At 43.4% G+C, this 72,089-nt stretch overlaps 1 long non-coding RNA gene across 3 annotated transcripts; it reads left to right on the forward strand.

Annotated features, from left to right (window-relative positions):
* The first annotated feature begins 8,069 nt into the window (after positions 1–8,069).
* LOC137324487 (uncharacterized) lies at positions 8,070–53,856 on the forward strand. Of its 3 annotated transcripts, XR_010963634.1 has the most exons (5): positions 8,070–8,154; positions 31,328–31,731; positions 40,286–40,359; positions 44,236–44,330; positions 53,031–53,856. It is a non-coding gene; the product is annotated as an uncharacterized lncRNA (long non-coding RNA). The 3 variants fall into 3 exon arrangements; XR_010963633.1 differs by lacking the exon at positions 31,328–31,731; XR_010963635.1 differs by lacking the exon at positions 31,328–31,731 and having other exon boundaries at positions 40,289–40,359.
* Positions 53,857–72,089: the final 18,233 nt, after the last annotated feature.

Below are 72,089 nucleotides of genomic sequence, written 5' to 3' on the forward strand. Positions count from 1 at the left end.
AGAAATGGTGTAGCAGATGGGTTTCTGCAGATCTTTAGTCAAAGTTACAGCGGATGACCGGGGGAACCCCCCACCCCAAATCCCGGCCCCTGAAAATTCAACCCCTGCCTGCCAAAGTCCTAAAGTACAGCCTGAAGCCACACTTTCGAACTCAGAGGTGAGTGTGTTACCGAATAAGTCAAGCTGCCAACTGCAGCTAACTCAGCAGGGAACTTCCTGACAGGAATGGCTCAGTTCTACATTAGGCAATGCACTTTACAACTGAGGCATGGGGAACGGTCCTTTTCTTTTTTTTTTATCTGGTTTGTTTTACAAGAACAGTCCGACCATCTGAAAGTAGTTAACTATTAAACCACTACAATGAGCTGTGACAGCAAAATCTGGCCTCAATCTGAGGGCCCCCTGGGAGCAAAGTGCTTTCCATTGGTGCTTTCAGTAACTCATGCTATCAGCTTTCATTGTGGACTCTCTCCTGGACTTTTTCAATTCAGCCCTCAGAAATATTTTTACAAATTAGAATTAAAGTATAACATATTTTATAGAAACTCACCAAAAATCAATCTTTGACAAGAATACCAATTCAGACAACTTTAAAGGTTTTGACATCTAATAAGCCAAAATGTCTTTAAGGAGGGTATTTTTTTAAAAAGGCAGTGATGTGGTTATATTTCAGCAGTTACATTTTATTTATTTTCTTTTAATGTATGCTAATTTTTGTTTTTGGAGTGCACCCCAGGCCATAAATCAAACAGTAGGTCAAAGGCCACGCCACAGTGCTTACAGCCAATCAGGCTGTGCAATCCTCATGTGGTTTCTTCAGAAATGCCAAGTTCCATGTGCAGGGCTGTTTTGCAAATAAAACTTCGACTCTGCATAAGGAAATATCATCCTCTGGGATGTGGCGGAGAACTGTGATTTGCACGCAAAACGCTCCAGCCATTCACAAGACTACTTAGAAACTTGCTACAGCTATAGCATTGAATCCTTCCCCGCACCCACAATGCTTAACTTTCATTGTATAAACTTCTTTTTACAGTCCTTAAGTATGTCACTTGTAAAAGAAAAGTAATTGAACACCACTTGGAAAAAGAAGGGTAAGAGGAAATGGTGCATATTTCATAGGCTGATGGTTGTCAGATGTAGTCCGGAGCATAGTTCAACCATATGTACTGAAACACTGCAGTCTCAGCATTTTAACCAAAATGATTGCACAAACTCTTTCATGGGGTAGTTGCTGTCAAATCTGCTCAAATCTGAGGCGTGCAAAACCTTTACAAATGCTATTGTTACCATTCTCTTATATGAAAGACATAATTATCTTTTATATTTGTTTACTGAAGATATTTGACTGAGGTAAACAAATGAGAATGGGCATTTTTTTTTGCTTTGGGGCTCTGGGTGCTACGCCTCAATTAAAGGGATGGGTAGAGTCCATAGCAGCATAGATTGTAGGTGGAATTTTTTTTAAAACCCAGAAATGCTAGAAATCTGAAATAAAAATTAAAAAATGCTGGAAATAAACAGGATCAGCCAGTATTTGTAAAGAGAAAAAGCAGGTTAATATTTTGGGTGTGTGCCCTTCATCAGAACTGGATTGTAGTTGGGCTGTAGAAGGAACAGCTTGATTGGGCAAAAGTTCTTTTCTTGCTTCATGCCAGTCTTATGTTTAGCGCAGCAATGTTGTCGGAACACCATTACCTCAAAGTTCCCTTCCAAGTCACACACAATCCTGACTTGGACATATATTGGCATTCCTTCGTTGTTGCTGGGTCAATCTCCTGGAATCCTGCCCTAACACCATTGTGGAAGCACCATCACTATAAGGGCTGCAGTGGTTCATGGAGAAGGTCCATCACCGCCATCAACAACTAGTGGTGGGCAGTAAATGCGGCCATGCCCATGTCTCCCACATCCCAAGAACAAATTTTTAATAATTTACCTCAATTTTCTTCCCTCCACTCTTGAATGCTCTGTTTCTTGGCGAGGTTTTGCTACAAGAGACTTGGCTGCCCTCTGATGTCTTTTGTGGATCAGGAGGGGGGAACGCTGCTTGAATTTAGACTCCACAGCTCAGGAATGCTGAGACCAATTGTAGCACTCTACTATTGCTCCAATTGAGATCAGCAAATTCACCCAGCCCAGAGAGCGAATCTGGACCTTCCCGATCTCAATGGCTCAATTCCACATCAGAGCATGTATTTTGGAACTGAGCCATCAGGCGAGTACTATGTACGTTTTTTAATTATGTTTCCATTTAGGAAGACGTAGAAGTTTCTAAAATTTAAGACTTCACAGATGCTGAACCCAAAGTTGATGTGGTACCAGCTTCAGGGTTCCAAGGAAATATAGAATATTTACAATTAGATGGTAACATCCCATTACCCTCAACTTGACCAGGGGCTGACATACTGAGCCAAACAGACCAGGCAGGTCTCATCATGTTGCAGATAAAGGCCACAGTCTGCGTGCTTTGGATAATGACTACTCCAAGGCAATGACAAGACAATATATGCCTCACTATAGATCATATTAGACTAGCGTGTTACACTGTAACCAGCATGACGTTTACTATTAATGCACTGCACAGCCTGTGAAAACCAATGAATAAAACTCAGCCTTTTATCTAAATACAATTAGTGACATCTGAAGCCAATTTATTTCAATAGCACAAAAAAACTCACTGCTGTTAAAAGTATTTTTTGTTTATTACTAAAATAATTTTGTTACAGTTAGAGAGGCACATAGAACTGTTAAGAGAAAAGGAATGTTAGTTAAACCTGCATTTGGTCACAAAGTCAGGTCAAATGTTCAATCCAATAACACCCAACGTGGTGGTCATTAGAGATAGTGGAAAATTATGTCATGCATGAACTATGTGTCACAAAATTGAAACATGTGGCCCAGAATAGTTATCTGTGCACTCCAAATGAATACAGGATGCACTGTCTTATGAATAGGCTTTTGTGGTACGGTTGCCTCCAGTTAACCACATACCTGTTCCAACCTTAATTCTGATCCAAGAAAGAATAGCATACCAGTGTATCAACTCACAGTGCATTCATTCCCTTTATAAGGAACTCCTGGCCCCATTGTCAAGAAGTCCAGCACTCAAATACAAAATCCAGATCCACATGTTAAACGTTCCCCAATTACCTGACTGAATACTCAGTGCATTGAATGCAGCCAATCTGTTGGCAAATGTTTAGAAGCTACTTATTTTTGTGTCAAATACAAATCAGTATTTTCAGTGGTTTCTATTTTATTTTTAACTTGCTGAATGAGGCAACTTCTCCAAATGGCTCAGTGGGTTAAGTTCACACGTGATTCTGAGACATAATAAGCTGAAAGGTCCAATCTGTGATCCCCGATCGCACATGGCTGATCTCAGCTGAAGCAACAAAGGGACAATCCAACCTACCCTAGGTGCATGTATGTGTGTGACTGTGTGCGTGTGCGCGCACACGCACGCTTTCACACACGGGCCAGACCAGCTATAATGCTCCCTGAGGACAAGTAGCTTGCCAACACTTACAGCCTAGGCCGGTCCATGAGGAATATCTCCCTGGTGGAGGAACTGGACAGCTGCCGGAGCCTGTGGATCCTTTTTTCAGAATGAGTCACCACCTTAAGGAGATGAGGCAGAAAACTGGGAGAAAAGTTTTGCTGAATGAGTGATTAAAAGGGATGTGGTAAAAAGTTTTTTTGCAGAATTGTTATTTTTATCTGCAGTTTGTCGAACTCCTGATCCAAGCAAAATCCTGTTTCAAGTCTAACATTTCTTGGCAAAGTAGTTCTGTATTTATTAAGATCCAACTCTATAGTAATTGAGGAGGGATGAAAGGTTTGCATGAAGTACAGTGTAATTCTCTGGATACAGATATTCTGGTACCTCGCCAAAATGGTTATTATTCATGTGTAAGCCTCGACAGTGAGTGCTGGCAGGCCAACCAACACTCGGGCCTGATACTGTCCTCACCTGCAATCTACACGTGTGTACTTCCAGCAGGAGTCACCAGATAATATTGAGGAGTGGGGAACCCTGACCAATTTTACGTTCCCATCCCAGGGTTACTGGGATCAGTTTTAGTGCCCCTCCTGGTGGTCTGGCTGAGATCAGCTAACCCATCAGAGTCCAGGGGGATCTTTAACCCCCAAGAACGCATGGGTTGGAGTCGGGTGGGAGGTGAAAATATCACTTTTTTGGATAGCGTCCGCAACCCGGCTCCAATGAGCCCACTTCCGGGTTTAACGTGGGTGCGTTTGGATGCGTGCGAGGAACGCACTGGCCGAGGTTGCGTCCAAAATTAGTGCCGGCGGGCGTGTATTTAGTGAGGCAATTAACTTTGTTAAGAGATGTTAAGTAGCATTTTTTTAATTGAATTTAACTAAGCTTTAAATTTAATGCCTCCAGGATGGCTTTCCCGGAGCTCGTGAATCTCGCCAGATAAATGGAGGTGAGAAGGATCAGTTCATCAGGTAGGTGCCTTTATTGCACTGCTTGTGGGCCAGAAGGAGCAGGTGTGTTTCCTCCAGGCCCAACAAGCTTACCTGCCGCAATCAGACCCCCGCGATCGGCTGACCCCCACCCCCAATACGTCTGACTCTCTCAATATCTCTGACCCTCCTGATGTCTCCGACCCTCCTGATGTCTCCAGCTTCCCTGACGTCCGACCCTCCCCTGACGTCTGCCACCCACCCCCCCCCCCATCCCGTGATGTAACAATTACCTGGCATCCGCTCCCCGGATGCTTTCCCGCCCGACAGGCAGCCAGTCTGTCAATCTTCCTGGCTGCTGCATGGGAAACCCGGAAGTAAAATTGTAATCATTCAATTAGGTCATGAACGCACATTCTGACCCGCCAACTTTACTTCTGGGCTTCGTGTCCGAAAATAAACCCCACCCCCACCCCGTTCTCTTCCCGGCTTCAGGTGAAAATGATGTCCCAGGGATCTAACCTGGGACCTTTTTGCTATGAGTGAGAGAATTTACCTTTTGAGCCATTTGAAAACTTCAGAATCAGCCACTGATAACCAGATATATGTGCACATATCTACCAGCTAATGTGCAGTATTTAATGCACGCAATGTGTGCTTATGCACGTGAAGGATAAATGTAAATATGGCATCTAGGAGTTGTCCAGCTAAGAGCCAACAAGAGGTAGCAGAAGTCAGCCTTGGTTCTTGCTCCCACCAGCACTGCTTGCTATTATGTCTGATTACGCTTCTGTGAAGCCCCTTGGGACGTTTCTCATCGTTAAATATGTTATATAAATGCATGTTATCGTTGTTGTTATCCAGTGTACCTTTGCTAGAAAGTGTGTGTACGTGTGGACATAGGGAGAAAGCACAATTGGGCACAATTGTGATGTCCTGCACAATTGAATGGTCCATTGACAGTCACTGTCTAGGCTTAGACATGAAGAATGTTCACTATGGCCAAGTACTAGAGGCCTGCCAGTGCATGTGTAAATATATCCAGCATGAGCTAGCACAATCAGAAGAGGGTTGGGAAAGACTTGAAAATTGGAAAAAGAGTCCATTTATGGCTGTTTATTAACTTCAGTGCCATCACAATATCACAAATATTCTTCACAAGCACTACAACAAAAAATGAATATTGTTCTTTATATCAGTGGTTATAGATGGATTTAGATCTGTTTAGAGACCGGTCACCAGTGGTGACCCACAGGAATCGGTGTTAGGACCGTTGCTATTTATTATTTTCATTAATAATTTAGATGTAGGTGATGGGAGAATGATCTGTAAGTTTGCAGATGATACTAAGATATGTGCGAGTGCCAGGACTACAGGTGATGCTCGACTACTACAAGCCGATCTAGGTGTGCTGGGGGATTGGGCCCGTGACTGGCAAATGATGTTTAACTGTGCAGTGTTATACATGTGGGCAGGGCGAATGCCAAACATATATACGTCCTTCAGGGAAAAGAACTAACGCTGGTTGAGAAAGAAAAGAATCTGGGCGTTCTACTGTATAGATCTCTAACTATTCATGACCAATGCTGTGAGACAATAACTAGAACAAATAGGACAATTGACTATAAGACAAAGCATACTATTTTGTCGTTGTACCAGACCTTGGTTAGGCCTCAGTTAGAATACTGTGTGCAGTTTTGGTCTCCTCATATGGTTGGTGATATTGAGGCTTTGGTTAGGGTGCAGAGTGGGGGAGCCACAAGATTAATTCCTAGTTTAAAGCATCTTAATTACCAAGATGGGCTCAAAAAACTAGGTCTCCACACTTCAGAGAAACGTAGATTTAGAGGCAATTTGATTGAGGTTTATAAAATGATGAAGGGATTAGATTGTGTTTGTGTAGACAATTTGCTTCAACTCTATAGGTTAGGGAGGACCAGAGGTCACAATCTTAAGTTATGTAAAGGCAGAACCAGGTTAGATGTCAGGAGGTGGTTCTTTTCCCAGACAATAGTGGTCCGCTGGAATGGGCTGCCAGTTCTTGCGGTAAACGTGGATTCACTGAATTCCTTCAAGCAAGAGCTGGACTTGTTTCTGGCTGGGGCGGTGATCACCTCGTACAAGGGGTATGTGCTACATAGAATGATCAGGGCCAGAGGGGTCTTCTGGACTAGTTTCGATCGCATAAGGGGATCGGAGAGGAATTGTCCAGATATTTTTTCCTAATTGGCCTGGATTTTTATCTGTATTTTTGCCTCCCCCAGGAGATTACATGGCTTCCGGCTGGGGTGGGGAGTGTATGTACTGCGATGCACAAAGCATCACAGTTGTGTGGGTTAAGGCTGGATGGACCAATAGATCTTTTCCAGTCCATCATTTCTTGTTTGTTCTTTTGTTCGTATGTAATGCCACAGCGGTTTTTCTTTTGGACAATGAATTACTCCAAAGGTGATTCTTTTTTGTTCAATTATTTTCCCTCCAATTTTCTCTCTTCTCCTGAAGGCCTTGACTCCTTCAGCAAGTATGATGTCACAGACAGCAATCTGCCTCCGGTATTTGCCGAGTGGCCAGCATTCATGTGGGAGCTTTAATAGTGAGGGTTGGCCGGCTATTCAACTGTGGAGGACATCACATTCATTCCTAACGCCTGTCCTCACCTAGTATCTGCATGAAGTGGAGATGCCGGTGATGGACTGGGGTTGACAATTGTTCACCTGAGGAAGGAGAAAGCCTCCGAAAGCTTGTGAATTTAAAATAAAATTGCTGGACTATAACTTGGTGTTGTAAAATTGTTTACAAGTATCTGCATGCATGCACTTTCAGTAAGAGCTGTTGTATCAGGATTGGAACCCTGGATAGTTTGCCTTTCCCTAACCCAGGGTACGGTAGCCAGTCGTAACATCCAGGCTGAGACCAGCTAACTGAGCACAGGATCGAACTGGATGTCTTGGCTAAGATAAAGACTTCTCCTGTAGCATTTCTAATTAAAAATCCAAAAGCTAAACCTCTTCCAGTAGCTCAACAACTTTATCCAGTGAGTAGTTGGATTATACAGACCAGGCAAGTTGCAGTTTTAATCCTCGATCTGTACTGATTTAACCAATCCCAACCAGGGCGGCTATAAGGGTGCTACAATTGGCTTTTTGCTACTGGGGTAAGACGGGGAGAATCAGCCAGGGTTCCCCCCCACCCTCGCCTCGTGATTGCTATCCAGCAATCCCTGCTGGAAATGCACATGGATGTTGTATGAAGACAGGAAAAGGCTCGGCAGTAATGCCCTCTGTGGGCAACCAGCTGACGCTCACTGTTAAGACTCACACGAATAATGGCTCCTTATGTAACCTATTGAAGGGTAGCTGGTTCCCGAGGAACCATTTCCCAGCAAAGCGTCAACAATGTCAGGAGTGGAGAGGAGAGAAGGCTGGTAAATTGGCAAGAGAAAGAAAAAATAAACAACAGTATATCACTGCTGTTAGGAGAGACAAAAGGTTTTATAAGTCTGATCTAACAGGCAGGAAGGCTGTAGGCCTCACCCACAGCTGAAACATGGCAGTAATTTATCTCCGCTGCTATTGTCTGCAGTTGGGTTTGCTTATTGATAGAGTTTCCTCCACCATATGATTTCCTGCAGCAGGAAATGATGTCAAAGTACAGACGGCGATGGATGTTTACGAGTCTATGGGGTTGTTTTGAAATTTCAAAAGTTGTTGTGAACAATAGGTAAGTTGTACGTTTTTAAAATATTAATTAGAAATGTTTCAATCCTGATATACGACAGAAGAAAATATAAATGGTTAAAGTTAAAGGTGTTCAAGTCACTGGGAAGCCTCTAACGTTGCTAAAGTTGTTTTGAAATGACTGTTCTGCCCCACTCTCAACATAGTTGTTATCAGCCTGCATGATTTGTAATTGTACACAAAAGCACAATGTGTCATTTATCAACCCTTCTGACATGTGTAAGTGAAGGCTGTAGAGGGCACAGATGATGGAACCATAAGCAAGAGGGAATGTCAAATAGGTGGTCTAATTGGTGCCAGAGCTAAGGCACTTGGGGTATGCTGAATAACCAGCACAGGATCGTACTCATTAGGGGTCATTTTAACTTTTATTGCCAGGAGAAAAACAGGCGATAGCAAATCCACAACTTCTTTTACATCTCGCTCGATTTTCTTTCAAAAGAAAATGGAGCAAGGTGTAAAGTGGGCTAGCTGATTCGCTGTCACCCATTTCTCGCTCGGCGATAAAAGTTAGAATTGCCCCGTCTGTTCAAACCTCCATGTTAATTTGTAAATGGCATATTTTCCTATTCTATACAAACTCATAATTCGATATACAGCTTTAATAAAAAGTGATAATTCATCAAATTAAAACTTCCATTTTCAGTATACTGTTTAAATACAGCATAAAATCTGAGAAGTGTGTTATGAAGGTGGAACACATGCAACAGGAGCTGATGCGTCATAAAGTGCGACACCAGAGTTTTCGCTGGTAATGATCATAACAGATCCCCTTCTCTCAACCATATCCCACAGAGTGTGTTGTAGTCTGTAAGGTTGTGTCCCAGTGCACGCAAAGGCACGTCCCAGCAGGAGTCATTGGGCAGTGACCTTTTAGACTCTTCCAGTGGCTCTATGGGTAAATGTATTGCTTAGTGTGATATATCATTAAGGTCCAAAGCTTGATTCCTTTATCTATAACCATGTTAGCAGCAGTGGTGGAAGGTTGCTACAATTCTTATCAATGGTCCCAGGCTTAGGAGAGGAAAAATTAGACAAGGTTCCTGCTTCTGATTAATATCCAGTGACCCCTGAAGGAAAGTGGCCTGTTTGTGGATGAGAACAGGATCGGGCTTCTCTGTGATGCCCCAGTATGGTTGGAGAACCGGTCAGCATTCACCTTCCAGGCTGAAACATGAACAGTAGTCACTTGGGTGAAGTACTCGAAGGTTGGCAGTGTCCATGGAATTGTACGCCAACATGAATCAGTGCCTTCAGAAGAGGATGGGTAAACCACAAAGAATGTTTGTAAAAAAGAAAAATAGACTTGTATGCTCATTGCTTTTCCATGCCATGCCTGGGAGATTTATAATTGCTGCTTGAAAGAGTTGAGTCCACTATTAGCTATTCAGCTGAGCCTGCATTTTCCATGAGACAGGAAGCCAGCATGATGCTTGCTACAGCTTTGTGATAATGTATTGTTAAATATAGGGTCATGCAATAGGAAGAGAGTACAAGGAACTATATTGCCACCTGCATGGAATTAGCACATGAGGCATATATTGCCATGTAGTAAATAGTGCTTAAAGGAGCTACGAGTCATACTTAAAATTAAAAAAACTTCAGGACTGCCATTTTGGCATCAAGATTCAAAGCAGCTAGGTTTTTTTTCCTCATCATGCATTTGGCATAACACCAAAATAAACCATAGTTTTATTCTAAACATCCTCTTATTAAAGGTGCTGAGAAGTTGGAGTTTGCTGCTGTTAGAAAATGCTAAAGACAAGGATTGCAGTCAATCTTTCAGTTGAAGAAGACCTTAGACTACAATTACAGCATTTATCTCTTTGATATTTCAAGAAAAGTTAATATTAAAAAGGACCCTGAACGGCTGGAGCAGTGATACAACTCATTAGTGTTTTTGTTCATCAGATGTAACTGTTCCATTGCTGCTTGGCATCCTTTTCTCCTCTCTGAAGTATCTTGGGACATTATGGCCTAGAAATTCGGCTGCACAGTGCCCGTTTTTCAGGTGCTAAACAGCCGCCAATATGGCGGTCAGGAAGGGTATGCTCATTACGAGCCAGAAGTGCGCCGCACACCATATTGGTAAAGGTCAAAAATGCAATGCCCGTGCCTGAAATAGGCCTTTTGCATATGCAAATAAGGGGCCTAAATGAGGCATTACACTTGGCAGGTTGTGTTGACCAGCACATTGGACTTTTCTGACTTCCTCTGAAACTCAGAGCACCATCGTGTTGGCATTTCTAAGCTGCATTATGCATCAAATACATGTTGAGCCCAGATATTCTGGAAAAACTGGCATGCTTGTTATCTATCCAGTTGAGTCAGAGAATCACCTGCAATGGCTTCTCTTCCCTCTCCCGCACCGTTACCTCTGGAGTCCCCCAAGGATCCATCCTTGGCCCCCTCCTATTTCTCATCTAAATGCTTCCCCTCGGCGACATCATCCGAAAACACAATGACAGGTTCCACATGTACGTTGTTGACACACAGATCTACCTCACCACCACCTCCTTCAACCCCTCCACTGTCCCTGATTTGTCATACTGCTTGTCCGACGTCCAGTACTGGATGACCAAAAATTTCCTCCGACTAAATATTGGGAAGACTGAAGCCATTGTCTTTTGTCCCCGGAAACAAATTCCGTCCCCTAGCCACTGACTCCATCCCTCTCCCTGGCCACTGTCTGAGGCTGAACCTGACCGTTCACAAACGGAGTGTCCTATTTGACCCTGAGATGAGCTTCTGACCACATATCCGCTCCATCACCAAGACCGCCTACTTCCACCTCCGCAACATCGCCTGTCTCCACCCCTGCCTCAGCTCATCTGCTGCTGAAACCCTCATTCAAGCCTTTGTTACCTCTAGACTTGATTATTCAAATGCTCCCCTAGCCGGCCTCCCATCTTCCACCCTCCATAAACTTGAGCTCATCCAAAACTCTGCTGCCCATATCTTAACTCGCACCAAGTCCCGTTCACCCATCACCCCTGTGTTCACTGACCTACATTGGCTCCCAGTCCAGGAACGCCTCAATTTTAAAATTCTCATCCTTGTTTTCAAATCCTTCCATGGCCTCATCCCTCCCTAGCTCTATAACCTCTTCCAGCCCTACAACCCTCTGAGATCTCAGCGCTCCTTCAATTCTTGTCTCTTGCACATCCCCGATTTTAATCGTTCCACCATTGGCGGCCATGCCTTCAGCTGCCTAGGCGCTAAGCTCTGGAATTTCCTCTGTAAACCTCTGCACCTCTCTCACCTTCTTTAAGATGCTCCTTAAAATCTACCTCTTTGACCAAGCTTTTGGTCACCTGTCCTAATATCTCCATATGTGGCTCAGTGTCAAATTTTGTTTGATAATCGCTCCTGTGAAGCGCCTTGGGATATTTTACTATGTTAACGGCACTATATAAATGAATGTTGTTGTTGTTGTTGTTGTTGTGCCAGTAGCAAAGTTTGCTCACATGTTATACTTACCTATTATTTTATTATCCGTCATGATGAGGAGCTGGACTCTCATTGGTTGGTAGGCATAAACTGCAATATTCATATGTACAACAGTTTCACAGTGTCCGTTAAATTCTGGGCCGTTATCTTGACATTGGAGCTAACACAATGCAAATCCATCACCTTGGGTAGGGCTGGCTCCTACAGTTAAGTGTATTAATGTGAACTGCCCCAATGGCTTGTTTGGTAAATAAACTGCCTGGCGGGATACAATCCATACAGACCAGGAGCATCTTGGCAGCAAAGCTGCTAAACTTGACCTCAATGCGCTAGTGGATGGAAAATCAGCCAGGGTCTCCACTCTTGATCAGTTTTTAGTGAGCCCTACTGGAAAGTGCATGTCTGCGAATATTAAGTGAAGACAGGATTGAGCTAGGAAATGATGCCTCCCATGAAGGAATAGCAAGCTGACATTCACTTGGGTAGAATTGGTGCGGGGACTTTCCCGATCGGACGCTGTAATTTCACCGGATGGTTGGCGAAAACCCCAGAGAAATGCTTCTCTGGAGATTCCGCTGATCTTCCACCGAAATTATGGCAGGGGATCGGGAGAGTCCCCGCAGAAATTCCAGGTGACTATTTATGCTCGTACATAAAAAATGGTAACTTGGGTGAGGTACTGCAGAGTGCCTCATGTCCATGACACTGTGTATCTCACAGGAGTTATTCCTTTCAAAAGAGGACGAAGGGAGGAAAGACGTGCAAACTGGCAAAAGAAATGTCTGAGAATTTCCTCAGCTGCATTTGCTCCACTGCTGTAACTTCAGAAATGAGCCAGGATTTGTACTCCTAATCACTGTCCAGTACATGTGCGCGGACACCTGCTGCAAATGGCCAAAATCTTGTCTACAGCAGGTCATGACTCCGATTGTGCTGATGCCATGGAAACAGTGAGTAGGTCTTCATGTTTTTCAAAAAAAAATCTGACCTATACTGGCATTAGGGGCACTAACCCTTGCCACTGGCAATATACATTATTTCAAGTGTTAAAATGGCTGAATACCATCAACAGTGAATTTAAATATGTGGATCTAGGCCTTGCCAGCCAGATTAGAAAACAGATAGGATAAAGACCATAGCTTTTTATTTTGCTGGACAGTGAGCTCTATGCCACACATCCAAAAGTAGGCCTTTTAAAGTAAGCTCAGCTGTACCTGATTAGATTTTTTGCTGTAGTGTTCCCAACCTGGTTCTCATTTAGAAAGTGTTCCGGCACAGGAAATTACATAATGGCCTTTGATGCGAGTTGAGATGTACCTGATTGAATTCTCCTGCAGTAGTGTTCACAAAGCTGGTTCTCATTTAGAAAGTGTTCTGGGACAGCAAACCACATCATGACCTTTGACATGAGCTGAGATGTACGTGACTGAATTTTCTTTCTATAACTTGTTCCTGGTTTTTAAAGTGATTAAAGGCAGAGAATAAAGATATGCTGTAAATTATGAAACAATGTGATAATGGCTTCTTGAATACAAGGTTTATTCCACAGATGAAGTGCAATATGATTCAAGTAATTGGGTTAGTGGAATTTGCAAGTGGAATACACATTCATAAAATGTCCCATGCAGATTTTTTCTTATTTAGTACATTATATTCCACTTTCTTTAAATTTTGTTAACTATTTAAAATAAACTTACTCATTAGTACCGGAGTTTGGCCTGCCTTAGCAACCAGTTTTTTTTTAAAGTAGGACAGCCATTAAGCGTGTTACTATAGCTACAGCATGTGCTCACTAGTGCTGAAGAAAAGTATTTGAATTTTTGATTCAATTGCCAATGGTCCATGGAAAAGTATGTGGATAATTCCATTCTTTGTACAAGAGATAACAACTGTCTATTACGTAGACATGATCATACGTGTTGTACAAAGTGCTTCCACTGGGACTTGCTGTGGTAGATTTGAGAATTTACTTATGAGCAAAATTATTCCCTGAAAATGCCATGACCTACAGCTCCTGGGTAGTGACAGGACAAAAAAGCCTGAAATAATTTAGGAAACAGTTGGATGCCATGATGGGAGACTGGGTTCTTTGTGTAGGAATGCTAGGATGCAGCAAATGACCTTCCTTACCCATATGTATTTTGTGATCTGAAGGTCAAAATATGTCTGGATTTCTGATACAACAGCATGCATTTATATAGCTTCTTTAAACAGAAACGAAAAAAATGGAAGTTGACCCAAAGAAGGATATGAGGAACGCTGACAAAAAGTTTGGTCAAAGAGCTGGGTTTTAAGGAGGGTCTTAAAGGAAGAGAGTGAGGTAGAAAGGCAGAAGGGTTTAGGGATAGAACTGCAGAACTTGGGGCCAATGTGGCTGAAGGCATGACTGCCAATCATGGGATGAAGGGAGGGGGAATGCATAAGATTGGGATCTGTTTGCTATTGTGCTTACTGGAATTCCAAGGGATTTCTGAGTTGGGAGATTGCTTGCTTCTGTCTTTTTTGCCCTATTCATCCTGATTAAGCTCTCACATTTTTGCTTCATTGCTTTGGATGGAGGAACAGTTGGAGGAAGAGGAGCAGCGGCAGCCTCAACAACCAGGATGAGCAGCAGATGGGCCTGTTAGAAGACAGCAGGTGAGGGGGGCTGGTGGTCGAAGGGCTTACCAGCCCACGGGCTCTATTGGCCAAGCGTCACGTTTCTTGATATGACTGAGGAGCACTGCATTAGGAGGCTGCACTTCACCAAGCAGGCTGTCACTGAGCTATGCAGCCTCCTACAACAGGACCTGCTGCCTGCTGGCTCAGGTGGCTAAGCTGTGCCAGTGGCTGTCAGTCACCACTGCCCTTAACCTCAGGCTTCTTCCAGGTTGTTACAGGGAACATCACCCACATTACCCAATCTGCAATGTACAGCTCCATCAAACAAGCCACCAATGCCCTATTTGCAGGGCCAACTGATACATCACCTATTCCATGGACACCAACATGTAAAATGTGACAGCTTTAAGATGGTTGGTTTCCCTTGTATCCAGGGCATTAGAGACTGTACTCATGTAGCCATCAAGGCACCAGAAGACAAACCAGCACCCAGAAGGGCTATTACTCAAATAATGTCCACTGCAGAAGGATAATGCAAGTCTGCGCTAGTTTCACGGGCAGCTGTCACGACACCTTCATCTGCGACACCTCATCCATCCCCCCACTATTCCTCCCTTCCAGGAACATAAGAGGATGTAAGGGGAAGCAGAGGTTCAGGTGCCTGGATAGACCTGGGAGCTCCCTTAATATGCCTCATACAATGTATGTTGCATCATTGTAGTGTATTGTATGTTGCACTACATGGCAATACAGAGAGGACTGCAGTTGAAGGAGGCGGAGCAACAGGACGAGTCATCACCTAATGAGGAAGAATTGGATGAAGGCGAGGGAGTAGCAAAAGAAGCACAATGCATTGCAGCCAAAGAGGCCAGGGATCAGCTGATTGAACAGCGCTTCCAGTGACCTGTTCATTCCCCTCTCCTGAAAAGTTACACAACGCCCCTCTGCATTAACAGTCCTTGTTTCCCCCTTAATCCTGAATTAAAGAACATTGAAACCATTCAGTCAACTTTTATATGAATGACGGACTGACAATGCAGACTCAGAAGCTGCTCTGAAAAGAACCTGCAGACCAAAGTGTCAAATGTTGGCGAGCTGACTGTAGGAGATGAGTGGTGCCTTGAAAGCCCCAACTATTCGATGCACCCGTCTCTCCAATGTGGAGCCCAGAGTCTGGATGGTAGCTGTCTGAGCTTCCACCAAAGCTGCAAAGGCTGCTAACATTGATTGCTGTTGTGAGGGACTGGCTGCAGCATACCTGGAGCTGGCCACATGCTCCAAAGTAGAACGCAGTGTGAGATGTTACCACACAAGCTGGAGATGGAATCCTCCATAATTTCAGCCATGCTGCTGAAACTCCTTGACAAGCCCTCCAATGTCTTGTATAACTGCTTGTGTGAGGCAAACAGTTTTCTTTTCATAGCTGGGCCCCTGAAGTCTGCGTTTCTGTCCTTCTTATCAGAGCTGGTAGAGGACCTCACCCTCTGGTGAGCCAACTCCTGGGCTGTCCCTGCCACCACTACCTGCTCCTGCTCACTTGTGCTGGGTGCGTTACCACACGCAGGCCCCTGTCATTTAATTTCTAACCCACTCAGGATGCCAATCTCTGTGCTGGTTCTTGGGAGGAATGGGACGGTTGACGGTGCCTCCGCAGAAGGATTATACTCCTCCAACATGTCTTCCTCTAGAGGCTTTTGCTGCTGGAGAAGGAGCTAGAGGAGACAGAAAAGGGACAACAGTTAGCCTGTACATTGGCTGCACAGAAGATGATTGGCTTCACAATGCGACTTGGTGTTAAACTGGCTGAATGTGTGTTTTTCTGAGGTACATGAAGGGAAACAAGTAGCAGTCAGAGACCCTGTTCAGATAAACCCACAGCCTCGAAATCTCCAGTGCAGACAGCTCTTGAGGGGCCACTTATCTAAAAAGCTTGTTGCTCCAGCTCAGACAGAATCTTGATGCTGGGTGTTCCTCTCCCAGTCTTAGTCCTCTCCATTGTGATATGTGCTGTTTTCTCCTGCAGAAAGAGATGGTGAGAATTAATGACAGTCTACTGAAAGGGAGAACACACGTGTGGGGTTTCTGCCTGTAGTTCATATGCTGAGAGAGAAAAGAAGCAAGATGCAGGCAGGATGAGGAGGTGTTGAATGGAAAGCAAGTGGCTGGAATGTGAGGTGAGGAAGGAGTCATCAAAGTGGTGTTCTGCAATAGCCCCCATGTGAGAAGAGAATGCTGTTAGTGGCTGCTGCAAAGGCAACAAGCAAGAGATGAGTGTGTGTTTGGACTGAGAATGAGAGGTGGTATAGTGTACCCATGTGATGGGTGATGAAGGATATGATGCAAGGGAGGGAATTGTTCAGTGTGCTTGGGAGAGAGGGGAAAGGACTATTGCCAGGTGTTATTGAGAGAAAACTGGAGAAATGAAGAGCTGTACTCACCTTTGCTGTGCTTGTCGGGTCATTGAAACATTTCCTGCATTGAACCCAAGTCCTGGGGCAGATGCTCCTGGCCTGGTGAATGTCCATTTTTGGTATTTTCCTGCCAATGGTGGGAAAGAGAACTTCCCTTCTCGACCTCATCTCTTCGACTAGGACATTCCAGAGGTTTCAGAAAACCTGGGGCTTGTTTCGTTGGAGGTAACCCTGTGACATGGGTTGGTAATCGGATGGAAGGTACGAAACAGAGAATAGGGATAAAGAGAACGTTCTCTGATTGGCGGGATGTGACAAGTGGTGTTCCCCGGGGATCTGTACTTGGGCCTCAGTTTTTCACCAAATGTATTAATGACTTGGATAAATGAATAGAGAGTTGTATATCCATGTTTGCAGATGGCACTAATTTAGGAGGCACAGTAAGTTGTGTGGATGAGAGGAGAACGTTACGTAGGGACATAGACAGACTAAATGAGTAGGCAAAACTATGGCAGAAGCAGTTCAACGTGGACAAGTGTGAGGTCATCCATTTTGGATCTGAGAAAGACAAATTGGGATATTTTCTTAATGGTGAGAGACTAGGGGATGTGGAGGAGTGAAAGGATTTAGGTGTCCATGAGCAGAAATGGCTAGTGCACAGGTACAAAATGTAATCAAAAAGGCTAATGGAATGTTGATCTTTTTCTCATGGGAACTGGAATTCAAAAGTGAGGAAGTGATGCCTCAGTTGTACAGAGCCTTGGTCAGACCCCGTCTGGAGTACCGTGTTCAGTTTTGGGCACCGAACCTCAGGAAACCTATATTGGCCTTGGAAGGGGTACAGTGCAGATTCACCAGAATAATACCAGAGTTTAAAGGGTTAAATTATGAGGCCACATGGTTTAAACTTGGTTTGTATTCCCTTGAGTTTAGAAGGTTGAAGGATGATCTAATCGAGGTGTTTAAAATGATAAAGGGGATTTGATAGGGTAGATACAGATAAATTATTTCCTCTGGTGGGGGAATCCAGAACAAGAGGGCATAATCTTAAAATTAGAGCTAGCAAATTTAGGAGTGAAATGAGGAAGCACTTTTTCACACAAAGGGTAGTGGAAATCTCAAACTTGTGCTCCCAAAAGGCTGTGGATGGTGGGTCAATTGAAAACTTTAAGACTGAGATCGATAGATTTTTGTTGGGTAGGAGTATCAAGGGATATGGAATAAAGGCAGGTGAATGGAGTTGGCTACAGATCAGCCATGATCTAATTGAATGACAGAACAGGCCCGAGGGGCTGAATGGCTTACTTCTCTTCATATGTTACTATTTCATTGCTGCATAAAATCTTACTGTAGTATCACAGAAATAGTCCGACAGCAGTGAACACAGTTTACCTTTAAGAGGTGAATTCCCACTTTAAATCGGCCTCTGGAGGCCTGCCGGAAATTACCCACTGAAAATGGGCGGGCTTCCCGTTCCCAGTGCAAACGGGTGGGAAACCTGCCAGCCAAATTTAAATGAGCTCCGGTAGTTAAAATACCCCAAGCCTGAAATTTAGGCCCGCAAGAGCGTTTGGTCCCTCGCCTATCCGAAACCCGCTCCGGATTAAAATGACCGCATCGGAAAAGATTTAGCATTTTTCTGAAGCTTGGACCTGATTTTGAATTTGACAAGCTAAGACGGAAGGGAGTAAACCAAACCTTAAAATTTGAAGCACGACTATATCTTGTTTGATAGTGTGCAAAACCCCCCCTTCAAAACAGCAGCCCCCTTCATCCTCTTGCTTTCATCCTGTTTTTTTTCAAGTGACCGACACGTTTGCAGATTGATTATAATACGAGCAGTAAAAGTTTAGCTTTTCTGAAAGCATGCTGTGCGACAGAATCAATTCCCACCACCGGAGATCCGCCTCCCCCTTCCAAGACAAAAGATGAAGTATTGTTCTGAAGTTAAGCGGGTGTTAAAATGCGCATTGGTTAGCAGGAGCGCTCCATGTGAGGAGACCCCGCAGGGATATGGGAGGGCGGGGGGGTTGGGGGGGCTGCTTTTGGCAGCACTGATGTGAACCTGCACTTTTACTTGCAGCCAAATTAGCTACAGTTGCACAAGTTCAGACTGCTTCACAGAGGGAAAAAACCAAGCTCCATTCACAAACCACTAATTAAAAAACTTTCACTGCTGCTTCATCATGGCACAAAGGTTATGGTGGTTTCTGAAGAAATTTCCCTTTTCATTGGCCTCCTCATACACACACACACATACACACACACACAAAAAAGGCATAAAATTCCCATGCTGCCTATTTTCAAGTGACTCTACAAGTGTGTTTCACAGTGAAAGTAACGATTTCCATGACAGTCTCAGCAACGACAAGGTTCAAAAATGAATTGCAGTGAGATTATAGGCCATGACAGGCGAACAACACTCCACCCCCTCCTTCCATTTCTTCACATCGTAACTGCTCAATACTTTGTTTTAGTGTCTTAGAAATGATTTCTCTAAAGAAGCGAATGAATTTTACGCTTTTTACATTTCATTGTATCGCAAAGTTGGAACAGACAGACCCACATCTTCGCAAAAGTAATATATAATTTACAACGTTTCAATCGGCCAAATCTGGGTTGTTTACAGAGAAGTTGTGAGAGTAGTCAGTTGACTCACTGAAAAAAAGGCAGACTCACCAAATACCAGTGAAACTCAGTCAGACTCATCACATTTCGGGAAGACTCACTTAGCATCATGTGTCCTTACCACACATCAATGAAACTAACCAAACATGAGAGTAACTCAGGATCTTAACAAATATCTGGTTTGGAAGAGGATTAAGCAATAGGAGAATATATACTGATAGAAATAAGTGAATAGTGCATCAAACTTGATATTGCCTGAATGGCTAAGACTATGGAAATTTTATGTCAAGGAAGACAGAGGAGAATTTTTTTTATGTAAAGGGTTGTGAGTCTGAGGAATGCACTATTGGAGTTAGTGATTGATGCAGAAACCATGTCAACATTTAAGAATAGGTTAGTGAGGTGGTTGAAGGAAAGCAGGATCTATCTATCTATCTATCTATCTATCTATCTATCTATATTATTTATACAAGCTCCACATCTTCACTTCAGACAGACAGTTACTTCAAAATCCATCCAAATTTCAAACTGAAATATCTGGCTTAACCAAAGGATACTTTACAGTAGAACTCTTCAATGACGTAGTTATACGTTGAATTTTTTTTAAAGGTTGATTTGAACACAATCTGTATTACAGTCAATTGATGTACCAAAGGACGGTGCCACACAGTGGTGGATATTGGTTCTTACCCTCCCTATATGATGAGTTCTCTGTCTTCATCGGATTGTCAGGGAAAGGCAGCAAGCTGAGACCATAAATAGGGAAGGAAAATCAATCAGGGAGTCACCGTCTTGTGTCTCCTTACAGAGTACCATAGGAAAAGAACACGGAGTAGTGCTTAAAACTGAGAGATCCAAATAGAGCAGGGGTGTGGGAAATGTAATTTTTTTAAGTTAATATGGATCGGTCTGAAAGTGCACAGATTTATTTAGATCTGCTTGCTATAAAATAGCAAACTGGGCACAACATAGATGCTGTCTTCCTGATAGAGATTCATAGGCCATTTCTTTGTACAGCCAGAGAGTGTATCTTCCTTCACATGAAAATTTTCACCATTTGCCAAGTCTAAAATCAAGCACAGAATTGGGACAGAGGCTGAGATCATGTTCGCTTTGAAAATATTAATAACTAATGCCTTCACATTATGAGACACAGAAGCAAATGGAAAAAAAAGACTATTAAAACGTGTACTTTTGTTATATGCTTTACATTTTAGAATTTTCAGTACAGCCCACTCAAAAACCAATCTGTTTGGTCTTAAACTGGGATGGTTAGCAACTCAACAAGAGGTTTGAAAGCTTAAAAAGCTTTTTAAAAGTGCAATACTCTTTTTTTTCTGCGTTGGTTTGCAAGGCATTGTGGGATGCTCAGAGTAGTTGTTTTTCTGAAGCCCTACTGAATTGTCTCAAATGACAGGGATTTTTTTTCTTAGTTATAATGAGGGTCAAAGGGTTTTAACAGTGAAATGAAGGTTTGACCCCTGGATTGAGGGTCACTTAGCATTCCTTATATAGTCCCTTTCAGTACTTACACACTCAGATTGGTTCCACACAAATTTTTCTGTTTAAAAATGAGCATAAAGCAAACAAAAACTTTTTTTTTAGTTCTGATTTTGTTCAATCAAGTTCCTATCCGATTTCAGCCTGAGAACTAGTCTGGAGGGAAACATAGTATAAAAACAAAGCATTATGTTGCTGCTCTAAAACAATGTTGTGATGTGACTATATTCAAGAGCAACTTTCTGGATGAGGCACAAAGTGCAAGGGGGAGGGGAAATGGAGAGACATTGTAAAGCTTTGTCTCCTTTAAGATTTTATTGTCTTCTCAATCTGTTAGTTCATTGAATATCAACAAAAGCAAACACACAAAAGAATACAGGAAGGCTTTGAATTGAAGCTGGACTTTTGGAAAAAAAAAGTGGGAACTTGGAGGAGATTGATTCGTGAATAGTAAAAACCACCAGAATCCAGAACGGTGAAAGTTGATGATTGTGTTTCATAACAAAATGATCTGTAAATTATTTTTTCTTCCTTTAGAAAGAAACACATAGGTAAAGGGCACAGGCGGTTCCTGAGTAGGGCTGCTTCATGATAACACACTTTGATGACACACTTGAAAAAGAATATAAGATTATTTTCTGCTCGAGCTGGTTATAAATTCTTGATCTCGACCTAAGATTATGAGCTCTGTCTGAGTGCCACAGAACACTCTGTAATCACACAACAGGAACATCTTTACCACTTTTCAGCGGTCGAAGGAAACTTGTTTTTGCAGCCTTTATGGAGCAGTATTTTGCTTGCTCTATTTTACAGTTTTCTTTATCTGCCACAGTCGAAGACATCAGAGTGATGGATGGATGACTCCCGACCTGAACTGTAAAAGGCAAGGGGGGCAATGTGGGTCTTAAAAGGGCAACTTCATGAATAAAGTTTTGGCGATTTTGTTTGTTTGGAAGAACATGATGGAGTGAATGAATTTATTATTATTTATTTAAGTCACATGGAAATGTATCATCACGTCGCTTGTGAACGGCAGCATTACGAAACTGACACAACGCCTCTGCACCCTCCCCATGCAAAAACTGGCTTATCAATCCCCTTCAATAGAAAATACTACACACAATATTTAAAGAAGAAAGAAAGACTTGCATTTATATTGTACCTTTCACAACCTCAAGATGCCTCAAAGCTCTTTACAGTCAATGAAGTACGTTTGAAGTGTAGTCACTGCTGTAATGTAAAAAATAGTAAGATTTCTTATCCCCAAAAAAATTCTGACTAGGGCTGCCTCATTGGCTCTGCTGGTTAGGGCAATAGCAATTGAGCCATACATTGCAAAGAGGTCCTAGGTTCAGTCCCCGGTCTATACTGAGATAACTTGACCTCAACTGGGGCTGTGATAGGGACCATGATTAATATTATTGCCCCTGGGCTGTAGGGAAAAAACAAACAGGGGTCCTACTCCTGATCACTATCCTGTGATCTCTGCTGGAAAATGTGTGTGTGTGTGTGTGTGTGTGTGTGTATGTGCGTGTGTGTAGGGGGGTGGGTGCTGCGCGTACATTGGGTGAGGTCAGAACTGTGATGTGCCTAGCAATGGAATAACTGCCAGTACCATTTGTCTAGGCTCAAACATGAATGATGGTCAGTTGGGTTATGTACTTGAGGGGACCAGTGCTTATGGAACTGTACCCCAGCAATAAATCAACACACCTTTAGAAGAGGAGGAAGTGGGAGGATATTGGCAGAGAAAGGAGTCAGGAAAAAAAGCTTCATTCAAAATAAACATGAGAAATGAATGGAATTTTATGTGTTTGCCCAGAAAACAACGGTGATTACATATTAGAAATAGTTCATTGGCTGTAAAGCCCTTTGAGGTGTCCTGACGACTTGAAACATGCCACATAAATGCAAGTTTGTTCATTCATGTATATATATTATGTGTGGGAGAGTGTATGTGTGTGTGAATGTGCAGTTATTTGTATTGGTATATTTATTTGGTGTATTTGGATAGCTGTGCACAACCATGTACTTGAGTGCACAAATGCAATGTTTTCTGTATGCTGTAGTGGATGTCATTTGAACGTCCTCGTCTAGCCCTGTTGTAGCCTGCAGGGCTGTGGAATAATGAGTCTAATCCCGGTCACAGGCTGCTACAGTTCAGTGAAGCAGGGTGGCCCCCTGCAGCACCACAAACCCCACACACCAAGTAAAGCACTTTTACTTCCCTTGAGTGCCTCTGCCATCAGTAATCCTAGCAGCACAAGCCCAGTGTAATGAGAGGAAGGGGATTTACAATCTAAAGAAGCTTTGCCTGATGTAGTTCGTGAGCTGTTACTAAACAACAATGCAGACTCGCGCTTAACTGCTGCTATAAAATGTTTAAGCTATACTAAACCTCGCTTATGCTGTTGTCATGTCTGGTGAATGTTTTGAACAGCACAGTAAAGGTGATATATATATTCCAATATCAGTGGAGAATACTTTCTGCAGTTTGCAATGGAAAATAACCCTGTAACAATGAGGTCCTACAACATAGAAGCCTTGTTTTTTTTTTGGTCAATTTTTGTCTGATTATGCTCCCGTGAAGCACCTCGGTACGTTTTACTATGCTAAAGGCATTATATAAATGCAAGCTGTTATTCTTGTTCTGTATGTTCTTAGTCATGCACTGCTATTTTAATAAAAACAGCGCATGTCGTGAAATGCACTGGCCAAGCTATTTATTAAAAACTTAATAAACCTTCATTTCCGTCCCAGCTGTGATCAGCTAACTCACTCTGTGCTGAGTTAGCTGATCTCAGCCGGACAGAAGTAGAAGCAATACAATTGAGGTCAGCAATCCTGGGCTGGAGAGTCAAAAATGCAGCCAGGGTTCCTGCTGCTGATCACTATCCAGTGGAAACCACATACTTGTAGATGTCAAGTGAGGACAAAATTGGAGCTTGGCTCAAACACTCACTGCCCAGACTCACATTAAGAATGGCTAATTGAGTTAGGTACCAGAGGGCCAATAGTTTCTGTGGTATTTTGCCCCACCATGAGTCACCTTCTTCACCATCTTCAGGAGAGGAGTAAGAAAATTGGGGAAAAAAGGAGAAAAGAAAAATGTAAATAATTGCTATCTTCCAAGTAGAATAATTAATAGTGGGCGCAATCAGGATTTGAAGATTGTGAGGATAATCATAGATAGATGTGACCAAATATTGCATAGGACATGATTTCTAAGCTGCTGAGCCTTTGATATTTGGCCTTTGACCATGCAAATCAACTGGTCAAAGAAAATAAACTATTCAAGACTCAAACACCACCCGAACCCCTAGATTGGATTACTGTCTTATTACTTACTGTTAGCTCTCCAGTATCCAGAAAGACAGCTTCATAATTCTGTCAGCTTTTGAATAAAAATTCTTAAATATTGTTTAAGTCATCAAAGGTAGGGAGTGTGGTTAATTGTGAAGAGGACAGTATGCGACTTCAGAAAGAGAGAGGCAGATTAGTGGATTGTGCAGGTCGATGTAGGATTAAATTTAATTGTAAACAATTTTACAACACCAAGTTATAGTCCAGCAATTTTATTTTAAATTCACAAGCTTTCGGAGGCTACCTCCTTCCTCAGGTGAACGATGTGGATTCCCCAGTCCATCACCGGCATCGCCACATCATGATTAAATTTAATGTAGAGACATATGAGTTAATACACTTTTGGGGGAGAATGAAAGGAAATATACACTAAATGGTAAAAGGTTAAAAAGGAGAAGGGGAGCATAGAGACTTAGGGGTTCAGATCTTTAAAAGTGGGAGGACAAGTTGGCTGAGCTGTACAAAAGCACATGGGGGGGGTCGAGATTCTGCTTGTTTCCAACAGTTACATCAGTGCAATCTGGGTGGAATTGGCTGAACCAGCTCGAAACCACTTATACTCGTGTTCTCCGTGATCCTTTACCCCGGTTCAAGATTCAATTCGCCCGAATCAGGTCCCGCCCACAAAACTCGCCACGCCCCCCCCCAGGCCGAAATTGCGAGATTGCGCTGGTTCAGGAAGGCCTTTCAAATTGAGCTCATTTTCTTAGACACATAGGCACTATTAGGCATGTTTTAAAAGTTTTACCTTTGGTATTGCAAACATGGCATCACATAGCAAAGCAAGAGAACGAGAGAAACTGGGGCTTTTTTCATGAGAACAAAGGAGGTCAAAAGGAAATTTGTTAGAGATATTAAAATTATGAGGGGTTTTGATCAGATATTTAGAAAAATGATTTCCAATGGTTGGTGAGTCAGGAACTAAAGGGTATCAATTTAAGATCAGCACATGAAGAATGAAGGGAGAGACTAGGAGATTTTTTTTTTATATGCAGAGGCTTGTTAGGACATGGAATCCCTTATCAGAAGCAATGCTGGAAGCAGAATCCATAATATCTTTTAAAAGGAAGTAGAGATACATTTGAAAAATAAAAAAATATAAGGGTCGGTGCAAAGGGCAGAGGAATAGAACTAAATGATTAGCTGTTTCAGACAGCTGACACAGGTATGATGGACTAAATGGCCTTCTATGATTCTAAGTAGACAGATCAATGTGAATTTCTGGATTTCAATCCAGAAACTCATACCTGTTGCCCAGAAAGCAAGAAAGAAAGAGAGAAAGAACTTCCATTTATATATGAAACTAAGGCGAGAGCTTTAGAGAGCAGCAGCTAGATCATTACTTCTCAAAGACAGCAGAATAAAATGTGAGTTTGCTCAATTTGTTTTATTATTTTACTTTTGAGAACTTGTAGAAGCAGTATTTTTATACAAAGTTTTTATGAAGCGGAGTTGAACTATTCAAAGATTGGATGTAACAAGTGGCTGCATTGTCTACAGTCCTCCTGCAATTTACTGAACGTTCCCAATTTGGTATTCTGGATGATTATCATGCAGAGATGCTATCCCCATGGTAACAACTTAAGACTGTTCTAAGATGTTACCATAATCACACTCCTCTCTTATCTCCACTGCAGGAGACAAAGCCTTTACATATTGATTCCCCATCTCTCCCTCTCGTCCTGATATTCAATTTTACTGCACTTCTGAAATAACCAATTATGTAAAATACTTTGAGATGCGTCAAACCAAATGAAAGTACTATTGTTATATTATTATTCCCTTGAATTACACAGCTGATTCCTTTTAAAAACAAATAAGATTTTCTAACAAAACAAACTTGCTCATGTCAGTGAATTTCCATGGTATCATTAATATTGATCCAAAACTTTGTACAAAGGAGTAAACTACTCCCAAGACGCTTGCCTTTAATAACATGTGGAGCACAGTACAGTAAGTATCAAAAATCAAATGAAACTTTACTAGACAGTTAACAATTACACGCATCTCTTGCAGTGCAAAAGGGTTTCAGATCACTTCAAACATTGAAGTCTGTAACTCAAGAAAGAAAAATAAAGAAGTGGGGCATCATTCTGCTTTTGGGGAGTTTTTGGATGGGGTCAGTTCATGGAGGAGTCATTTCACAGAAAACTTAATTTCACAGTTGTCACATTGGCTACCAAAAATTATTGTGATGTGGTTTTTCATGGAGATCTTTTGTGTTTTTTTTTAAATAAAGATTTAAGAAAGGGTTTATTTAATCTCTGAGAGATCAGTGATGTGATGATGTCACTGCGTTATCTGTCTCAGTACTGAGCATGTCTGTTCACAAACCCAGTAAGGGATACAAAAGTCACTTTACCAGGATGACGATGCTCCCTATTATCCCCCAATTCTCTTCCCTTTTCTCTCTTCAAAGTCCTGAGATACTGTTCAATGGATGCCAGCATTCCTCTTGGTGCCTTGTCCTGTTGGTCATTTTTGTTTTGTCAACCTACTGAATATTGGCAGACTATTTAACTTTGGAGGGCCTCACTCAACATTCATATATGTACACTTTCCAGCATGAGTCACTGGACAGTGATCAGCGTTGGGAACCCTAGCCCAGTTTTCACCTCCCTAGCTCAGGGGTGCTGGGCCAATGGGAGCATCGCTACTGCTGACCCTGCCGATCGGATACTCAGTGCATATTAGGATTGAACCTGGAACATTTCTGGCCTGTATGGCTTAGGACCACACCATTTACCTGCTGAGCCAGTATATTGTTCTTTTAGTAGAGCTAGGTCTTTGCTCCCATGGTAAATGTGGTTGAAATGAGAGATTCAGCAGACTGGTGAACTGAATCTGTGTTCCACCACTCCATGGCACCGCATGTTGGAGATCCAAAGCATTGCTTCATCGTCATCAGAAAAACAACCGGTGCATATTAAGCAAATTGCATCAATAAACGAATGGAAAAGCAGTGAGACTCTGAAGGTAACAGACAATATGGGCTAAAGGTTTCCATTGTATTATTATCTTAATGTGCTCATACCAGACAGATTTGGTGGGGGGGGGGGGGGCACGTAGGTGGAGGCGAGGGGATGGGTGACAGAGCGGGTGAGCAATTAAAGCGGAGTGGCTCCATTTCCTACTCTGTTCCTGCCAGTCTTCGATTTTAACACTGCTTGCTTTGGTGGCGGACTCATGCATGGATGCTAATTGGGGTCCTTTGACGTCGATAGGATCACGATGGCATTTTAAATTGGGCTTGAGCGGGGAAGCTGCAGTGGCTTCCTCATCAGGGAGAAGCAGGTCAGCAGGAGTGCTCCTCCGGGTCCCAAAAGGAAAGTCGCCCTTTCTTCCCGCGAGACCCCCTCCCCCCCATTTACCTACAAGCTGGTGGGAGGCCAAGAGTCATTCAGTCTTACTCTGCCCGCAGCCGCTCTGCTCCCTGTTCCTGCTCGGAACGGAGAAAAGCAGGCCAGCAGCATTTAAATGAGGTCTGCAGTTATAAATCTATATTATGGCCTAATAGACATCTTTATAATTATGAAAGGGTTTGATAAGGTATTCGTAAAGAAGATGATTACACTTATGGTGGACTCCAAAACTAAGGGTCAAAAATGTAAGATAGTCACTAATAAATCCAATAAGGAATTCAGGAGAAACTTCTCGACCCAGAGAGTGGTGAGAATGTGGAGTGGTTGAGGCGAATACCATAGGGGAGGCAAGATAAGTACGTGAGGGAGAAAGGAATAGAAGGATATGCTGATAGGGTGAGATGAAGTAGGGAGGGCGAAGGTTCATGTGGAGCATAAACACTGGCATAGACCAGTTGGGCCGAACGGCCTGTTTCTCTGCTGTAAATTCTATGTAATTCTACCCCGGGTCTGAAACTTAGGCCAGTTTGATATTCAGAAGCTTACCTCGGACATTTGCTTTTGATAATTCTGAGGCAACAAAAATGCCACATTTACAGTCCAAAGCTGGTGCTGTTTTCTATCGTTAAACTAATGGCCAATTGGTGCTGTAGATAGCCTATGAGGTCACTCAAGCAGAGAAGCTCTGTTGACAAACAAATGTCACACTCCCTCCCCCAAATGATTCCAACATATTATATCCTGTTGATTCAGATAAAAGATGGAGGAAAACAGTGAAACACTGTATGAAATTACCCTCAGATTGTTATACTACCCATCAGTCTTTATTGTCCCTTTCTTCTCCTGTGGAGTGAATCTGCAGTGACTGGGGTTAAATGGCGATTCTTTGTCTGACAACAATGGCAGAGATTGACAGGTCTGGTTAAATGATTTACCAGTGAGTGTTAGCCTTTCACTAAAATTCAGGAGAGACGGAACAGGATGTGAAGAACCGAAACAGATAGCCCGGGCAACGCTGTACATGAAGAGAATAACAAAAAAAAACACTTAAATGCCCTGATAGCTCAGTGTGTTTACACAGTGAGTAACTGAACCATACAGGTCAGAAAGATGCAACTTTCAAGTCCTAGTCCGTACTGAGTCAGGTGATAGCATTCTGGACAAGGCAGTAACACCTAGTTTTAAGAAGGAGGCAACTGGTCAGGGCTCTGCTCCTGATCACTATTCATCAATCCATGCTGGAAATGTGTGTCTGTGGGGACATTGAGTAAGAACGGGATTGAGCTCTGGTGAGATGCCTCCTATGTTAAGTTTGATGTGGAGATGCCGGTGATGGACTGGGGTGGACAAATGTAAGGAGTCGCACAACACCAGGTTATAGTCCAACAGACTCCTTACATATGTTAAGTTTAGCCAGCTCATACTCACAGTCAAAGCTCAAACACATGTAACGGCCACTTAGGTAATGTACTCGGAGACAACTGGTGCTGTGGAACCATATTCCAGTAGGGGGTAACCGTCTTTGGCAAGGGAGAGGAAAAAATTATTGAAGGAGAAGAAAACAAACACAGGATAGTTCCTCTGTAAAAAAAAAAATCTGACTTTGGAATATTGAGAGAGAACAACAATTTTTATTTTAGATTGAGTTAAAGAGCAAATAATGGGATCTCCATATAACTTACGCAGCCAGTAGTTTGGAGAAGGTTCCCAGAGGGGCAACCGCCTGTCATGGAACTATGCCCCATCATGGAAGCAACATCTGGCGAGGAGAAAATTGGCAAGGAATAAAAGATTTTTTAAAAAGCAAACAAATGGCTTCATCACCTCCCAAGTGGTTGTCTTTTATATGCAAACTGTGACAGTAAATGTTGACAGGCTATTCAACTGTGGGGTCATGATAGTTGAGTGAAATCCAGTCCATGCTTGATGTTCGCACATGCATACTTTCTAACAGGAGTTGCTGAAAAGAATTCCTGGCTCATTTTCCTTCTCTACCTCAGGGGCACTGTGACATCCCAATCTGCTGCCCTAGCTGAGATCAGATGAATTGGTAAAGACTGGGATTGAAGGTGGACTTTCCTGATATTGCACCAGGCAGTGCATTTACCCACTAAGACATCGGAGGGGGAGGTGGAGTGGTAGTACGTGGAATCCTGTGTAGCCCAGGAACGTGCTCTAATTTCTACTGAGGTATAAGGAGGTGGGCAGAATAAGTACCCTGTCCAGAAACACCTTGATTTTAAAATTCTCATCCTTTTGTTCAAATCCCTCCATGGCCTCGCTCCTCCCTTTCTCTGTAACTTCCTCCAGTCCTACAACCCTCTGAGATCTCTGCTCTGCTCCAATTCTGGCCCCTTGCCCATCCCCGATTTTCATCGCTCCACCATTGGCAACCGTGCCTTCAGCTTCCTAGGCCCCAAACTCTGTAATTCCCTCCCTAAACGTCTCCGCCTCTCTGCCTGTCTCTCCTCCTTTAAGTCGCTCCATAAAACCTACCTCTTTGACCGTCCTAATATCTCTTTATGTGGCTTGGTGTCAAATATTGTCTGATAACGCTCCTGTGAAGCGCCTTGGGACGTTTCTACTATGTTAAAGGTGCTATATAAATGCAAGTTGTTGTTGTGGTAAGTTTAAATTGTTGCCAACTGACACAAGGCTCTGCATCTTTGCAGTTAGATACCTTGTTGCCGATGGGCTGCGATGAAAATTTGCATTGGAAGAGTTGCTTTCCATATCCCTTCTTCTCTTATAATCTTCCTTTTCTAGTGAACTCTTGCAAATGGTAAACGTACAGTTAGTATTCTGGTGATTATTTGGCTGATGTTGTTTGGACATTTCCTACATCGTTTGATGCCAAAAAAAAAAACCAAGATGAAACAGAAAAAAAAAGCACAAAATATACTTTATCTCAAACAGCTTCTGCTCCTTTGCACATGGAACTTCCATTTAAATCATGTGTGTGGGCTGAATGCGCAGCACAATCCTGGAAATCGTGCAAAAGACTGATTTAAATACAATTTCTATAGCATTGATTATGGTAATGAAGTTCTCATACATTTTGTACTAGAGCACTTTAGGTCTTTAAACAAAAATACCATGCTTTGATGCCCACCCAATTTCATGGCCCCTGCACCCACGTTCCAGTTTATGGGACTGATCCCGCCAGCCAGAAAATCTGCCCTTGTGCGTTTTGATAGTTTGTATTTCTTGTCACAGAGTAGACAGTAAGTATAAAAAAAAAATTCAAGGTTATACTTTTCTTGTTATATCATGGCTGATAATTTAACTTACTTTAAATGTAGATTAAAATACAAATGTAGCATATCTAACCTTTCCCTCAGTATCGTTTGACTTACTTTAAATGTGGATTAAAATACAAATGTAACATTTCTAACCTTTCCTCCAGTATCTGTAAACACATTATGCAACTATTTCTGACACTGCTTATGGATTCCAGCTGCACACATTGACCAAATTTAAGTAAACCTTACTTATGCCAAGCCGACAAAGAATTCACACCATCTAAACTTCCAACAACACCTTTCAGACCAAATAAAACATTCCTTTACTGAATTGAAATAAACAGCAAGCAGACTTCCAGCATATATCTATCATCACTTTACTCAGAGTGCAATGTTTTGGCAGTAACAGCACATCATACACGGCAGCAGTTAAGTTCACTACTTTACCAAAAGAATATTTCAAGTACACCACAGCTATGCTCAACACAAGCATTAGAAACAAGTGTTAAATATTAAATAACATGCAAGATAAAGCACAAAATGAAGCAATCTTGCTTTGTTTGGAGTTTCAATGTGCCAACTTTTTTTTTCTCTTTCAGTTCCTTTAAGGGCCTTCTGCTTTTGGCTCCAAAGCCTAGGCCTCTGGCTGAGGTAATGTAACATTTATGTGATGCAGCTGTTCAGAAGAGGAAGCACATTGCGAGTTGAAATAAAGACAGAGGTGCAGAATTGCATTTCAACAGGGGGCAAATGATTGCAGTCCTACATCCTGTTTATGACCAGACATGGGAGTGATAAGAACACAGGAAAAGGGATACACACCATACACTTCTGTGAAATGCGTGATGCATTATCATTGATTTGTCACTATCGGTCTAAGCTACCTATTTTTATCCACACTACACTAATAACTGTCAGCGATGCACGGTGCCATTAAGCTCTTTGGCCTTGAGCACTGAGCTACTTCAGACCTTGAGGCATTGAAGTATTTCTTCACCTGCAGGTGAGTTTGTTTCAAATCTATAGGAAGCCTGTGGGACACGCTGCATGACTGTGCTAATGCTGCCGACTCCTGATACGCAGGTCTTGCATAGCCATAGAAACATAGAAAATAGGAGCAAGAGTAGGCCATTCGGCCCTTTCGGCCTGCTCCGCCATTCAAAATGATCATGGCTGATCGCCTAACTCAGTACCCTGTTCCCGCTTTTTTCCCATATCCCTTGATCCCTTTAACATTAAGAAATATATCCATCTCCTTCTTGAATACATCTAATGACTTGGCCTCCACTGCCTTCTGTGGTAGAGAATTCCATAGGTTCACCACCCTCTGAGTGAAGAAATTTCTCCTCATCTCTGTTCTAAATGGCATACCCCGTATCCTGAGTCTGTGACCCCTGGTTCTGGACTCCCCAGCCATCGGGAACATCCTCCCTGCATCTAGTCTGTCAAGTCCTGTTAGAATTTTATATGTTTCGATGAGATCACCTCTCATTCTTCTAAACTCTAGTGAATATAGGCCTAGTCGACCCAATCTCTCCTCATACGTCAGTCCTGCCATCCCAGGAATCAGTCTGGTAAACCTTCGTTGCACTCCCTCCATGGCAAGGACATCCTTCCTCAGATAAGCCAGTGCTATCCCTGAAGTAAACTTGCTGGATTTGGAAAGGATGGCAGCCAGGAAAATCCACTGGGGTCAAAGTTCAACATAGCTGCACCCAATGACAAATTTAGCAGTGGGAAGGCCTGTACCCAATTTGCACGTGTGCTCTGGTCACTGCTAAATTTGGCAGGGCCTTTTTTTTAGGCGGTCATGGCGGCCACCTGAGGTGAACACAGTCCTCACTTCAATATTGAAATGAGGCTCCCGCGCCCAATATCGGATCCAATCCTGAAGTCGGGGAAAAGTAGGGCTGCGTCAGGCTGCCCGATTATGATGATGTAGCCCAAGGATGAATTTAGCATGGTACTCGGGCCTCACAGTTCTGGCGCGCCTTGGCTGTGCGGCGCACGGATTGCACTTGGAATAAAAACAGAAAATGCTGGAAAAGCTCAGCAAGTGAGGCATCATCTGTGGAGAAAGAAACAGAGTTAATGTTTCAGGTCAAAGACCTTTGGTCAGAAGACCTTTAGTTACACCTGGATTTGACTGCTAAAGAATTTAGGCCCATTGTTTTTTACTGGGCCTTCACGGCAAATTCAACAAGATTACTTTGGAGTTGCAGCCGACTGTATGAGACCCACGTGTCGACAGCACTAGCATGGCCTTGAACTCGATATAAAAGCAGTTATAGTGTACAAAAACGGCAGCTGAAATTTCCCCCCTACTATTCACGGTGCATAGGGATAAATTCCATACACCCTTCTGTGGTTGGGAGAGGTCAGTATAAAAAGATACATTGGTATATGCTGAGCTAGTAAACTTTTTATTCAGTGCCAACTGATACAGAGGCTACATTTTATTAGTGTTGCAACACTACTAAATTGTGTCATTTTCTCAGCATTATTTGCTGCCAAATAAAATTGATTTTTTTTTCTCGATGCCGGTGGCGTTCAGAATGAAATGCTGATGCAAATAATTCAATGAAACTTGAGCACCAGGGCCTAGTAGTGAAACCAAAAATGTCTATAGTTTTCTTACACCTTACTTATAACAGTAAATGGCAGGCAAATCAATCCATGATTCATTTCCGATTCATTGTAAAATACGTGATTTCAAACCTTAGCTTCAGTGAAACTCACTTTTTGGTGAGTTTCCGAAGGTCTGCAGTCAAAGATGAAAAAATATTGTTCTCCAAACATTCTGCCTACTCTTCTGAAGGTGATGACTCGTGGAGGAAAGGTCCACAGGCTTAGCAGCCCATTAGTAACTCACCGAACATGGCCGCTCTTCATGTGTGAGTCTCGGCAGGTTATTCAATTGTGGAAGATATGACAGCTGAGCCCAATCCCACCCTCACTTGTTGTTTACAAATATGCACTGTCAAGTTGCTGGATAACAGCTGTGGCTTGCTTTTAACATTGTAATCCAGGGATGCTGAGACCAATTTTAGATGTTCTGACAAATTACTGAACTCAGATAAAACCTGATCTGTATGCCTTAGTATCACATCACATGATACACTCATCAACGACGTCATTGGACAGCTATGAGAAGTGAGGCCAACTTTGCTTTCTTGGCACCATCATTCACAATGATAAAGAACTGTCTGCGACAGCCAAAAAAACATGGGGGTCGATTTTAGGATGGCAGAGTGGGTGCGTTCGTGGCAGGGGGGGGGGTTCCTAAAATTGGGGAATCCCGGAGCGTGTCCGGAGCCTGGCTCCAACCCACCCACTTCCGGGTTCCCCAATGACGCGAATTGGTGCGCGCACAGCCCCCGCATGCGAGACTCTCACCGGCAATTAAAGCCGGCGGGATGACAGTTTAGATAGTTAGGGAGGTACTTGAGGTCGTTGACAGACCTCATTGGAAGAGATTTTAGCAGGGGTGTGATTTTGGACTCTCCTCAGCATGTTTCCCATGCTGTGGGAAACACTCCCTGTTGTTGCAGACGTGTTTCAGTCAGCAGCCATTGGGAGGTGCAGAGGATTCCTTGACAGTTTGGGGGAATACCTCATTCATTGCAGCAGGGCACTCATTCACCTCAGACAAAGTTTTGCCTGCCACACCATTGTCTCCACACTCAAAATTATTACATCATACCCTAAACTCTGCTGTCCAAACACATTTACCTACTTTGTGGACCCCCTCACACTCACACCGTCAGGATGGGGGGACGGGGGGTTTCATAGCTGCATTCATCACTCCATTGGAGGACGAGCAACATCACCAGCCCGCCAGGCACACCGTCCACCTCCGCCACGTGGAGCTACACAACACAGTGCTACACTACAGGCACCTGAACAAAGTAGTCGTGCAAATACACATACACTCACTGTAGGGTGACCCAATGGGTGGCATCAAGGGTGTTCATGGAGAACCTCATGAAAGGGTCTTTTGCACAAACCAGTCAAGAATGGCCAAGACGTGACAATAGTGGTGACAATATAATATGTAATGTGAGTTGATCAGAAATCAAATATAAGTAAAAACCATGACAAACCCTCAAACACCCTTGTGCATCCCCTTCATGCTCACGACACGTTTGCCTTACGCTTCCTACTGCACATACGTGATGCATGCTCTGTGGCTGCAGCACAGGTAGTGGCAGGTGGGGTGAGGCTGACCGTGAAAGAGATGCATGAGAGGGTGAGTATGAGGCAGAGCCATGAGATTGTATGAGGATTGGGTTGAGTGGTAGTGGTGGGATGAGTACTGGCGAGGTGAGGAAGTGCAGGTAAGATGAAGATGAGGGTTCAGTGAGTGTGAGGGGTGATGTGATAGAGTAGTATTGGCAGTGCAGAAGGAGACGTGGAGTGGGGGCGGTGATGTGGCAGACGGATTGTAGGGGAATGAGTAAGAGTACTCACTTCAGCTGGCCTGTTTCGGTCATTGAAGTGCCTCCTGCACTGTATGCAGGTGCGTGATATGTTGGTGATGCTGATGACCTCCTTTGCCACCTCGAGCCAGGCCTTCATGATGGCAGAGGCAGGCCACTTCCTCCTGTCCGCCGGGTGGAAGAATCTCCCTCCTCCTCACCCCTTCCAGTAAGACCTGGAGTGGGGCATCATTAAACCTGGGAGCAGCCTTTCCCCTGGGCTGCTCCATGCTGTAAATTTGCCTATTTTCTGCAGCATCAGTCAGTGGAGGACTGCCTCTTTAAATAGGGCTCCTCGAGCTGAACAGCTGTGCGCAGTCCGCCCGCTGCGCAGCTTTCCAGCGCGAAACCCGAAAGCCAAGGTAAGTGGCTTCAATTTACTTACGATCGCGTGCCAAACCCACCGATTTCACTGGGCGCGTTACCCATGCTTTCTACAAGATACCTGTCTACCGCTTGTCTGAAACCTTCTCACTCCTAGCTATACTGCAATCAAAAGATTTTTTGGAATATCTACCCATAGCCTAGATTACTGGAATATAGCCAGTGTGTGCATGTGTGTGTATGGGGCACAACAACAACAACAACAACAACAACAACAAACAAACAAACAAACAAACAAACAAACAAACAAACAACCAACCAACCAACCAACCAACCAAACAAAAGCTTGCATTTATATAGCACCTTTAACATGGTGAAACGTCCCAAGGCGCTTCATAGGAGCGATTATCAAACAAAATTTGACACTGAGCCACATAAAGAGATATTAGGACAGGTGACCTAAAGCTTGGTCAAAGAGGTAGGTTTTAAGGAACATCTTAAAGGAGGAGAGAGATGTAGAGAGGCGGGGAGGTTTAGGGAGGGAATTCCAGGTCTTCGGGCCTAGGTAGCTGAAGACACGGCCACCAAAGCAGGGAAGTATGAGCTAGCACATTATTGCTTCACTGTGCATGCAATGTGCTTGTGGATTTTTAAACCCTGCTTTTTTTTTGCACTTTTGTATGGCCTGTTTGACTATGAATGAACACAAACATGTCAGTGGGAGGGCTTGAGTCAAGTGGGATGCAGGCAGGCTGGTGGTATCTTGTCTTTTTCTCCTTGTTTTCATGGAAAGCAAGTTGAAGAACCAAGGTCCATAGTGTAGGACACCACCAAGGTACAAAAGAGGGAGAGCAAAGACACGGTAAATCGAGAAGCAATGTATGTGCCAAACTTGGCTTCTTCATGGCAGGAAGGAAAGCAATAACAAAGGTGTTAACGAGTTCCACAATTGTGATGCATCTGCACACTTTAACTACAAGTTCTAAAATGATCTATTCCCTGTCTGAAATTCAATCATTTATACTGAGCAGCACAAATGATGACGGTGAAGAGGTTAAAGGCACAAGATAAAGGCCCTGATTGTAACTCCGACCAGTTGTCAGCGGGTGAGCAGCGGTGTGAGTTCACTCCAGAAATGAGCCCCAGGGTATTCCGAGTGGGAAGTGACTGCCTGGAAGTGGTGGAAAATTGAGCAGCCCAGAGGCTGCCCGCTGACGGCAGGTATGTGGGGGGGAATCAGCTGTTGGGGCCAAGGTCCCATGATTGGAGGTTGGCCAGTGAAGCCTAAGCTATCCTTGTGGGAGCATTACAGCTCCTCCTGGCCCCACAAGGAAGGTAAGAAAAAATATAACAACTTACCTTTGTGGGTCTCTTCTGACCCCGATCCTCTTAGATGCTGGGTTGGCCTGACGGCCTGACAGCTCACTGATGCTTCCAGCTCAGGACAGCGAATTAAAATTGCAGTCAGGAGCGGGACCTGACACGCATTTGTTAAAAAGGACCCCACTGGCTTTGGGTGGGTGTCCTTGCTGCCTGCTCAGTTGAGCAGCTGAAAACCGGGGAAAGTGAGCTCCTAGCTTTTCTTAAGTGACCTGGGTGAGTTTAACTGCTCATCTGCCCTGTTTCCGCCAGCTGGTAGGGTTAAAATCACCCCCAAAAATTCCATGGAAGCAAATCAGTAGAAATTGAAAATGGCAGTTAATTACCCCAATTACATCTTTAAAAATGTTCCAAAACATAATTATTACAAACAGTGGATTACCCATGGTATTGCTTATAAGTAGTGAGGGGGCTGGGCTGACAATGCTATTTTTTTTATGGTTCTGGGATCTGATTAGTTCTTGTGAAGCATGTGACAGTTAATACCACATGATTAGCATGGGCAGGTCAGAAAGCCATGAGAAACTCTACATACATCTGTTCATTCATACACGGGTTAGATGAGGAAGGGTGGGAGGAGGCTTGTGTGGAGCATAAACACTGGCATGGACCTGTTGGGCCGAATGGCCTGTTTCTGTGCTGCACATTCTATGTAATTCTACGTAATACAGATATCAAACTTTTTGTTAGTAAGATTGAGGAAATGATCAGCAGTGTTGGATACTCTTGATTTGGCACTATTGTGTTTGTATCTTGTAATGAACTCCTATATCCTAGCAGTACAATTGTAGATCCATGAAAAACTGGGGTCCTGCTGTTTAAGGGGAGGCGGGGAACATGCCAGTGAGGCTGAAAATTGCCAAAGAACTCGGCAAGGTTGGGGATTCAGAGGTCCTGCCGGACTTAATGGCAGGACCTCAGTAACATTTTTTAACTCTGTTCCTTGCCCGGCAGCCAGCCAAATGGACAGCCTGGCCAACGGGCAGGAGGGAAGACCAGTGGCAGGAGGCCACACCCGCAGACCCTTGGGGATGGTCCCCGGCAATCAGGAACAGGGAGAGAGCCCACGATCGGGAGGGGGGAGAAAGCCCGTGATCGGGGGCCTGATTTAAATATGTTAATGAAGTGTCCCACCTCTCCACGGTGGGACACTTGGACACCCCGATATGCAACGGTGTAAGAAAGGCAGCGGGCACATGTGCGCTGTGTTGGGGTCGCGTTCCCCATATTTAACTCTTTAACCCCACCGTCCCCGACCCTCTCCCAACCCTAGTGGGTGGGGGGTTAATATTGAGGCCCGGGTCACTGTTTCTGTCACTGTGATAAAGGAGCTAGATTTTGTAGTTTAAGTATCAGGAGCTGATTAGCAGATGCCAGTCTCCTGAATCTGACCAAAACAAGCGCCAGTATAAAAGCAGCTTAACAGGGTTTAAGCATTTGATTCCCAACTAGTTGAGCAGTATTTCCAGGACCAATGCCACATCCCTCTCCTTCCATTTGCAAGATTTTTTTTCCCATTTCCACAATAGCCTCTCCATCGAGCACCTTTTCCTGACGAAGCAGGTTATCATGGTATCATTGTATTTTACAGCACAGAAGGAGGCCATTTGGCCCATTGTGCCTGTGCTGGCTCTTTGGTAGAGCTATCTAATTAGTCCCACTCCCCTGGTCTTTCCCCATAGCCCTGTAAATTTTTTTCCTTCAAGTATTTATCCAATTCACTTTTGAAAGTTATTATTGAATCTGCTTCCGCCATCCTTTCAGGCAGTGCATTCCAGATCATAACAACTCTGCGTAAAAAAATATTTCCTCATGTCACCTCTGGTTCTTTTGCCAATCACCTTAAATCTGTGTCCTCTGGTTACTGACCCTTCTGCCACTGAAACAGTTTGTCCTTATTTACTCGATCAAAACCGTTCATGATTTTGAACACCTCTATCAAATCTCCTCTTAGACTTCTCTGCTCTAAGGAGAACAATCCAAGCTTCTCCAGTCTCTCCACATAACTGAAGTCCCTCATCCCTGATATCATTCTAGTAAATCCCCTCTGCACCCTCTCTAAGACCTTGACATCCTTCCTAAAATGTGGTGCGCAGAATTAAACACAATACTCCAGCTGAGGCCTAACCAGTGTTTTATAAAGGTTAAGCATAACTTCTTTGCTTTTGTAGTTTATGCCTGTATTAATGAAGTCCAGGTTTTTTTAACAGCCTTTTCAAGTTGTCCTGCCATCTTCAAAGATTTGTGTATGAGCACCCCCAGGTCTCTCTTTTCCTGTGCCCCCTTTAAAATTGCACCATTTAGTTTATATTGCCTCTCCTCATTCTTCCTACCAAAATGTATCACTTCACGCTTCTCTGTGTTAAATTTCATCTGCCATGTGTCTGCCTATTTCACCAGTCTATGTCCGCCTGAAGTCTATTACTATCCTCCACATTGTTTACTACATTTCCAAGTTTTGTGTCATCTGCAAACTTTGAAATTATACCCAAGTCCAGATCATTAATATATATCAAAAGGTTGGGTGATTTGTTCTTAGGCCTCTGCCAAGTTTTCAGTCCAAGGGTTGCCTGTAACAACTTGCTAGTGCCAGCTAGATGAGCTTTTGACAGGTCTCACTTAGATTGTTGGATGGAGTTATGAGGAAATAGGATATTCTGAGAGAGAAAACAAAATGGATGTCATTTACTGGATCGACTTAGGTTACGTCACTCTCTGTGGTGTCCAACAGTGCAACAGCATTCAAAGAGGGAGCGTGGAGAAGCCTGCAGCCCAGAAGACTTGTTGGGGAGAGGGAAGGATATAATTGTACAATGCAGTTACAGGACTGGTGTACAATGTATCCTAAAAACCTGAGTCTGACCTGAAGAGCATGAAGGGCCAAGTGATTAAAAATGTGAGCAATAAAAACAGTATATGTCCATCGGCATCTGTACAGAAAAGACAGGTTTTGGGTGTGGACTCTGTCTGAACTGGAAACTGGAAGATAAGCAGGTTTCTGTAAGGCATCCAAGCTCTTTACTGTCAAGCAGAGAAATTATCCAGAAGTATTTTATTATAAAGCATTCTGACTCTTATTTGAACTGCCATCTTTGAGACTCTTTATCGTGGCTGTTGTTTGTATGCAGAAATTTCTGTTTCGATTCTGAAGTGGGATAAACATTTGAAACAACAGAAACTGAGACTCACCATTAAACTGGAAATGGCAGCACTTTAAGTGCAAATGTGTGCAGCCCCTATCTAAGTTAACATTTATTTTGAATGTGGCATTTGTGCAAAAAAGATGCAAAATCTAGGTTTTTTATTGAACTTCCTCTCATTGAGATTGGGTATTGAAAGGAGTGAAAATGTGTTTTCTTTTTGTTGCCCAATTAGCAGAGTTGCTGCATTGAAGACGCAGGTTATGATGCTGCTGTAACACATGGCTGACTGTGCTGGTTGAAGGAAATGTGAGTAATGTTGTTCTGTAAGTGCAATTAAGGATCAATGCATGTGATGCAAGCAATTATGCCGATTTGACAGCTGTACAATTCTGCTTGTGTCACCAACAGACCCAATTTCAGTAATGTAGAACATTGTTGGTGGCCTAGGTTGTTGCAAAAGGTGAAACCCTCATTTTATCCCCATAGTTTTTGTTTCAGGTACAGAGCATTCCACTCATGTGAACATAGTACGTACCAGTTAAAGGGGACTGTCATGAAAAATCTATTATTGTTCGTAGATGGGGAAAGCATTTAGCCTGTAGTTGTATGGTAGGTCACTGTTAAGAAAATAATTTGTTTATCATAAAATGTTTCTTTTTAAAATATTGATCAAGGGCAAATATTAATGTTTTTGTTTTTCTGACCTGTACAGTCATTCCCCAGCTCAGTTAATCTTAAACACTCATGGTTTACAATTGTAAACAATTTTACAACACCAAGTTATAGTCCAGCAATTTTATTTTAAATTCACAAGCTTTCGGAGATTTTCTCCTTCCTCAGGCAAATGTTTCAAGATCTGGTTTAGGACAGAGTGAAGCTCCCTCTGAACTACCTTAACATGTCAAATGAAATAAATGCCACTGAACAGTGTGACATTTCCATCACCCACCACTTGTGCAGCCCGTTTTTACATTGATAGTGTTTTTATATTGTGCCATCAGGCAGCAGGCTGTACTTCTCCCACGATCAATGGCACATCTCACATCCTTTATTTTGCAGGGTATTTTTCCAACTTCTATAGGTAGCCTCTTCATCAAACACCATTTCCTGACAGCTAAAGCAGGCAGGTGATTTATTCTTCAACCTCAACAACAGCAACAACTTGCATTTATATAGCATCCTTAACATAGTAAAACGTCCCATGGTACTTCACAGGAGCGTTATCAAACAAAATTTGAGCCACATAAGGAAATAATAGGAAAGGAAGAGGTAGGTTTTAAGGAGCGTCTCAAGGGAGGAGCGAGAGGTAGAGAGGCGGAGAGATTTAGGGAGGGAATTCCAGAGCTTAGGGTCTAGGCAGCTGAAGGCACGGCCGCCAATGGCGGAGCGATTAAAATTGGGGACGCATAAGAGGCCAGAAGTAGAGGAGCGCAGAGATCTTGGAGGGTTGTAGGGCTTGGATGAAGTATTAGAGGTAACCAACGCCTGTGGAACTGTACATAGGGAGGAATTGACCCCTTCAACAGAGAAGGTGAGTACTGCTGAGAAGAATATAATGAAGGTATTTCTGAAGATTTCTGTACCATTAGCAGCAAAGATCAATGTCTTTGTTTTTTCTGACCTGTACAGACATTGGTAAAAGTCAGTGCTCAGAAGCACGGGTCCAGATCCATGACTTGCAAACTATGGTATATGTGGAATTGTTTGTGTGCTGCTACCAGTGTAATGTAAATGGAGAGGAGTCAACAGCACCAGCCATTTTGTAATATGAAGGGGCTATCAGATGGCTCAGCTGCTATCAGGAATTGACTGGGCGGGAGCTGCGGGAAAGTACCTGTGTCCTACTGTTCTTTGACAAGGAGCTAATGTACCACACCGTAGGGCTGCACTAATCCCTATACAAAATAATATGTTTGCCTGAGGTGAACAATTGGACAAAGGGAATGTTTTGTTCATTGTGGGGATGGGGGTGGCGATGGTGTTCCCATTAAGACCGTTGTATTGTACTGATTAAGTAGCTACATACCACTAAGGTTATACTGAAATACATCCCACCACTGTAAAGTGACAGAAAACCCACAGACATTTTTCTACCCAGATTGCACAAATTCCTGTTTCGTTTTGTACTGTGATCAACATGGCACTTTTTCTGTTTCCACCAAAGCAGCCCAAATTACAATCATGCTAAAATAAGCTGCTCCAGTAGATATGGATGAATGGTCACTGTGAAATGAATATTGCTGAACAATGTCTTGTGGTGAACAAATTATTCACTTTGCAGGAATCTACTGTACTAACACATTCCAAAATGGCTTAACCTTGTGAGGACTGCTACAGCATTTCTGTGGCAAAACGCAAGATACTCCAATTCTATAATTTTTTGTTTATTCAGAAAATACCAGTAAGAAAAGTTAAGTGCAGTATTATCACTGGGATTTGGGAAAGGGAGGGGGAGGGGGGAGGTTGTGGGGGGATGGAGGAATGGTGTGGTAAAATGCTGTTCATTCAGTAATTAAAATGCAATAAATCCAGTATGTTACCCCCTTTCATTGGGAATATTGCTGCCAATTTTCCATTCCCCAGTTCGGTTCATCCTTCAGCTTGATGTACCCTCACAAATAAAAGGAAAGAAATGCCTTACTTCCCTTATGGCTTCATTGGTGAGTGTATACTGTGTGGTAGTGTGGTACTCAGCCATATAGACTAAGAAGATCCCAGGTTTGACCCCAACCTGCCCTGAGTTAACTAATCTGAGCAAGGGAACTGATCAGTACGCTATGGCCAATGCCTGTAGAACCATACCCTTGCATATGTCAGCGCCTTCAGGAGATGAAAGGAGAAAAGGCAAGGGGGTGGAAATTACTTTTGGCCCATTTTCGGGCCTGAAATGGGCACCATGGACGGAGCATGCGCCCCAACCAGAAGACCCAGGCTGGCCTGAAATTGGGCTACGGGCCTCATAATATTATTCGAGCGCATTTTTTAAAAAGATGAATATCGAAACGCTTCCCTCACTGGCAGCAGCCCAAAGGTAAATCCCAGTGGGGGTCAATCAGGAGTTCTGTGGGGTCGGGGGACCACTCCTGCTTCTCCTGGCTCCACAGGAGTTATTTTCGAGATTTAAAAAAAATAAACTTACCCTTTCTTGCCATCTGCTGCTTCGGCCACAGTGGCCGCTGAAGAATCCTGAACGGAACAGGCTCAGCTCCTGCTCCGCTCATCTCTATCCAATTTTCCAGAATGGGCCTAAAATAGGTGTTAAGCCTCTCACTTACATACCAAATGCCTATTTTAGGCAGCCGCCAAGGACGCCTGAAAAATGGCCCAAACTAATATTGGGTCGGATGTCTTTCCGGCGAACTTTGGGCGTGGGACATTGGTGCCCGAAGTTGGCCCTCATTGTGCCCATATTGCACCAAGGTCTAATTTCTACCCCAAGAGGAGAAAGAACCTATATATTTCAATACAATTCAATAATCGCCCCTATAATCTCTTGACATCAAAATCCACACTTATTGTTGCAGAAGTTAAAACAAGAAAAAAAAGTACAAATTAGGAAGCCTACAGAAGACATTCGTTTATAAAAGGGTTAATTATACACAGCAGTAAAGCAGCTATGATTGACCCTAGTTCTGTCTTACACAAAGCAGCAGTGGATTTTTCTTTGCTTACCTTTGCTGTATTTTGAGGTAAGTGTGCCTTCCAACTCTTTCACTGCAATGTTTTACAAAGGCTCTATGCAATATGTGCAGATTGAGTTACCAGATTGCTTCCGGAACTGCAGAGCATACATAGAATATATGTACTATTATGTAGAACTTTGCCAGTTCAATATGTCGTAGGTGAATGAAGCAAATGTTTACTTGCAGTCCAAACTAAAAGGATGCTGTAACGTTTCGGTATAAATTTATAATTAATTCCTTTCTTTAAATTCTTTAAGGTAAGAAAAACAATTTATATAACGTGGTCAAAGAAAAAGATAGGATTTGAACTCAGGTGTGCTGGCCATTGAGTTTCACACAACTTGTGAACATTTTAGGCCGAGTGACAATACACCTGGCATGCAGCCGGCACATTTCGGAAAACTATTGCCCATAATTTTTTAACCGGTGGCGGGTGAGGCATGCTGTCGGTATGGATTTGGGAAATTTACCCATTTATGTATCCTTTACTCTTTTACAGGGTTGGCTCCCATGGCAGGCGAGAATTCAAGGCACTCCTGTAGCATAGAAAATGCAGCAGCAATGCTATCAGAGGCAGGAAAGCTTCCACACGAGGTAATCTTCTGGCAGTAGCCGACGTACAGGCCAGCAATGTACTTCTGACTCATTGGAGATGATTTTCACTGAAGTCAATGGAGAGTAATATTGGGCAGGGTGTAAAACCAGAGTGCCACCCGATCCCGTTGGTTTTCCACCCGGCCAGCTGAGCTAAATTTACCCTCTTGGTTTCTGATCTCAGTCAGGCCATTGAGTAAAGGCCGAGCAGAGAAGAAATGATTTTCCCAAGAAAAATGAAGGGAAAATTGGAATGGAGAGCCAGTCTACGCAGATCACTTCCGAGTATCTCCTAACCTTTAGTTCTAGAATTTAATAGGAAAAGTTAGGTAGTAAGGTGCAATTATGAAATTGAGAATAACAGCTGGTGAGAGTCAGTTATAAAGCTGTAATTACATTAAGGAACTCAGGATTGTGAGTGTGAGTTGCAAACTGACTTAATTGAAGAGATCTAAGGATATCATATGTTAACAGACCCCTCCAAAAAACCCACCACAACTGACTTACAGCCTTTATTATCTCATACCCATATTGTTCTATATGGTACATTTTTATTTTCTTACTATTATGGTGAAGAATTGCTGAAGGTGATGACAAAATGGAGGCAACACAACATAGGTAAAAAAAATGATGACATTTGCCTTGAAGGTATATGGTGAGTACTGGAATAATAAAATAAATATTTTAAAGTGGTTTACCAGTTTTCAAACCATTCAGTATGTTAGAAAGCATTTAGCCATCATACAATTTTACGATGCCAACAACCACAAAAATTAACATTTGTACCCAATAGTGCAAGCCAGATAGTCTGTGCACTCCTACGGTGATTGACGATGTTTTTATTTTTCTTCCCTGTGCTAAAATTGCCTTCCAGGAACCTTTATGTGCCAAGATAACTACTCTGCAATTCGCCTGTAGCACAAATAAACCTAGGAGATTTAATTACCTCGACAGATATGGAAACCATTTGATACCTGATAATTTAAAGGGGCCCTGCCTTTGTTATCTCAAGGGGGGAAGAGAGAAGAGCCTAAACAGGCATGTATCATTTTCATTGTGATGAGGCCACATGCAAATTGTGTCCCTGCAACATTTTTTAGCAAACAATTGCAAGAATCTTTTTAATATCAATAGGAACTGAGCAAAGTAAATGTAGTCATCGATATTAATGGGAAAATATAACGGTCACATTCATGTTCTGTATCTTAACGTCATTATAGAAATCAAAGTTTTACCAAATTTACAAAAAATTACAGAAATTGTGTCAGGACTCAGCAAAGGATACCCTGCTTGCCATAAGTGTCAGTATTGGCTCAGTGGTAGCACTCTCACTTCTGAGTCAGAAGGCTGTGGGTTCAAGCCTTACTCAAGAGACTTGAGCACATAATCTAGGCTGATACTTTAGTCCAGTACTAAAAGAATACTGCACTTTTGGATGAGACATTAAACCGAGGCCCAGTCTTCCCTCTCAGGTGGACATAAAAGATCCCATGGCACTATTCGAACAATAGCAGGGGAGGTATCCTGGCCAACATTTATCCATCAACCAGCATCTAAAACAGATTGGGCTATAAATTGGGCCACGTAGCGCCCGTTTTGTAGGTGCTACGCAGCCTTCTAAGGACCCGGAATGCACCCGCACACTTCTAGCGTAACATGCGCCGGACGCCATCTTGGTAAAGACGTTTGTGCACGCGTAGATAACGAACGCCAGCAGCATGTAAAGTAGGGAGAATATCCGGTAGATCAGTGTGCAACGCTGATTTAAAGGGACAGATGCGATTTTGGAGCTCAACGCTCCAGGCAACGCACTGTCATAACTTCACACAGCTGAACAGGTCATAAACAGCATGGAAGAAACCCCACCAGCGCTATTTAAAGGGACCATGCAGGAGTTACAGGTTAGTTGCTGGATTATTGTTTCTGGCTGCTGATGCATTTGTACCTATTTCTGGAGGTCCCCTATACTTGAATACTAGGACTAGGGGACATAGCCTAAAAATTAGAGCCAGGACTTGCAGGAGTGAAGTTAGGAAATGCAAAGGGTGAGTAGAAGTTTGGAACGTTCTTCTGCGAACGGCAGTTGATGCTAGCTCAATTGTTAATTTTAAATCTGAGATTGATAGATTTTTGTTAACCAAAGGTATTAAGGGATATGAGGCTAAGGCGGGTATATGGAGTTAGGTCACAGATCAACCATGATCTCAGTGAATGGCGGAACAGGCTCGAGGGGCTAAATGGCCTCCTCCTGTTCCTATCTTCCTATAATGAACTTCAATAATCTACAGGGAGTGGGCTGGCTAGCTGACAGGCAACAGCAGGGGCACTGGCGGAGTGGCAGGGGTGGGACAGGTATGTTGTCATCCTGAGAGAGGACAGCAGGTTCGTGTTCCATGGAGCCAATGCCATTTGCTGTCTCCTGTTATGCGCCACCTCCTCCTGCAAGAGAGCGGAGCATGTGTTGGTGAGTGGCCTGCAAGGTGTTTGGGTGATGTGCCTGTCATGATTGAATAGCTGCCAGTGTGTGTGACCTGTGAGTTGTGGGTGTGCGGCTTGCAACAGTGGTAATGTGTGAGGGTGAGAGGAAGCATCGGATTGGAAGAGTTTGTCAGTATGTAGGTGATGGGGGGTGTGGTGTGTGGAGCAGCTAATGGTGCAGTTGGTAGGAGATGCTTCTTGACAATTGACCTCACTCACCTTGACCACTCGTGCCAAAGCATTGGACTTTTTCCTGCACTGCATCCATGTTCATGGTGCTATGCGTCTGGCATTGACTTCGTTCCCTACTGCCTCCCATTGCCTCAGCAGCATATGTCCAGAGGGCCTTGTGCCCCCCTGCGGATATAGGATGCCCCTCTTTCTGTCCACCTCTTGCATCAAGGCCTCTAGTGCATCATCAAAGAACCTTGGTGTACGCTGTCTCGCAGGCCTGGTACAAACTCAGATCGGCAGATTGGTGAGGTCTGGCATCCAGATTGGAGGATGTGGGATTTAGTAGTGCACAATGTTTTAATATAACTCAGCAGCTTGTAAACAAACACAGGGACAGGACCTGCATCTGTGTTTTACGTGTGCGATGTCTGATCTCCATTTAGTCTCTTTGTGGACCCGTATCTTATATTTTGCAAATAAGAGGTGCAGGCTGCCTTTAAGAGGTGTAGGCTGCCTTTAAGTGGTGCTAGCCACTCGCGATATTGGGGCCCCCTGCTGGTGAGAAGCCACTCAGCAGCGCAGCTGGGCCTGGCCGCTCGCAGCAATCATGTAAAACACCAGGCAGCATGAATGTTACTTGCTGCCTGCATCTCAACGACCGGGCGTGGGTTAATCACACACCGCGACCCCAGCGCCTGGTTTCGGAGGTTATCCAATATAACACCCATTATCTGGTCGTTTATTTCATTGCTGTTTGTGGGAGCTTGCTGTGTGCAAGTTGGCTGCTGCATTTCATACATTATAACAGTGACTGCACTGCAAAAGTACTTAATTGGCTGTAAAACGCTTTGGGATGTCCTGATGTTGTGAAAGGCACCATATAAATGCAATTCTTTCTTTTTTCCTTATCAGCTTAAGCACCAAAGTGCTTGTAAACACCAAAGCAATTGTTTTTATATACTATCTCTATGTACTGTACCTACGGACAGGAAAACAGCTGGCTCGATTTAAGTGAAGCCCGGGAACTAAATTAATCCAGGCCTCATTTCTGGAGAAGCGGGCAACTTTCCAACTCACCTCGTCACCCACCCACCCAAAACCCACCCGGAGTTAAAATCGGGCTTTCATTTAAATTGAAATCTGAAATTCATTTGCTGTACTTCAAACCCTTCCCCTTATCTTCAGAAGTCTATAAATTAATTTTAGATGGAGAAGGGCCACAAAAACTGAGTATTAATTTCTTTCAGATATACTCAATACAAGAGAGCAAAAGAGTTATTTATGTACTTTCTCCTGATGTTTCCTGTGGTTTCACTGAGTAACTCAAATAACATGGAATGAGTCATTTTCAGTTTTGCTTCATCCTCATTTTAAATTTAAGCTTTATTTCATACATGTTAATGGGATTAGTACCGATCTATACTATGAGTTCCCTCATTGCACCAGTGGATAACATCCTGACTTAGATTTACTTGCACTATAACATTGTGCAGCATCATTTAACATTGCGTTCCAATCAAACTTCGGACAGAACTGAGATTTTCTGCCAATTGTGTGCAGTTTGTTTAGTCGTTTTAGCATTTTTACTAATTGTTTTTATATACTTTTCCTCTTCTCTGCTGAAGGGCTGACTTGTGCTGGCATACAGTTTCTAAGATGATGGCGGTTGTACTGTATCTATTGCAAGTTTGCGTTCTTCATGAGCCTGGAAAGTGAGTGTCGGTGGGCTAGTTAACTCTGGACAGCATCACAGCTGAGCCCAATCCAATCCCCTCCTCATATCTACACACATATTTTTCAGCAGCGGTCACTGGGAAGTAAAGGTGCAGGAACTCTATGAGTACTTTTTTCCTCTCCCCACACCAAGTACATGAAAGGCCAATTGTAGCGCGCCTAACACAACGCTGGTTAAGAGCAACCAACTTAACAAAGGCAGGGGGTCGAGCCTGGGCCCTTTCTGGAAATGTAGGGCTCATTATCCCACTGGGTGATGCATTTACCCATTGAGTCACTGGGAATCACCTGAAATAAATAAATAGTGAGAAATTAAAAGAAATAGCAATCGGAGGGTATAATATGCCAATGAAATGGGTTTAATGGCAAAAAGGGCAAGTTCAGGACTGAAGTCAGAAAGACATGTTGATGCAAAGACTGATTAATACCCAGAGTGGTTTTTCCAGGTTGTGTAGTGGAGGCAAAAACTCTGGAAACATTTCAGAGGCAGTTGGATGCTGTGATGCATATGCTGTGACTGTGGGTTTCTATGGAGGGGTGAGCTAGATTGGTCAAAAGCCTCCCCTCATTCACACTTAAATTTGTGAAGAAAGACAGTCTTAATTGACACATTAATATAAGATATGTAGGAATTACTTTGGACTACTTAGGAATTATAAATTTGCTGCTGTATGGCTTCTAATGGCTTAGTGGGTAAAGGCATCGCCCTTTATGGCACATGGTCATACACACCAGAAGGTTCCAGTTTGGATGCCTGTTCTGCGCCGAGCTAGGGCAGATAAGAGAGATGACAGTTCCTGCTCCTGGTTGCCAAACAGTACAATTTGCCTTAAAAATGCACATCTGGATATTGGGTGAGAACAGGATCAAGCTCGGGTGTGGTGTATTCAACAGTAAATCAGCCTGTTGGTACTCAGTGTCCAGACTTGAAGAAAAGCCTCTCGGGTTTGGGCTTCTGGTACCTGCGAACTGTACTCAAACAAAAGTCAGTATCGTCACAGGCTCAAGGGGCTGAATGGCCTACTCCTGTTCCTATGATCAGGACAAGAAGGGAGAAAACTGGAAAAACATTAATCTGTTGCCTCGTTCAAAGCAGCCAAGTGGATTCCTCTAGCATTGGAACAAGTTTTTTAAAATAACAGATGCTTTTGTTAAAATATTAAAGGAATTGCCTCTGTTCGAGGCAACTGTAAGACCCACCAAAAGAGACTGCTATTTTAATGGCACCTGTGCAGGCTTGGTAGCAAGGACAAACATTGTCACCAGAAGGAGTGGCAGCCATTTTTCTCTGCCCATGGGTGGACTGAGCAGTCAGATTGCCTTTATGGTCCAGTCATACCTGCAGGCACTGGTGGGGGAATGAGGACCCCCTTTTAATATTTTTGGCATGAGCTAAGTCTCCCTTACCCCTTTCTCCAAGCTTTGAATTGGCCCTCATAGTCTCCCTAGCACTCTACCTGTGACTTGCAGCCAGCTATATGTTATATTTTTAATTTGCTGGCCTATGCAGACTACTCTAGCTTTTGAGGCAGGTCACGTGATCACAAAACAAAGTCTGAAAATGTGGTTTTTAAATAACAGTGTACGGGGATGCTGTTGCTTCAGTTCTGTGAAATCCATTCCGCAATATAGAGGGAGTGATTGCACAGAATCAGCAGCCCTGGCCGAAATTCCAGAACCACTTCGAGAAGCAGCTCTTTAATATAAAGAGGCTTGAGACTGGCTAACTGAGCACAGACCAGGGATTAATCCTGGGACCTTCTTTGCCTCCTATGGCCCAGAACCACACTGCATAGTGCATTTATTCACTGAGCTAGTCCTTTCTTTTAAACCATCTTATTCAAATCATACTACTTTATTGACTCAATAATCAGTAAAACATACTGACAAACAAGACTCTCATTTTTCCATTAAAAAAAACAGATGCAATTCCCCGAAATACCGGTTAAAGTACTTGGAATCCCACATTTCAAAAAAATGGAATTTGGCTTATTCTGTCATCATAAACAAGTGGCCCTGCTGATGAATTATTTGTTTTTATTCTCTTTTCTGTATAAAATCCAAACACTCACTCCCAAATTGACCTCCTCCTTCACTGTAGCCCTCTATGCTAACTATCCCATGATGCCCTTTACTTATGCCAAGCTGTTAACCTATTATATGAGACACTATCCTGCACCAAAGTGAGGTGCAATCACTAAAAGAGGTTGAAGAAAATGTAAGGGCCGATTTTAACCTGGGGCGGGTATCGTGCTTGTGGTGGGTTGGGTGAGGTGGGGGCAGGGGGTTGCAGAGATCAAGCCGCCATGACATTATCGGCATGAGGCCTGGTCTATCTTAACTTCTGGGCCTCATCAACATTTGAAGGGTGGGTGGCCGTCCTGATCGCCTACAGAATCGGGCAGCCTACCTGTATAAGCTGCACAATTTCCAGCACCTTACATTCAACAATTCTGGAAGACTTTCTGGCTGCAGGCATGAGTCAGAGGGCTGCCTCCCACTTTCCTAATAATTCCTGGAGGTCCTAATTGTGTTTGAAGAGGGCATGGAGGGAAGTACCGTTCCCCAGCACTCGCAGGAGCATCCCCAAGGCCACTGTAAAGCAGGCCTTGACAGAGATAGGTGAGAGGGCCAGTGCCAGCAGCCTCAGCCCTAAGACCTGGATTCATCGTAGAAATATGTGCAAGGACCTCACTAGAGCAGCAAAGATGAGTACACCTCTTCACCGCTCCACCTCCCTCAACATTACCTCACAATACACCTCTCACCCCCTCCCGTACCACTCTCAACCAGGACCTCCGCTCCATAACATCTTTTAACGTACAATTGCAAAGGCACAATAAGGCAATTCTCTTGTCCATTCCAAACACACTCACCTATTCCTTTACTCTCTTCGCACCTCACACTAACACCATTCTCTCCTCACACCCGAGCACTTTTACAACCATCAGCTCCTCCCAGCACTCCTTCCTCACTTCACATTACCCACATTTGCCTTTATATTCATCACCTCCCTATCCTCATTCCATCTTGCTTCTTTTCCAGCTCACAGCACAAGCACCACATATCCAAGCCCCATACATCGCTGCTTACCTTCTCAACACACACACACTGGGGGGACTTTTACCCCCCCCCCACCACCACCACGATGGGCGGGAGAGGGTCGGGGGTTGGGGGGGTTGTGGTGTTAAATTGCAAAAAATGGGAAACCCGACCCCAACCCGCTGCGAACTTGCCTGCTCCCGGTTTAACCGTGGTTGGTTTGGGGGCAGCCGAGTAACCTGCTCTCGAGAGGCGGGTCAGTCATTATAATATTTAAATGAGGCTCCCCCCCTCAGATTTTGGCAGCCATTTAAATTTAAAGGCTACGGGCTGGGTTTCCCAGGGCTCGGGAAACCCGGCAGCTGAAGAGAGGTGAGAACTGCTGGATCCAGCAGTTAAGTGTTTTTCCAGCACTGCTTGTGAGCCAGGAGGAGCAGGAGTGCTTCCCACGGCAAAGCTGCCTTGATCTGCCTCCCCTCCCCTTGATCGGCCAAGCACCTCCCCCCTCCCCCTGTGATCTCTCCCTCCCCTGCGATCGGCTGCCCCCCCCCCCCCCACACAGTGATGTCTCCCCACCGCCGTGACATCCAACCGCAGCGATGTCTCACCTCCACGATGTCTACCTCCCTTCCACGATTTCTTCCTACCCCCTGCCCTCCTCGCTGCCGCGCTCCGCGCCCCCCCCTACGACTCCCAATCTTCTCTAGTTGCCAAGGACCGACCCCAGCAGTTCCCGGCTACTACCTTCTACAGCTGGCTTTCCTGCCCGACAGAGGCCAGCCTGTCAATCTGGCCGGCTGCCAGGTGGGAAACGGAATGAAAATATTCTAATGAGGTCCTGCTGTTAAATTCGGCAGGACCTCCGCCTTCCCGGTATTTCTGGGTTTTCCAGCCGCTGACACGCGCCCCCACTCCCTCCCCGCCTCCCCGTAATTATTGGGGCCACTAACTCTCACCTTCTCTTTCTGCACAAGACTTTGACCATAATGCCAGGGAGAGAAACAGGAGGGGTGAAGGAGTCCCCAACGTCATTGCTGTCCCACAGGCAAAGCAGGAAGAACTGGACATCCCTGGCCCAGGCAGGGTCACAATCATTGGGCCAGGAGAGGCTGATGGTGTATCTAAGCAGTGTGTCTACTTTATCACTTCATGCAACTCAGTACAGATGCAGCAAACTTAGCAACGTCAAGCTGCGTTCTCTAGATTGTTACCTGATGGTGTACAGCTTCTCTCTGACGTCCTAACTCCTTCTCCCATCTCTCTTTGTTCTAGGGCCTTCTCAACAACAAAAGGCTCCTGCAGAAGAAGGGCCCTGGAAGAGGACAATCCCTCTGAGGATGTATCATCAGGCGTTCTTCCCCTCCCAGGCACCAGCTGAGACATTGGCACTCCGCGAAGGATACATAGCGAGATAGAGGAGTCTGCACGTGGAGAAACGTCCAGCAATCAGTAGAACGTTAGCACGTCTGCACACTGGCCTTCCCCTCAACCAATATCCGTCTTAGTACCAGCTAGCTAGATGGGCCAGATTGCTCTGGCAACAGCTGAGTTGCAGCAGCCTGCGGCCGGGCCCTTGCAGGCTCGAGCACCCAGAGGTGAGCACCTCAAGGGACTGCACATGAGGAACAGCAGCCTTCTCCCCAGCTCTGATCAGGGGAGCACCTCATAGGAATAGTAGAGTTACGAAACCTTCTTAAAGAAAAGAAGTATGGGTTGATCACCTGGGTGAGGAAAGAATGGAAGGCATTTATTACATTTGGCATTAAATTAATCGCCTTTATCGTATTTTGGACTTTTGGCCTGCCTAGTGATTTAATAGAGCTTCTAAGTCTGCAGGGTCAGAATGTAACTCATAGCATCATAGAATCATACAGCACTGAAGGAAGCCATTTGGCCCATTGTGCCTGTGGAGGCATTTTGAAAGGGCTATCCAATTAGTCCCACCCCCTGTTCTCTCCCCATAGACCATGCAAATTCCTCCTTTACAAGTATATATCCACCCTTTGAAAGTTACTATTGAATCTGCTTCTACCACCCTTTCAGGCAATGTATTCCAGATCATAACAACTTGCTGAGTAATAAAATGTATCTCATTTTCCCCCCTGAATTTTTTGCCAATTATCTTAAATCTGTGTCCTCTGGTCACCGACCCTCCTGCCAGTGGAAACAATTTCTCCCTATCTACTCTTTCAAAACCCCTCATAATTTTGGACCACCTCTATTAAATCTCCCCTTAACCTTCCCTGCTCTAAGGAGAACAATTCTCGAGTCTCTCCACATAATTGATATCGAAATTGTATGAATGGTTTGAATGTTCTTCGGTGCAGCTTGAAGGGAGTGGGGAAGAATGTGTCAAGGACCGTTCTGCAGAGGGGCTCTGTGTAAGTTCTCAGGGCCGGGTGTGAGAAGCTCTGTGGAACCGCTGAGCTGTGAGCTGATCCCTGACATCTCTTGCTGCAAAGCTCTGATGTGTCCCTCCTTTCTCTGCTGCTTCCTCTCCTTCCCCCAGATCTTCTGCAGCTGCTCTCGAGAGCTCCACTTTGACCTTTTAATTACGACCCTGCTTGCCTGGGGCGGGCGCCTGACACGCAGCCACAAACGGCTGCGTTAAAATGGTGGGGGGTGGGAGGGAGGGCGGGAAGGGTGCCGCAGACATGACTTTAAACCCCCTGGCCTGTTCTGTTCCCACCTGGCCAGGGGTGGGTGGGGGTCTGCGGGTGGGGATGGGGGGTGGTTGAAATTGGCTCTAAACGTTCTGATTCAAATCAAAAAAGCTTTAACTTTCTTAAAAGTTTGAATAACCTCCTGAAGCAGCGTGCCACTAGAATGTTAAGTCAACTTGGAAATACCCTTCTTACTTTGGGCTTAAAAAGGAAATCTACCCCGAGGCAAACTCTGTCAATATCCCTGTTGAAAACTAAACTTCGAACAGCAGGGAGGACGGGTGGCAGCTTGCGAATGTTGCTGATGCTTTGAAAAGAGAAGCTAGAAGATGTAAAACACCACGAGCGGATCACAAAGGATACTGTAAATGGTGTCATCTAAAGGTACACAGAAAGTATTTAACAGTCCCTCTTGAATAGTGACTCCTGAACTTCTTCTCTGGCTCTATGCGGTGGCAGCTGAGCGCTGGTATGGTTATTTTTGCCAGTGCTGTGGAATGCACAGAGAATGTGCCAAACAAAATGATTTCCTTCAGTGTACATAAAGAGCTCCAAGGGCCTTTTTATTTTCAACTCACATAACTAAGCCAGCTTGTGTCCAACTTTCAGAGAACAACTTTCATTTCTTAAAATGCCAAATTACCTCTCCATTTATATTGCTAACATCTGACTGTTCAATTTTTAGCAGAGGATAAACATTAGTCTGTTAATAAAGAAGGAACCAGAATTCTTCCCATTAAAGCTTGCATTGTTATAGTGTTGACTGCAAGTCAGAATTCCAGTCTTATTTGTAGTTTTGAACAGTAAAAATATCAGGCAGGAATCATTTTCAGACTCAAGACAGTCAAAGTCGTCTAGAAGAACATTTGTCCATTTAAAGAGTGCTCTGGTAGTTTCTGTATCTTGTGGTTTTACACTATAGGTGATCATTTATGAATAGAAACTACTTCAATCATTATTAACAATCCCTCCCATTAGTATTCCATGTGGAGTGTGAGAAAAAGATTGAAACGACAAAAGCATTAGCTTATCTAGGAAGAATAAAGTAATCCCTAGATTTAATTCTGAATATGATTATTACTCAGTGATCGGATAGATACAAACACCATCCTTTCAATTCTGTCACTTGAGTTCAAACCCAAAATGAATGGATTGTCGGTCATTTCTCCAGTGGGTGTTAAAGGTTCAAAGTGAAACTAAAAAAAAAATTGGACTGTCTAAATCTAGTTCCCAACAGATGTAAGATCACAGCACAGAAATGCCTATAATTCCCCTTTAAGTAGGCAATGTCACTCTGAGGCAATGGGGATGGTAGTTATGGGAAATGGATCTATCACACTGGTGCAGGAGAACTTATATTTTCATAATTTCTTGTAACTGTGAATATCATTGTGAAGTTACAGAAAGCAAAAGGATGTCCAGAGGCACAACTAACCAATGAAAGGGGAAAGTGAGGCGTGACAGTGTGGAGTTGACTAAATATTATTCCTAGAAACTCATAAACGAATTCTAGGTTAACAAATCTTGGGTGTGATTTTAGTCCGACATGCCCTTCAGAAATCAGGTGGGTGGGCAGTTAAAGTCCCCCAGGTCAGTTACCCGCCCTGGAGCCTCTGGGAGCTGATGTATCTGCATTTTACCGCAGGCAGCAAGGACACCCATTCAAAGCCGGTGGGGCCTTTTTTAGCACATGCATGTTCGGTCCCGATGATGTTAGCGGGACCCGACTGCAATTTTTACTAGTAGGTCTGAGCGGGAAACAGCAGCAAGCTTCCCGCCAAGCCTACCCAGCAAGGAACTGGAATTGGGGCCAGAAGAGGTAAGCTTAATATTTGTTTTATTTCCTTGTGGGGACAGGAGGGGCAGCTGTACTCCTTCGGGCCCCTCAAAGAAATCATGGGCCTCCCTTGCTGCGATCATGCCCCCACTCCCCCCCACCCCCAACTGTGGGGACCCCTGCGGGAAGGCCGGGCAGTCAATCCCGCAAATTTACCTGCTCTAGGCGGGCGGCCTCTGGACCGTGTAAATTTATGCCACTTTCTGTCGACTTCCTGCTCCAAACGGGTGGGAAATGGGCTGGCGTCATTTAAATGAGGCTCGGGAGTTAAAATACTATGGGCCTTATTTTTGCTGCAGCGGGTGAGTTTTGAACTGACATCAAAAACTGGCTCCCAGTTAGGATCGGAGTCCTTGTTTACTCGATCTCACTACCAAGATTGTATTCATTGCCTATTCTTAGCTGCCCTAAGAAAGTAGTGGTGGCGCCTCCTTCTTGAATTATTTTTACTACAGAGTGGATTGCTAGCTCATGCCAGAGGGAGTCACAGATAGGGCACGTCAGAGACCAGACCAGATAGCAGTAGCAGATTCCTTTCTCTGAAGGATATTAGTGAACTAGTTGGGTTCATATGACAACCCAGCGGTTTTTCACGGTCACATTCAGTTTCACAACTTGCCATAGTAGGATATAACAGCTCTTAGTTGCTAGTTTACTGCTATAACCATTAATCTACCACGCCCAATACCCGTGAGCAAGATATCAGAAATATTAGAGAAAAGGAAAGGCAAAGATTGCCTCATCCTGTTATGTAGAAGAACAATTGAAGAGAGTTAGCTAACTTACACAATACGCTACTGAATAAACTCATTCATAAGAAATTGATTCACAAATTAACACAAGGAAGCACAAAACTTTGAAGATTTAATTTTGAAATATTCACGCAGAAAATAAGGCTTTGTGCCAGATACTTCACTTTTATATACTGGCAAAAGAAATGTTTTGTCTCCATTCATTACTTTCTGTGCTTAGTGTTAAGGCACCTTTACACTAAAAAACCCATGATTTCTGTGTGCTGGTCTCTTGTTTGCCTTTCTCCCTGCTACGGCTGGCAAATACAGGCCGCATGGAAGTTGGACACTCAGAGTTAATGAGTAGAAAGATGTGAATCTGGCCCCATGCATTGAGATTCAAGTACAGACCTGACAGTAGTTCATGGCACCTACAAAAAAATATGGGTCTTTGCTGCAATCAGGTCTCTGGACTTTTCCCACTTTATATAACGGAGTGTTGTCACAGTGGGAGAACTTTGCACTTGCCATCGAAAGCACTCTATCAACATAAAAGTGCCTTTAAGTAGTGCATCCATTCAGGTATTGATGAATCAACCAGATCCATTCTTCTTTGATAATCCTCTTTACCACAGCCTTAGTGATGAAGCCAAGGATACAGATTTGAAAGCTTTTTTTCCCACACTGCATATCCTGTTTGAGAAGCTGAAGGGCAATTCAATCCTCTCCTCTGAAGTGCATATGGCTTAAGTGCATAAAATTAAAGTCTTCAAACAAATTCCTGTATAGTTCCACATTCTCTGTTCTCCCTCAGTGAATGCTAAATACATGTTCTGCTTAAAGAGGGAGTCAGAAAGCACTAGGATCGATTTTCACATTTCACATTGGTTTTTATTTTGGTTAAGCAGTAAATACTGATGGCATTTTCAGGTTTAAAAAGGTTTACAATCTGAGGGGAACAACTGAATTAGCATATGCCCAGATAAAACTGGAGCACCCTGGGTCACAGAAAGTGCTGGCTATCGGTACTAAATGATTTAATTCAGCTCCTTTTCACTGCAGGAATAGGTAAACCAGCGCCCTGAATAATGTCGTGAGGACAGTCCAAACCATCATATTCCAAAGAGAAATCAACAGAAAAAAAATAAACATATGTTTGAGGTTTTTTTTCCCCCCTTCTCTGTTTATCTCCTCTCTCCTGAAAGTGGTAAATCATGTGAGGGCATGGTATTATCAGCAGCAACCCTTGAGTAAACATCACCAACTGGTCGTTTTCTATATGTGAGCCTGGATAGTGAGCATCCATGTTCTATGTGGACACAGGGACCATTAAAACCAACCCTGATCCAATTCTTTGAAGGCATGGAGACACATGCACTTCCAGCCACACTCAATGATTAATGATCAGCCGGGGGGGGACCCTGTTCAATTTTTCCACTCTTAGCGTAGGCACACCAGGGCTGATTGTTCCTCCATTGCTACACCAGCTAGCTCACTATACAGTAAACGGGTCATTCTGTAATCCTGTGCTCCCAGTGGACAGCTACACTTGCGGGGAGTGTGGGTCTGAGACAGGGCTACAGTGCTGAAGTCACAATTATCTGACCCCATTACCAGTGAACCCAACTTTCCGCTAGGAGTGTGGGATCGTGAATCACCCCTTAAGTGTTCAATTTTGGATCTTCCTGGTCTGTTGACTTAATACCACATCAAGCAACCCACTGAATTATTGAGGGGGAGTGGGAGGGAGTTCCAGATGTTTCAGTTAATTGTAATTCTTTGTAGCTGGGGGATCCTGATAGTGAGGTTCCCTCTTTAAACCTATAACATTTATGAATTCATAAGTTATGAATATTTATGAATGAATGAGTAGTTTGATAAGTTATATCTAATACCATTAGGGGATTTGTTGACATTTCTTACATAAAATTAAGGCTCCATTTTGAAATTTTCACCCACTATTGCACAATTAAATTCTGCATAACATACTGCTACAAATTGCATTTTAAGATATAGTGGGTAAAAACATATGACATAAGGTCCCAGATGGCTCAGTGGGTACCCTTATGCGCTATTAAACTTTGAAAGCTATTTTTCCACACACTGCATATCCTGTTTGAGAAGCTGAAGGGCAATTCAATCCCCTCCTCTGAAGTGCATATGGCTCAAGTGCATAAAATTAAAGTCTTCAAACAAATTCCTGTATAGTTCCACATTCTCTGTTTTCCTTCAGTGTATGCTAAATACATGTCTTGCTTAAAGAGGGAGTCAGAAAGCACCAGGATCAATTTTCACATTTTGCATTGATTTCTTTAATTACATTTTTGTTTAAAAGTGACTGCTGATTGCATTGTCAGAGGAATGACTTGGGAGATTTACAAACTGAGGGGATAACTAAATTAACATACACCCATCTAAAGCTGGAGCAGCCTTGTTCCAATGATAATGCTAATTGATGTCAGTTCAGCTCCTTTTCACTGAGGGAACCGGTAAACTCTCCAAACCAGTACCTCAAGTAATGTCATCAGGCAGAACTCATAACATGAGAACACTTCAAAAAACTTCAGCAGAACAGGATACAAAATGCTTTGTGTACTTCAATATTGAAAACCCTTTGCTCCTCCACAATTCCTTGTTTCTCACCGTTAAAAAAATATTCCGATTTGTCTTTCTTGAATCCAAAGTGGGCGACCTCACTCTTTCTCACATTGAACTCCATCTGCCATAGTTTTTCCCAATCACTAAGTCTGTCTATGTCCCTTTGTAGCCTTGTGCTTCCATCTACGCAACTAAAAGTACCTCCTAACTTAGTGTCATCTGCAAACTTGGATATATGATTCTCTATTTCTTCATCCACATCATGGACATATGTAAGGAGTCTTACAACACCAGGTTATAGTCCAACAGCTTTATTTAAAATCACAAGCTTTCGGAGGCTTCCTCCTTCCTCATCTGACGAAGGAGGAAGCCTCCGAAAGCTTGTGATTTAAATTAAGCTGTTGGACTATAACCTGATGTTGTAAGACTCCTCACACTTGTCCACCCCAGTCCATCACCGGCATCTCCACATCATGGACATACATAGTGAAAAGCTGAGGCCCCAGTACCGATCCCTAGGAAACAGTTTATTGTAATCAGTTCATTTCTTATTCCCGATGTTTGCTTTACTTAAATTTAAAACAAAAGCAAAATACTGTCGATGCTGGAAATCTAAAATAAAAACAGAAAAACAGAAAATGGCGGAAAACACTCAACAGGTCAGGCAGCATCTGTGGTGAGAGAAGCAGAGCTAACATTTCAGGTCATCGACCTTAAATTTAAAACCTTGATTTGTGACTCCCCCTTCTCCCACTCAAACTTAATATCAAATTCAAAAATATTATGTTCCCTATTCTCAAGGTATTCTCTTAGTGTCGGATTGTTAATTAATTCTGGTCTGTTACTCATCACGAAATCTAGTATGAACTTCCTTGTCGGTTCTTAAACATATTACTCAAGAAAATGGTCCCGAATACATTCTTGAGATTCATTGACTTTAACTTGAGTGGTTCTGCTTCTGTATACCCCATCTACAAAATAAACTATCTACCCCCCGACTATAGAATCTCCACAATCATCGCTGGCTATTCTTACTACCTACACTGTTCCACTTGCTCCCCAGTGCCTTGTAGTCGCTCGTGGTTACCCTCCTGTGTGTCACTCTTTTTGTCCATATCGCTGGCCTGATCCTGCCACACCTATTTATATATTTAACCCAATAGAAATTATTTTCAATAATTTGTTTATTAAATTATTATTTCTATTCTGATTCTGGATTTATTCACCAATGAAACAATAGTGCTAAGAATAGCCCTTTCCAAATCTCAAAAAATGAACAAACCAGCAAATAAGAAATGTAAATGCAAATAGGGCAGAGTTGCTGAAATCAAAGGCTGGATTGCAATGGTTCAGGGTCCTCATGTAGCTCGCAGGCTGCAGTTTGGAAACCTCTGGGCTGTATGACTATAGAGACTATTATAAGCAAGCCTGACCTTATCCTTATACGGTAACCAGATATGTGCGCTTCTAAAAGCAGTCACTGGATAATGATCGAGTGTGGCTTCTATTCAACCTTTCCTTTTCTTTGCCTAGGGTCACTAGGGCTAACTTCCATGACCCCTACACCTCACTGCTAGCCACAGTTGAGATCAGCCAACTCACCATACAGTAGGTGTTGAAGCTGGGATCTTTCTGATCTGTATGGTTCAATGCCACACCAAACAGTCCAGTGAGGTCCCAGGCTTGATCCCTTGTCAATGACGAATTAGCTGATCTCAGTCAGGGCAGAGGTGGTAGCACTAAATTTAGTTTTAGTGCCCTCAGGCTAACAAGGAGAAACAATTCAACCAGGGTTTCTGCCCCAATCAATGATTTCTCCTGGAAAATGTGCATGTGTTGGGTAAACCCAGGATCCGGTTTGGCTGTGATGTCCCGCAGTTGAATAGTATTTCAAATATTCCTATGCCTATGGCTCAGTACCACATCACATTACTTACTCAACTATTGTTCCAAGAGCAAGAAAATGCCAGGTTTGATCCCTGATAAGGAGTTGTTGGGGTAGAGAGAAACTATTTCCTCGCTCAAAGTCCTGTTCACCCATCACCCCTGTGCTCGTTGACCTACACTGGCTCCCAATCCGGCAACGCCACAAATTTAAAATTCTCATCCCTGTTTCAAATCCTTCCATAGTGTCATCCCTCCATATCTCTGTAACGTCTTCCAGCCCTACAACCCTCCGAGATCTCTGCGTTCCCCCAAATTCTGGCATCTTGCGCATCCCCGATTTTAATCACTTCACCATTGGGAGCCGTGCCTTCTGACATTCCCCCCCCTAGACCTCTCTGCCTCTCTACCTCTCTCTCCTCCTTTAAGACACTCCTTAAAACCTACCTCTTTGACCAAGCTTTTGGTCACATGTCCTAATATCTCCTTATGTGGCTCAGTGTCAAATTTTGTTTGATAACACTCCTGTGAAATGCCTTGGGGCATTTTTATAATGTTAAAGGCGCTATATAAATGCAAGTTGTTGATGTCCTCCTAATCCAGAATTTTATTCCCTTGCACTGATGGACTCTCTCTGTGTGGTAGCGATACCATCGTGAACACCACCTCCTACATTTTTAATGAGGCCCATCCCAAAATGCTGGTTTGGGTTATGGCAGGGTCGGGTAATATTGTAAGTACCACCATGGCCCACCTCCAGAGGCAAGACTGCCTCAGAGGAAAATCCAGCCCATTGTATTTGTGAGAAAGCGTTCACCAAATTTTTTATTCATTTGAGATAAAGTGCTTTGCATCCTTTTCACAATGGTATTATACACACAATGATGTATTTCAAAGTAATGTATTTCTTTACATTATATGTCTACAGAGGACCAGAAAAGAAGGTTGTGCCAAACTCTTTTTCATGCGGACAGTACCCTTTTGATTTTCTATACAAAACCATTTTGTAACTCTAATTCCGCCTTTGGTTTAAAAAGACTACAGAAAACTTGAGACTTTGTTCTGCAGAATGCTGTTGTGACAAAAGAAATATGTTGCCAAAATTTGAAGATATTTGACCTCTTTAATTATGTTTTTTGACAAGGTCAAAGCTGAACTTCTTTCTGCCACATAAGATCACCTCTGCCTTTTATAAAGTCTGACACTGGGAGAGGACTTTTGAGATGTTAAGACACTGCTGCAGGCTGACAATCTAATGTATATACCATTGCCATAGGCACCTTCATTCTTTTGAGGTCTTTTTTGGATTGGCTGGAAGAGCTCCTTACAAGCTCTGTAAGTTTATATTTACACAGTGTTGAAATCCTATGTGCAGTATGAGATGCTTATCCTGCTTAGCATTCTGATCTTATCTGGAACTTTAGGGCATTTCGTGACCTTTCTTACCATCACCAGCTGTTCCAGAAATCAGTTTTCAAAATTCAAACAGAGCAAAGTATTCCTTTTACTATCAAATACTGGACACCTGTGGGGAAGTATTGCCCAAACTTAAAGCTAAGATTTGAAAGTTGGGACTTCTTTTGACCAGATTGCCATGTATCACACTACAATCTACTGACTAAGGAGTCATGGAGATATATGGCAGAATATTTCAAAATAGTCTATGTATATCTGTTGATTTGCTTCAGCAAAAAACAGAGTACATTTGAACAGGATCATATGCTATTCGCAAAACTGTGCAAATTTAAATTGACAACATTCTGTTTAGAGTCAGAATTAGATTAGTGCTGTGGCTATGTTATTAAATTTCACCCGTCCCCACCTCCAAATCCACCCCCCACTTTCTACCCTCCTCTCCTGAATGCGTTGACTCAGGGCTGGATTGGAATTTTATGAGTGTTCACAGCTCTCTGGTACCTTACTTAGGTAGCAATTTTCCATGGGTATGGTAGCTTAATGCTCATAGAACTAGACTAACAACCCAAAAGTTGTAAGTTCATGTACGCACTATGGCAAGTTGTGAAATTAAATTCACAATTTATAGGCTAGTAACAGAAAAATGAGTATGAAAGCTGTCAGTTTGTTGTAAAAACCCAACTGATTCATTGATGTCCTTCAGTGATGGAATCCTTCCACCCCTACTTGATCTGGCTTATACATGTGACTCCAGTCCTACAATATGCAGTTAACTTTTGTCACCCACATCCCAAGAACAAATATAAAAAATCTGGTTTTTCGCCTCGCCCAGGAGATCACATGATTTTGGGTGGGGTGGGGAGTATATCTATTGTGATACACAATATCACAATTGTATGGGACAGGCTGGATGGACGGGAGGGTCTTTTCCTATCTGTCATTGCTTGTATGTTCGTATTTTCGTAATGTGTGAGCCTGGACCATGGGTATCAGCAGTCCAGTCAACTATGGGGCCTCGCAACTGAGCTCGACATTGTGCTCACTTGACATTCACACATACATACTTTCCAGCAGGGGTCAATGGATGGTGAACAGGACTGGCTGATTTTCCCTTTCCTAGTCCCGGGACACTGAAACCAATTGTAGCACCTTGTCGGGAGTTAAAATCAACCCTCGAGTATCTTTTTTTGTGAACTTGAAAAAGCAGACGCAGCCGCGGTTTAATGTCTCATCTGAAAGATGGCACCTCTGATAGAGTCACACTGATGCTCAGTCTAGGTGATGTGTTGATGTTTTGGAGTGGAGCTTGAACCCACAACCTTCTGAAGTAGAAACAACAGTGCTACCACTGAACCAAGCTGACACAAACCAACTGCGGGGGTGAATTTCTGCGGGAGTTCTCCCACTTGTCTGCTGTAACTACAGTGGAAGAGTTGTGTAAACCCTGGAAAAAAGGCATAAACCACGGTGTAAGAGAACAGAATAAGAGAGCGATTCACTCCCTAAGTGTTTATCTCCTTTTGAACACCTCAATTCAATCTATGGATTTCTGGGGCAGTGCATCCCATAATCCCACAATCCTTTTAACTGGAGGAAGAGTTGATTCCTATCTGTCAATTCCCTTCATTATTTTAAACACCTCAATCGGATCAACCTTAACCTCCTCATCTCTAGGGAATAGAACAAAAACTTACATTTATATAATGCCTTTAGTAAAAAGTCCAAAGGTGCTTAACCTAGGGAATTTACAGCAGGGTTCACTGGATAGCAATTAGGAGCCAAAATCCTTGCTGATTTTCCCTTGCTAACCAAGGTAGCACAAATTGGGGATTGAACCTGGGACCCTTCAGGACTGTATAGCTTAAATACTCACTGTGTGGACTCCGAGCCATTCGGAGGAGCATATATTCCAAAAGCATACAATTTTGCCTAGTGCTTGCTATATACGCGAATGAGAAATATATCTCCAGCATGTCATTCACTAAAAAGAAAAATCGTGTGACTCCTGTGCACAATGGTCACTCAAGAATGACTAAACAATAATAGCAGAAACAGCCACTGAATGCGGATAGGCATATTAAAAGCTATGTCATTGTTAGTTCTGGATTGACCTCAGTATGGCCCAATAGAGGCAGAACCAAGATAACACCCAAGTTGTGCTGTATTTATTAATCAGCTGTAGTTTTTATAGTGCTGCATATCTCAGACTTCAAAATTCAGCTATTCAGGTGCAAAGGATACATAGCAGGGCAAGTACATGAAATTATTATATTGACGTGCGTTGCAACCTGGAGACATTAGTAATTTGGTCCTAAGATTGATTCCAGCATGTTTTCAGATTCACATTTGTACTGTTTCAACATCAAGACCTTATCACTGCATGTACAAAGGCCAAAAGTCTCATAAATCTTTACAGGGCCCATTATGAAAGCAAGAAAGCTGCAGTCAGAGAAATACATTTTATTGACTAGTTTGATGCCCATATTAGAGATTCTATGCAAATTTCATACTGGAATTGAATATATATTAGAAATTATTTCTGTAAAAAGGTGACAACCATTTGGAGCAGTCTATAATATCCATCAACTTCTTTGCTATCAGAATCTCTTAGGGCCACTTCTATGGCAGGAAGAAATTTATAATACCTTTGACCTTTGTACAGTCAACTGATAAGGCCATGTCACAAGCATACCTTTGATTGTGAGTAAACCAGACATGATTTTTTTGTTGACCTAATGCTATGACTTCATGAAATAGATGGTACTTAAGTCAGTTATTCATGTTACTTCACACGATCACAAGGTAACTATGGATGAGGAAGGCTTCCTCCTTGCTGGTCTGCCTGTCTTAACCATCCAAAAACTTCAGCTAATCCAGAGCTCCAATGTCAGTGTCCTCTCTCTACAAAGTCTCGAACACCTATCATCTCTGTTTAAGACGGAAATAAGGAGGAATTTCTTCTCCCAGAGGGTCGTGAATCTTTGGAATTCTTTACCCCAAAAAGCTGTGGAGGCTGAGTCATTGAATACATTCAAGGCTGAGTCAGACAAATTTTTGATCAACAAGGGAGTCAAAGGATATGGGGAAAGTGCGGGAAAGTGGAGTTGAGGTAAAAATCAGATCAGCCATGATCTCATCAAATGGTGGAGCAGGCTCGAGGGGCCAAATGGCCTACTCCTGCTCCTATCTCTTGTGGTCTTATGGTCTCTGACTTTCCCAATCTCCACTGGCTTCCCAGTGAATCAACTCCAAGATACTCATTTTTATCTTCAAGTCCCTCCAAGGTAGCCTTATTCTACCTAACATGAGCAACCTTCGCCAGTCATACACCATCCCCCCCACACACTCCCTCTGCTCCTCTGACTCTGAATTAAAAAGAAAAGAATAACTTGAATTCATATATGACGTGGAGATGCCGGTGATGGACTGGGGTGGACAAATGTAACCTGGTGTTGTGCAAGACCTTACATGAATTCATATAGAGCTTTTCACAACCTCTGGATATCCCAAAGCTATTCGTAACCAATTAAGTACTTTTGAAGCATAGTCACTATTGTAATGAAGGGAAATGTGGCAGCCAATTCACTCACATCAAGGTCCCACAAACAGCAATGAGATTAATGACAAGATAATCTGTTTCAGTGGTGAAGGTTGAGGGATTAATATTGGCCAAGCCCCCTGGAGAGCACTCGTGCTCTACTTTGAACAGTGACATTTTTTACATCCACCAATGAAGGCAGACAGGACCTCAGTTTAATTTGTTGACCAAAAAATGGCACCTCAGACAATGCAGCACCCCCTCAGGGCTGCACTGACGTGTCAGCCTAGATTATGTGCTCAAGTCTCTGGATGAGGGGCTTGAATCCACAACCCTCTAACTCAGACACAAGAGTGAAGGCTGACATGTGACTTACTGCTTGTTTCCCATTCCTTCCATTTAACCATCAAAGGCCTGTCATTCTCACTACATCCTGCCTTTTGGAATTCTCTCTCAAAACCACTTTGCCTTGCTCCCTTCCTCCCTTCAAATACTTCTTAAAAACTGATTTCTTCAACTGTGCCTTCAGTCTCACCATGTAGACTCCTACATCTCCTGCTTGGCATCCACTCCTCTGCCTTGTGAAATATTGTGAGCAGCGCTTTTACTTGAGGATCAATATATACATCCAAGTTCAGATGATACATGCATTGACCAGTCTGGAACTTAGGCACACATACCAGGAAGATACCTAGGTTTTGAGAGGCGTATGAGGCGCTCGCCACAGGCAGGTGAGTGGCTTCATAAATACTCAAAAGTCGGGGTCCAATGACGTCATTTGGACCCCAAAGTGATTTCAATCCTGTGCAGGCGAGTCATGCACTTCGCCGATGACGGCAGGCAAATCTGGCTGCAGGTGAATCAGGGCCAGTAGAGGTCCTTGCAAGGTAAGTTTTTAAAAAAACGTTTTACTGGTTTCCTTGAGGGTCGAGAAGGAGCAGGGGTCCTCCACCAGGCCCCCACAAGGAAATCTTGGGTCTCCCTCCTCTCCCCAGACCGCAATCGCCTCCCTCCCCCACCCAGTGAATGTTCCCTCCAATCCCTGGCGGTTGCCTCCTGCCACCCGAAATCCCTCTTCCACTTGCTGGCCTGGTAGTGATTCTGGCCAGACTCGGGCAGAAGACTTGGCTCCAGGATGCAGATGAAGCCTTGGGGTTAAAATGGCCTGGCCGCACACCAGCATGACCGTGCGTGTTTGTCGTTTGCCCCACTCCCGCCCTACATCCCGCTCGTGCCCCAAGTTAAAATCAATGCTTTAGTGTTGTTAATATTGCAGGTGTGCAAAGGAGACGTGGCCTGCGGAAAATAACTTTGCAATCATACCATATAGGTAGTTACTTATTAGATCTGACAGCATGTCCCCGTTAATCATTAAGTAAGGCAACTGTATATTATACATTAACACATCTGTTCATACATAGTTCAGTAATAATTGACAACCAGGTCTTGTGACATTCAATACAGGTGTGATGACTAAAAGATGAGATTAAATCAGCTTTGTCAGTCTTCCACCCTCATTTTTCTTTTGGCTATATAATACACGTCAAACTTAGTACTGTGTGAAACTTTGCATTTCTCACTTTTTTGACCAAATAAAACATTTTATACAGATCTATTTCTGCATATAGAAACTGTAAATCAATTACTTATTTCATACAGAAATATTATTATTTGACTAATGACAATCAAGCTGAATGTACTTGCATTTGTGATTGAGGGGGGCTGTGACCTTTCATTCCACCTTCAGGTATTAATGTTGTCAGTCACGTGATACATTTTGATGTTAATGAATTCATGTGCAATATCTATGTGTCACGTGTTTGTATAGAGATGGTGGAACTAAATTCAATGGTAACTTTCAAAAGGGAATTGGATGTATAATTGAAGGGGAAAACATTGCAGGGCTATGGGGAGAGAACAGCGGAGTGGGACTAATTGGAGAGCTCTTTCAAAGAGCAGGCACAGGCATAATGGGCCGAGTGACCTCCTTCTGTGCTGTATGATTCTATGATACTAAGATGCATTAATAAAGAAATGACACAAAGGCTACAATTGTGGAGGGTAAACCTTTTATTTCCTGTTTTTTTACACACGGTACAATTGCTTTTGACTTGTTCTTTTATTTAAGCATGTAGATTACCAGTCCAGCAACTACATGGGATGCAACATCCCCAGTACATTCTTTAAGCAACATCTGCTATATTGGACGTTATGCTATGAGCTGATCATATGAAAGAAAGGAAAGAAAGACTTGAATTTATAATTGCATTAATAGAAGAAAGTAAAATTGCAGCTTCTTTTCAGCAACCATTCCGGTCTCTCAATATTTCACTGAAACTTCTATGGTCAATGTTCTTCTGAACTTTTGTTCTTCCATTGATTTTATTGGAATGAAAATCGACGGGTTCTATAACAAGTGAACGATCCTCTGTGCCAGCAGCACCATTTGGTGAATATGCAAATCTACCCCATTATCTCTTACTTTCGAGCTAAGAAAGGTCAGTGGAGAATCAAAGGCCATAAGAGTTCGACGTTTAGCCTCAACGATAGTTCCGCCGTAGAGTGAATTCAGCCTTGAGGTGCAGTTGGACAGGAGTTTCTTTTTCTATAATTAATACTTAAGCAAAAGTGAACAGTGGAGTTTGATTCTAGCAAGTGTTTGGTGCTAGTGCCCATTCAGGCTAATGCTTTCTACATTGTTTAATTGTAAACAATTTTACAACACCAAGTTATAGTCCAGCAATTTTATTTTAAATTCACAAGCTTTCGGAGATTTTCTCCTTCCTCAGGCAAATGTTTCAAGATCTCCTTGAAGCCTACGCATTTATACATATTGAACAATAATAAATGGTGTTTACAGACTGCCCCTGCAACTGCCCGTTGCCAAGGCAATCACCGTGTTCAGACAGAGAGGTGTTACCTGCAGAACCTCCGAATACACATTCAATAAAAAAACAAACAGGGAAAAAAAAACAGAGAAAAAAAAACACAGAGAGAGGCAGAAACATCCGGAAGGCAGAGAGAGCCAGCAAATGACCCATTATATTAAAAACAGATAACATTTGTTCGCTGGTGGGGTAACGTGTAGCGTGACATGAACCCAAGATCCCGGTTGAGGCCGTCCTCATGGGTGCGGAACTTGGCTATCAATTTCTGCTCGACGATTTTGCGTTGTCGTGTGTCTCGAAGGCCGCCTTGGAGTACGCTTACCCGAAGGTCGGTGGATGAATGTCCATGACTGCTGAAGTGTTCCCCGACTGGGAGGGAACCCTCCTGTTTGGCGATTGTTGCGCGGTGTCCGTTCATCCGTTGTCGCAGCGTCTGCATGGTCTCGCCAATGTACCATGCTCTGGGGCATCCTTTCCTGCAACGTATGAGGTAGACAACGTTGGCTGAGTCACAGGAGTATGAACCATGCACCTGGTGGGTGGTGTCATCTCGTGTGATGGTGGTATCTGTGTCGATGATCTGGCATGTCTTGCAGAGGTTACCGTGGCAGGGTTGTGTGGCGTCGTGGACGCTGTTCTCTTGAAAGCTAGGTAGTTTGCTGCGAACGATGGTCTGTTTGAGGTTGGGTGGCTGTTTAAAGGCGAGTAGTGGAGGTGTGGGGATGGCCATAGCGAGGTGTTTGTCCTCATTGATGACATGTTGAAGGCTGCAGAGAACATGGCGTAGTTTCTCCGCTCCGGGGAAGTACTGGACGACAAAGGGTACTCTGTTGGTTGCGTCCCGTGTTAGTCTCCTGAGGAGGTCTATAGACCTCCTCAGGAGACTAACACGGGACGCAACCAACAGAGTACCCTTTGTCGTCCAGTACTTCCCCGGAGCGGAGAAACTACGCCATGTTCTCCGCAGCCTTCAACATGTCATCAATGAGGACAAACACCTCGCTATGGCCATCCCCACACCTCCACTACTCGCCTTTAAACAGCCACCCAACCTCAAACAGACCATCGTTCGCAGCAAACTACCTAGCTTTCAAGAGAACAGCGTCCACGACGCCACACAACCCTGCCACGGTAACCTCTGCAAGACATGCCAGATCATCGACACAGATACCACCATCACACGAGATGACACCACCCACCAGGTGCATGGTTCATACTCCTGTGACTCAGCCAACGTTGTCTACCTCATACGTTGCAGGAAAGGATGCCCCAGAGCATGGTACATTGGCGAGACCATGCAGACGCTGCGACAACGGATGAACGGACACCGCGCAACAATCGCCAAACAGGAGGGTTCCCTCCCAGTCGGGGAACACTTCAGCAGTCATGGACATTCATCCACCGACCTTCGGGTAAGCGTACTCCAAGGCGGCCTTCGAGACACACGACAACGCAAAATCGTCGAGCAGAAATTGATAGCCAAGTTCCGCACCCATGAGGACGGCCTCAACCGGGATCTTGGGTTCATGTCACGCTACACGTTACCCCACCAGCGAACAAATGTTATCTGTTTTTAATATAATGGGTCATTTGCTGGCTCTCTCTGCCTTCCGGATGTTTCTGCCTCTCTCTGTGTTTTTTTTTCTCTGTTTTTTTTTCCCTGTTTGTTTTTTTATTGAATGTGTATTCGGAGGTTCTGCAGGTAACACCTCTCTGTCTGAACACGGTGATTGCCTTGGCAACGGGCAGTTGCAGGGGCAGTCTGTAAACACCATTTATTATTGTTCAATATGTATAAATGCGTAGGCTTCAAGGAGATCTTGAAACATTTGCCTGAGGAAGGAGAAAATCTCCGAAAGCTTGTGAATTTAAAATAAAATTGCTGGACTATAACTTGGTGTTGTAAAATTGTTTACAATTGTCAACCCCAGTCCATCACCGGCATCTCCACATCATGACTACATTGTTTAAGCTGGACACAAAGGGATGGCAGTGCAGGGAACCCTTATAATGTGTGGAGTGTGATATGCGGGCCATCATGGATTCTCAGCATATTCAAGGGAACACATTTGTTTTAAGTGTTGTAAAACTGCACCTATTGAGCAGAGGATCTCTGTGTTCGAGCGGCAATTGGCCACATCCCACAGCATCAAAGAAGTTGAGGGTTTTCAAGATTATACTTTACAGAATGTGGTCAAGTTCAGGTCATGGGGACAATGTAGATAAAGAATTTTTTTACAAATGATACAAGCAAGAAAAAGAATAAGGGTCAACATTCCAAAACATTGGAGTCAGAATTGAGTGGTATGTATGTGAATGCACAAAGTATTCAAAACAATATTGGAGACTTAGAAGCATGTATAACTATGGAGAAATATGATATAGCAGTTATAATGGAGACATGGTTTAGATTTGGACAAGACTGGAAACATAAAATTCCTGGTTGTAACATTTTCAGGAGGAGAAATTTGCAGGGCTTTGGGGGAAGAGCAGGGGAGTGGGACTAATTGGATAGCTCTTTTAAAGAGCTGGTACAGACATGATGGGCCAAATGGCCTCCTTCTGTGCTATATGATTCTATGATAGGGAGGGAATTTAAAAAAAAAATTAATTCATAGGACGTGGGCATTACTGGCAAGGCCAGGATTTATTGCCCATCCCCAGTTGCTCTGAGGAGGTGGTGGTTGCCTTTTTCTTGAAACAGGTAGTAGTTTAATGCAACTGAGTGGCTTGCTAGGCCACTTCAGAGGGCAGTTAAGAATCAATCACGTTGGTG

The sequence above is a fragment of the Heptranchias perlo genome, chromosome 8 (genome assembly GCF_035084215.1).
Source record: "Heptranchias perlo isolate sHepPer1 chromosome 8, sHepPer1.hap1, whole genome shotgun sequence".
In the NCBI taxonomy this organism is placed as follows: domain Eukaryota; kingdom Metazoa; phylum Chordata; class Chondrichthyes; order Hexanchiformes; family Hexanchidae; genus Heptranchias; species Heptranchias perlo.